Genomic DNA, 71,918 nt, shown 5'->3' on the forward strand with positions numbered 1-71,918 from the left:
GCTCACATTTAATTGGTCTGAACTTAGTCTCCTGGCTGTACATAGCTTCGTGAGAGGCTGGGAAATGTGGTCTTTCCTTTTGAGTGGTTATGTGTTCAGCCAGAAATAGGGCATTCCATTTCTATGAGAGAACTGAGGGCATGACTATTGAGTGACCACTAACAGTTTCTGTCAGGGTCTACCCCTTTGATTAAACAACTGTCTGCAAATACACACAGAGCATCATCCCCACGCATAGAACTTTGTCATATTCAAGAAATATAACCTCCAGGTCTCATAGAATGACTACATCTGGGTCAAAATTTAGTATCTCCTGTTACTCCTTGGTTCTCTCCATTCAGTAGGGATAGAATTCCTATCTGACAAACTATAAACTAAAGCATGAGTTATGTCTAGTCTCCAAACCAACCAATATCTATCCCTGGAGTAGGATATTGCTATAAAAACTCCAATACTGGAAAGAGAAGAGTGAATAATGAGGTAATATAGGTCCCTAGCAATGATCCAACTCCCCTGGGCATGAATTATGACAGAACCCTGTCCTGGCACTCTTTGGGGTCTCAGTTCATTCAGTAGGTCCTGATTCTGCTGTCTGCAAGGCGTTGCTTCCTCTGCTGTCATCTTTAGCTTTTGTCTTTCCCTCTGGAACATTCTTTCATGTTCATCATCCTCTGTGGACAAATCTGAGGTGGATGTTTGGAAGAATATACCCTTCTTGAGGACAGGATGGCTTTTGCAGCCCACTTCCTGCTGCGCAGAAAGGGGATCATGAGGATTGTATTAGAGGTCAAACTAATCTATGCCTTATTGACAATGGCGTTACAAGAAAGGATATGCTCTCTCCTCCCCATTTTCCTAGGCTATGGTTTCTTTTGCAAGAAAATTCCCTCAAACATTTAGGCTTCTGGTCTACTTTTATGTCTGTCAAATTCCATATGTAAATAATCATACTGAAATATTTTGTTCAGGCATAGTTTTGGGGCCTGAAAACTCTGGTCTTCTGTGTAGCTTGTTCTGGGCTTTACCAAGTCTCCCTACTAAATCAATGACAGCTATTTTGCACTTAGCCAATTTACCTTGAGTCAGCCATATTGGGGAGGTGACTGAGAAAGGCTTGGGTGTCCTGTCCTGCTTAGGCTACCTATTGAAAGCCACGTGTAATTCCTTCAGTTTGGGGTGCAGAAGTCTTTGCCTCTCTCAGGCTTTGGAGGCACAGGTCACTCTCATTGCCGCCAAATTGGATTGTCATCTACAGGCAGAAAGAGCTTCCTTAGAAGAGCTGTATACCCGTGAATCAGTGCTGGCAGACTGGCTGACCCTAGCCTGAGATCTGTTTGTGGCAAATTCCTGGTGAAAGTGGCAAAATGCATCCCACCGACACCACATTCCAAATATTTCTATTAACTTCTTCTTGAGTTTCAGGTTCTGATGGCATGTGATCCGCCATGAGAATGATCATAGACAACAGCTTAGTGTTTTGTCACAACATAAAAAATGTCACCAGACTTGCCACCAGACTGTAATACCTGTGCCTTCCCACCTACTGCCTGCCCACCAAACCTATGCCACTTATGTTGGGTTCTAAACCATCAGCCACTCCCTTCTTGTATCAAATTCTGTAATAGTTTGGATACAGAGCGGGTTGCTCTAACAGGGGCTATAAGTAACCGTGGCTTCAACAAAATATGTATTTCTCTTTCATGTAACAGTCTAGGTATATGTTCAAACCCACAATGGTTACCCTATCGTGTCAGATACCCAGGATTCTGTATGGTTGCTCTGTGGTTCCTTACTGCCAAGGTCAAAGATGACTCAGCACAGCACATCTGCTTGCAGCCAGCAGGCAAGGAAAATGGGGAGGGGAGAGCATATCCTTTCTTTTAACGCCATTGCCCATAGCACACCTCACTTCCATTTGCATTCTGTTGACCGTAACTTAACACTTCCTGGTAATGTAAAGGCTTAGTCTACAAAGCCATGTCCCCAACTAAATATCAGGAATTCTCTCAATATGAGAGAAGGTGGGAATGGATGTTAGGTGGCAACAAGCGGTACTGTTGACAAGTCAATAATCTTGACTCCACTCTTCACTTCCCAGCCTCTCCTCAACATATGGTCATCTGGGTTCTGGCCTTCACCTCCCAGTTGTATCATTCCCACCAAGGTCATCCTGTCGTAGCTCAATGCAAGTTGTCTGTTGCCCTTCTCGATCCCACTGTAGCGACTGACCCATTAGACCTCTCCCTCTCTCCCAACCCCAATAGCTAATCATCAAGACCTCTCACTTGTATGTCTTGAAACAATTGCCTCATCTTCCCACTACTTCCAGTCTTGCGCAACTAACATAGGCCAGGCCACCATCATCTCATGCGCAGCCTTAAAATTGGCCTGTTTACTTTTCCTGCCACCCACTTCCATTTCACGTCAACCCATTCTCCACCTCCAATCAGAATGATCTTTTAACAATGAAAGCTCAGCAATCAGTCAGGGAATGATTGAAATTCTTCAATGGCTTCTCAGTACTTTCCGGAAAAAGCACAAAGTTCTTTACTGGTTTGCAAGGTCCTGCAGAAACAGGCTTTGGTTACTTCTCCAGCTTCATCTCTTAAAAGAAGCCTGTATTCTCTCCTCACCTTTTTGCTCCAGGTATACTGAAGTACCACGTATGTATCTATTTCCCAGGTCCTCTTGTATCTCTGGTGGCTGTTACTATGTTTCAGGCATTATCCAAAGTCATTTTCACACATTGGAATTTTGTTCATTTATCTCTTTATTTTGGTCTTTATTTACTTACTTATTTATTATTTTAATGAATAAAAATTTTATATATTTGAGACTTACAATGTGATAGGTTGATATATGCATACACTGTCAAGTGATAACCACAATGAAACTAGTTAACATATCCATCACCACCCATAGCTACTTTGTTTTTGTGGTGTGGTTAGAATGCTTGAGACCTGCTGTCTTAGTCAATTTCAAGTATACGATACGGTATTGTTAACTGTAGTCACCGTACTGTACGTTAGGTCGCTAGAACTTGTGCATCTTACAATGGAAAGTTTGTACGTTTTGATCAGTATCTCCCCCTTTTGCCCATCCTCCAGCCTCTGGTAACTACCCTTCAACTCTCTGTCTCTACAAGTTTAACTTTTCTTTAGACGAAGAGTTCACGTGTGCATGAGATTATACAATATCTGTCTGTTTGCGTCTGACTAATTTCACTTAGAATCATGTCCTCTGGGTTCACCCACGTTGTCAGAAATGGTAGAACTTCCTTCTTTCTTCTGGCCAGATAATATTCCACTGAATGTAGGGGCCATTTTTCTTTATTTTGATGGGCACTTAAAGTTGTTTCCATATCTTGGCTACTGAATAATATTGCAATGAACATGGGAGTACAGATGTCTCATTGAGATAGTGATCTACACCCAGAAGTGGGATTGCTGGATCATATGGTATTTCTATTTTTAACTTTCTGAGAACCTCCAAACTGTTTTCCACAATGGCTGTACCAATTTACATTCCTGGAAATAGTGCTTAAGGGTTCACTTTTCCTCCACATCCTTGCCCACAGTTGTTATCTTTTGACTTTTGGAGAATAGCCATCCGAACAAACAGGTGTGAGGTAATAGCTCATTGTGGTTTTGGTTTGCATTTCCCTGACAATTAGCGATGTTGAGCATCTTTTCTTATACCGGTTAGCCTTTTGTATGTCTTCTTTGGAAAAAGTCTATTTGGGTCCTTGCCCACTTCTTCACCCTGTTATATGGTTTCTTTGCTGTTGACTTTGGGAAAATTGTAAGAGGAAACTTTATTTAAAATGGAAGTGTTGAATTACTCTATTGTATACCTGAAACGAATGCAACACTGTATGCTAATGAACTGGAAAGAAAATAAAACCTTAAAGAAAATGGAGTCAGGGGGCCAGAAGGGGAAACTCTACCACGTGTCATTTCCTGCAGACCCACTGGAAGGAGACATATCTTGTAAGCTGACACTACTTCAGCTACTGCTATACTACCTCAGCAAGAGGAAGAAAGGTCTTTCTTCTTCCCTCATGATGGCCCAGCTGATGACGGTCACAACTTAAGCAATGAAAAGCCACTATACTTGGATCTCCCAGTTTACTCCAATGGACTTTTACTATATCATAGCCCTCCCAATTTCTTCCTTTCCTCTACAAAAGTGTTCCTCTCCTTTGTTCTCCAGACTTGCTATAGCTTCCTTCTCCCAAGGGACAGTTCTCTGCTATTCCTAAATAAGCCATTTTCTTTTCCTGGTAACATAACTGGTAGTTTTATTTTTAAGGTTGACTATTCATGTGAACTCCTTATTTGTTTTGTATATTAACTCTTTCTTGGAGATGGTCTGCAAATGTATTCTCCGATTCTGTAGGTTGCTTTTCCATTTTGTTGATGGTTTCCTTCCCTTTCCTTCCCTGTGCTTTTTAGTTTGATGTGGGCCCAATTGTTTATTTTTAATTTTACTTTGTATGCGTTTGGTGCCAATCCCAAAATCTCATTGCCTAGAGCATAGTCAAGGAGCTTTCCTCTTTGATTTTTTCTAGAAGTATGATGGTTTCAGGTGTTACATTTAAGTCTTTAAGCCGTTGTAAGTAGATTTTTGTGTATCATGTAAGGGAAGGGTTCACTTTCATTCTTTTGCATGTAGATATACAGTTTTCCCAAAAGAATCTAATGAAGAGATAGATTGTCTCATATTCACCCATCGCTGGGCGTCACCTTTGGGGAGTCCCCTTTGTGGCAGCTCATTTCTGAGGTTCACAGACACCCATACTCACAGAGAAATAAACAGACACCACACGCACAGAATCACATCCAGCCTCACCTGGGAACACAGGTATGGGGCTTATGGACAGATTCACACACAGGCCCACACTGCAGACACGGCCAGTGACACCCCGAGGAGAACACACACACACACACACACACACACACACACACACACACACACACACAAAATAAGACCCAAAGGGGCAGCAAATTCACACGCATAATTAATATATACACGTACAAAACCCAGACATACATAGACACTCCCATAGGGACACACATGCCCCCAGATATGTACATGATGGAAGGGGCTTTTGAAAAGCCATGGTCAGGCGGGGTGTCCTTTGTGAGCTATCAGGGTTGAAGGCAGCTGATTGGTGGAGAGAGAGCATAAAGCGTCTGAATTGCTATGGCAATGCTCAAACAGGTGAAGACTTGGATGAAGAGAGATCTTTGTCTGCTCCACCTGCTACTGACAGTCTACTTAACTGGCTACTTGTGGCCTGCTCATCTAGTGATTTACTGACCTGCTGAGCTACTAACTTGTCTGAACCCTCCTCCCTCCCGTGTTGTACTTGATCTGATCCGGGTACTCTCCCTGACCCCCTTCTTCTCCTGCCACACCCCTCCCCAATCCCATCCCTATTTAAACCCCGCCCCCCACCTCACCCCCTTTCCCACCCCGTCCCTTCCCCTCCCACCCCCACCACCTCCTCACCCCCATCTGCACCTCCTCTCTGGTGCCCAGGCGCCCCCTGAAAGGACCAGAATATGACGGTTCAGAAGCTATTTTTCTGTATCCTCTTACTCAGTATCCCGGTTACCGCAACACAAATGTGAGTACACATCCGACATCAGTGATTTATTCCTTTTGTATTTATTTATCTTTTTCAGACTGTGGTTAAAAAAAAAAAAGCTTTTTCATGGAGTCCTCGATGAGAACTCAGTTCTTTTGGAAAACCCATTAACTCAGGGCAAGATTTCTCGACCAGCGTGTAGGGGTTCTGGCCACACCTGTCCACATGAAGTTGTGGATCCTGTCTGGGCCACTTGGTCCAAAAAGAGTAGTGTTGACAGGATGGAAACCTGAGCTTCATAATGTCAAGAAAGAAGGACATGGGAAGATACTAAAAGCCACTGAGATCTTTGTCTTAAATAAGGGGCTCGTATGATGTTTGAATTATACTTCCTTAAAATCATTTTTAAAAATGTCAGAAACTCTATTGAATAAGAGCCATTTAATAGTATTAATAGTATTTTATACTATTAGATGGCTCCTGGAAGGCCTGTCAAGATTCTTCTTCAAGCTTTGTAAGTTTAGAGTCCCTCTTACACGTAGTTAGTTTTCCTATCAGCACGTTGTTCACATTTGTGAAGTTTGGTAGCCCTGGGAACCGTGGTGTCCGAAGTGTTGGTGTTGGAAAGTGAAATGTCGTTTGTGCTCTGTGCTTCCTGGTTTGTTCGCTTTTGGGAACTTGTGCATCAGCCCTCTCCCTCTGGTCTTAGAGGCTGCCCCCAAGGATTCTGTGTCCAACCAGGTAGATGACAAGCTCAGCATACATGAAGTGGCCTCAGCCTGCTTGGACATGTATAATAAGAAAATCACTAGAAGTGATGTGATCAGGAAGTGAATGCATTCTTGTCCTTTCTTTAGCCAACTATGTGCAGAGTGTTGATTTACCCAAAGGGTCTTGAATGTCCTTAGGATTGTCCAGCTATAAAGAAATACCTGGTTGCCAGTGTGAATATTTCATTCTATCATTAAAAAGCAAAACCTGTACTCCCAGGAGCCTGAGACAGAGACACAGGGAACACCCATAGACAGAAGTAGATTTCTTGAGATTGGCATGCACCAGATTCTTAGAGAGGGATCTGCAATGTCCCAAGTCAGGTACAACCTAAATTGAGGCAGAATCCTCCCACATGAATACCTCCAGGCACAACAGAATCTGTTCTGTTTCTTTTGAGTCTACGAAGAGGAAATTTCTTGGATCTGTTTATTGCAATTTCCTCCTTCTACCTAGGCTGCATCTCATAGATCAGTTCAGCTCTCTCTCCCTCCCTCATCTCTGAATTCTTGCACAAACTAACTTGTCTTGCATTTCCTACCTCCACCTGGTCATGACCATTGTCTGTGGGAATCAAGTGTTACTGGCTCCCTTGGATCTAATCTAGTTAACGGTAACTAATGATATCAGCATACGGATAGCTGGCAGAGGTATCAAGAGTGCCCAGGACTTAGGATGTTTACCATTCATGTCAAGATGGCCTCTGTCTTTGCCGCATTTGATCCCCATGATCATTGTGCTGACAGCCCCTGCTCTCTTGCAGACAGTGGCCACTCAAAGTCAGTGTACATTTCCCACCAGCATGCATCTTAGTGACCTCAGTTCTGAGAGCTGAAGATACAAATGGTACGCATTTTGGAGACTACTTTCTAGAGAGGTTTATTGGCACAAAATTAAAGTTTGGTATGTGAATTAATATGAATTGAATTGTGAGTGTATTTTCTCCTAAAAGACTGGTAAGTCTAGTTTTAGTAAAATGATATGTGTTCTGTTGTTTTGGTGACCACATCCAGGCCTTTTGTGTTATTTGGAAAGTAATTTCCATAGTTGTTATTGATTGATTTAAGTGCAACACTATGAAATAGGAACTTGAATTTATTGTACTGGCTATTTGGAGATGTGTGTTCAAGTAACTTAAAACCTCATAGATTTCATCAAAATACACAGGATTATGCAAGATTATGCAAATCTTTCTTTAATTCAGAAATCTGACAATTTGGGCTGTGATTCAGATTCAAAGTAAACCTTGAACGTAAAACCTTATGGGGAGCCTGAGTGGTTCAGTCAGTTAAGCATCTGACTCTTGATTTTGGCTCAGGTTTGTGAGTTTGAGCCCAGCATCAGGCTGTGTGCTAACAGCGTGGAGCCTGCTTTGGATTCTCTGTCTCCCTCTCTCTCGTTCCTCCCCCGCTCTCTCTACTTTCAAAAATAAATCAACATTAGAAAAAAGAAAACCTCAGTGTTTTTAGAAACTAAACAATAATGTAGAATTTATTTTTGTTGGAATAATCCCATATTATTATAAGAGCAGCTGCACATCTCTCAGTTATATCCATATCTATAAACATCTGTCTCTATAACAATCTCATTTGAATCTCTAGTACATTTTTATTGTTACTTTCTCCCATCCTTCCGTAAATTTTGGTGTATTTTTGGAAATGTTCCAAAGGATTTTATCCAGGTACTTCATGAATGTACAACAGAAGTCATTTACTTCTTGTCTACTAAAAGGGTAAGGAACAATGAAGCCATCACCACAGTAAGATCGTAAACACAATCATCACTCCTACAGGTTTGCCCCTGCTCCTTTGTAAGCCTTCTGTCCTCCCTCTCCTTCAGGAGGAGGCATTTGAGAGGTGTGCTTATAACCTCCTGGAGGCTGGTTGAAGGTTTATAAAAATGATTCTTTGTGACAGATATTATAAATGTCTTTGCTATTCCTCATCATCTCAAATATTATTTCAGCTTGTCCCTATTTTGGCTGACCATTTCCCTCTTGGCTCTCGTGTCTTCGGAACTCTGTGGAAGCTTGCCGTTATTACTGCCACCGTTGCAATTTGTGCATGTCTTATTTACCTCTGGAGAGTTGTCCTTGCTGTGAGTATACTACAATAACTTACAGATAGGCTTTTAAGCATAAGTAAGCAGAAGTTTTTTGGTAAGCACAAATTTGTTACTAGACCATTTGTATGCACTCAGTACTTCAAATTTCCCTTTAAGCACGGCATTCATTGCATCCCACAAATTGTAGTAATTCCAACATTCATTATCATTTAGATGGACATATTTTTAAAATTCTGTGGAATGTCTCTTTGACCCTCTTCTTTTAGAATTTCTCTAGTCTATCTCTATTCTCTATCTTCTATTAGAATATCTCTCATATATTTTGTAGTTTTTCAGTTGTCTTTCTATTATTGATGTCTAGCTTACATATGTGTTCTGAGAACGTATTTTCTATGATTTTGTTGACTTCAAGTTAAGGTGTATTTTATGACCCTGAATATGGTCTGTGTCAGTGAATGTTCTATATGAGCTTGAGAGGAATGTGTATTTTTCTATTGTAGAAAGTGTTCTACAGATGGTCATGGATCTAGGTGATTGGTGATGCAGTTCGGTCCAACTCTGTTCTTATATTTGAATATCTTTATGCTCAATCTATCAATGACTGATAGAGGGTGTTGAATTCTTTCAGCTGTAATAATGTATATGTCTACTTCTCCTATCAGTTGTATCAGTTTTTGCCTCATGTATTTTGGCACTCTGTTGTTAATGCATGTACATTAAGGATTATGTTTTCTTGGAGAATTAAGCCTTTATTATTGACCTCAGTATCTCCAATAATTTCCCTTACTTTGTACATGTTTTGAAGGACAATTTAATTGTTCACAGAATTCTAGGTGGATGGGTTCTTTTCTTTTAACAATATGAACATTTCATTCTTCTTGATTGCGTGGTTTCTGAATTCTGAGTATTTTTTGTCCCGGTTCCTCTTGGGTAAGGTGTTATTTCTTCCATCTCCCTGCAACTCCAGCCCCCAACACTACCCCCTTAGCTTCTTCCAAAATTCTTTGTTTTCAATTTTCTTTTGATTGAATAGTATATGTCTAGGGATAGTCTTGTGTTTTTGTGTTGTTTTCTTGTTTGTGTTTTTGTTTTTGTTTTGTTTTGTTTTGTTTTTTTGGTTTGGTTTTGTTTGTTTTTTTGGTGGGGGGTATTTATCCTGCTTGAAATTCTTTGAGTTTCCTGAATCTGTGGTTTATGACTATCATTAATTTTGGAAAATTCTCAGTCACTTTCACTTCAAACGTATAACAGGTATTCCCATTGTGTGTATGTTACACCTTTTGTCATTGTCACACTGGTCTTGGATTTTCTCTGTTGTATTTTTAATCGTTTTCTTTGTGTTTCTGTTTTGGATGTTTCTACTTGACATTTCCTTCTGCTTGTTGAGTCTTTCCTCAGCTGTGTTGTGTGTGTTAATAAATCCAACGAAGCCATTCCTTATTTCTGTTATGATGTTTTGGATTTCTAGAAGTCCTTTTGGATCCTAGAGTTATCGTTTCTGTGCTCACATTCACCACCTCTTCTTGCATACTGACTACTTCTTCCATTAGAGTCATTATCCTATTAATCAGAGCAGTTTTACATTCCCAGCCTGATTATCCCACCATCTCTGCCATAGGAAGTGTGATTCTAATGCTTGCATTCTGTGTTCAAAATATGTGTTTTTTCCTTTTAGGGTGCCTTGTTAAGTTTTTGGGGAAGCTTGGGGTCACGTCCGTGTTTAAAAAAACTGAGGTGAATAGGCCTTTAGTGTAAAGTTTTGTCTTTACCTAGGTTTTAGGCTGAGTTTACTCCCCTATGAGACAGGAAGGAGGAAGAGCACTGTAGTTGAGTATTTCCCTTCATCTGTATTGCTTGTCTTCAGAAAAACCCCATTAGGCTTTGGAGAAATAGTTTCTCTGGAGGGCAGGCCTTCTAAGCAAGAACAGAACAGCATGAGTTTATTTATGAGTGGCTGTTTTTCCTCTTTGCCTTTCAATTTAGAAATCTTTCCCTTCAAAAAGAAAATATGCATATTATGTATTTGTAAGGCCATCTCTCTTTCCATTTCCCCTGCTTAGGAAAGGAAACATGTGACATTAAAGGACTATCCATGGTTTCCTGTTTGTCCTCCGTAGATACACTTTTCTATAACAACATTTTTATGACTCACTTTTTGATACCATGATGATATTCCAATATCCTGGCAAGATGTTGGGGCTCGCTTCAGCATCACATCATCATTCAAAACTTTCAAATAGGGATATACGTCCTACAGATCAAGAAAATGTGTCTTTACCTTTTGCTAAAGTAGAGTCGTGCCTAGATATTATTGAGCTATAATTCATCAGGGGATGACTTAGGTCTGGGTGTGACTAGACCACCAAGACCAGGTTCTCAAGTCTCAGTGTCTTAGTAATGAACACTGATCGAAAGGGAAACAAAGCAGGTGGAGTTTATAAGAGATAGGTTGTATACAGCGGAGCCACCGAGAAAGAGGAATATCGCTCCCCCAAAAGGGTGGTATGCCAGGCTTATAAAGGCACTTTTCCAAAGGGCGAGGGGCTGGGAGTGGGGAAGCATCCTTCAGTCCCACAGTCATTATCTTATGGTTGTTACTTTTCAGTGGACACAAGACAATCACAGGATGTCTTTTTCCGTGGTTGACGTGCTTTTAGTGCTCCTAGAAAATAGAAATCCTAGTGCAGTCAGGCTTTAAATTGTTATTTCTACTTTTGCCCAGACAACCATTACTCCCTAATACCTGTTCTCTCTTTGGTTCACTTTTCCAGACGTCTCCAGTATGGAAACTGTTAACCCTTGCCTTAGACCAGTGCCTTTACAGGAATTAAGTTCCTCTTGCTTTTCTTATACCTTCTCAACGGGAGCCCTTTTTGCTTTGTTTTGAAATGTTAGCCATCATTTCTTTTGGTGCCTGTGCTTTTTCTCCAGCCATGTTCCACTCTCTTTCTCATTTGATGATGTGTTTTTGGAAGACCCTCTGTTTTTAGTGATCTAGGAAAATCATAGCACCTGACATGTTGTAATTGTTTATTGGTTCGGAAAGCAGCCAACCCTGTGTAACATTTCAGAAAGCTTTCTAGAGAATGAAAGAAGCGTGTCTTCATACAAAGGTTTTCCTTTTCTTTCCTTGCCGCTTCCTTCCTCCTTCCCATCCCTTCCCTTTCCTTCTTGCCCCCCCTCTCGTCCCCCTCTATCTCTCTCTCTCTCTCTATCTCTCTCTCTGTCTCTTTCTTCCTCTCTCCCTTTCTCTCTCTCTCTTTCTTTTTTTCTTTTTTTGGCATTTCAAATGATCCTGGGTTCTGGACTTCAGTGTGGATATTGGGTTTGACTACAAGAGAAAAAAAATCAGACAAATATTTTATTTATGTATTTCTAAAAGTGTCTGCATTAATCACTGACAGAATTGAATATGTTGATGTTTATTTAATATAATGTAAATCTATCTTTTGGTCAAAATAAGCTCTGAATCTTTATGCTTTTATCAGAAATGGATTATAAAGAATCATGAACTAAATATGAAATTCTACTTTTTTATTATATTAATGTTATGAATTCATTATGCTGAACAAAATGATCATTGTAATTTCATTGGATGACATTTCAGTATTTTATCAGGAAGAATAAGTTTTTACTATTACTATGTTTTGACCTCAAACTTAATTTTGTTTCTTCCTCTCTCAGACAGAGCCTCCTGTATATCCAGGTAAGATTTTAGGTTTGAGTAGTCTTTGTAATTTTTTTTCATTACTCGTGTTTGGTGTGGGTTTTAATTTTTTAACTAGGGATAAATATGGTGACTTCTGATGTCTAATTGACTTGTTAACTCTTGAAAATCTTTCTCTTCCCTGTTAGAGGCTAAGTGACAATGTGGAGGGATTTGCCTCTCTTAAGACAAGAGACCAGGGGAGGAAAACATCACAGGAGGAAGGAGAACAGAATGAGTGTAATTTTGCATAGAAATGATTAGGACAGAAGTGATGATATGAGCCTGAGGTGTGGAGTGAGTACTTTGCCATGACCTGGCTTTTGGTGAAATGTGAAGATGAGAAAACCCTCTTTGAGTCTGTCAAGAAGCCTAAGCTTAGAGAAGAAGCCAGGTATTGCCAGGCAGGGTGTGTGTCACAGGAGAGGGTTAAACCAAGGTTTTGAGTCTGAGGTGGAGGGAGCCATTCATGCCAGGGGAAAAGTGAACTTGATGCAAATGGGGGACAGTCTATTCTGCACGGACCCCATGGACTGTGGTGATTCTGTGGTGCTGTCTGTTGAGAGGCAAGGTGGCTACCTGACACTTAACAAACCCTCAAAGACTGGTTGGTGTTCATCACTGTAAATGCAGCGGTGGTGGTGATGAGAAGAGTGACCTCAGGGCATGAGAGCTCTCACATTGGGCCAATGTAAGAGGAGTTTGCACTTTGTGTCTGTTAGAGGAGTCGGTGTTCTAGAGCTTACACGTATAGGAATGTCAGTGAAATGAGGTTTCTTGGGTTTAAAATGCTGCTGAAACTTGCTTTCTTCAGGCGCAATGAGAAAGCTAAAAAGTTAGTTACACCCATGTGTCAGATCATGTGTCTGTGTTGCTAATACAGTGGGATTATTCGATGTCACTGGTTTGGTAACAACCTTAAAAATTGTTTTATCCCCTTTTAGTTAATTTACAGCAAAAAACTGCAAAGATCAACACGTTGGAGAAAGAAAACCCAGAGCTGGCTGAAGCAATATCCATGTGGGAACAGAAGGTAGCGTTGCCCTTTCAAATATTTCTTGTGACTTCATTTTGATTAGTTTTACCTCTTGTAGTTCATCCTACTGACCTATTTCATGGGTTCTATAAATACTTCCAATTCAAGACAAGCTTCACAAATGTAATAAAAAACTACCTTTTTATTTGTGAAAGGAGTCACACATCAGACAAGGCTTATCTACCACGATGCTATTTTTGAATTCTGATTCCTTTTTCATATGTTTTGTATATACATCAATGAATTAAAGATACATCTTCAAGAAGCTAAGAGAGAAAGTAACATTCACTCTGCTGAAGCTCTTAAGTTGAAAGTAAGAATCCTTTCTTTGCCTGGATTGCGTTCTAAAAACACAAGTAAAATTAAGGAATTGTTATGACTCATTCAACATGTTCTGTTGAAGGAGGACATCACAAAAGTTGAGCACTTCAATAACATTTTAAATGACACCCTTCAAAGTGCACATGTTACCTTGCAATCAGAAAGAGAGAGAGAGAGGACTGTCAAGAATCAGGAAGTGCTAAGAGTTGGCTGCTTTTACTGTAATTTGACTTTGGAGGCTTTTTGTGCATTGGGTGAGGTGAGCATAGCATATTCGCTTGCTGTTTACCATAGTAGAGAGTGGGCCTCTGGGAGACAAACCTCCATCTGCACAGCTGGCATTTCACTAGGACCACCATGAGGAGTTTGCTATTTCAAGGACTAGGAAGTATCTTTTATCTTCACAACTAGGTCATTACCACATCATTCAGACCTGCCCTCCAAGATATGGAGAAAATCCCCCAAGATAGTTGAGAGATGAAGGGCAATAGCAAATTGTATACTGCCTTCTTCTCTTAATGCTCAACAATGTTCAGTGTGCATAGAGGAATATTCTCCTAAGAAAGCCATTTGTGAGCCCTTTGACTGGAACTATTTTCCATGTTCTTTGCCTTCTCCTTGTTGTATTTATGCCCCAGGACCTTTCTTTGTTGCCATGCACAGTCCTGTTGCACTCACATTGTTGTGCGATCATTATTTCTTGAATGTATTTTCTCATATCTGTCCTAAAGTCAGAAGATGCAAACGGTCAATTGGAGGAACTGAGAGCCTGGAGGTCCAATAAATGTGCACTGGAAGGTATGTTGTCTGTTGGGGAGAAATCCCCATATGGTGGCAATGACTTTGCATTGGGAAGGGAAAGAATGCCTTCTTGCCTTCACACTAGTTGCCCTTTTCCTGTCACCCCAAAACCAAGTCTCAGGTCATATGCACTTGCACAAAATAACCATTTTTTTTACAGCATGGAAAAAGGCCGTGGAAGACGTTTCTAATGCTTTGAGTTCTATTAAACCAATCAGGGAAGAAACAGCCAAAAGGCTGAAGGAGAGAGGAGACGTCCTTGATAAATTCTATGAAGAAAGAAAAATGGCTACAGCAAAGTAAGACGTTCATGTGATAATGGTCCCGAGTACTGTTGTATGAATGAATGTGGTGGCCGCTATAGATAAATATATTTCTTCTAGAATTGGATCCAGAGTATTTTTGCCAAATGCATTCAGGAGAATTGTGCCTGCCCTTCCTACCTTGCTTCCTATAACCTGCATTTTCCTTTCTGTCCTTAGTGCTTGTCACACATTCTTGTGTCATGTACTTGGGGTAGAAGAGGGAAGATACTGGCATGAAGCACACTGATAACAGGATCCCCTCTGGATCCATTTACATTGGCCTATAGGTTTCAATCCCATCCCATTGTCTTATCAGCCGGGAATTAGGTGATCTTTGTTCAGCACCAGACTTGGGTCAAAAATATTTAGGGAAAACATTGACTTATCTTGCTGCAGAAACCATGGGAGTTTCTTTCTAGACTGTGGGTTGGGATGGCATCAGTACTGCATCTCTTCATCCAGTCTGCAAGTGAGACTCGTATGAAGTGTGTCTTCATGGGTTCATTAGAAATTTGGTGCACCAGGTGCATGTTTCTTCTTTGGTCCAGTATTTCCTTTTGTTCTCAGGAGGAGGGCCTTTAGAGCCCCTCATTCACATTGAAAAGGAAATGCTTCCTTGTCTTCCCTGGAGACTCAGCTTCTGTTAGTCCTTTCCACACCCGGGGTGGAGCCTGCTCTGTCTCACTGGCATGTTGTTTTTGTTAATTTGTAAGCTCTTTGTGGGAGCAGGTAGAGCACCCTGACCACCTTTCTATCTTCACCCCCTTACAACAGAGCCTCTACATTACAGCCACCCCAGAAAGCATTTGCTGAAGGACTACCTGAGAGGCCAGAAGGAAATGCATGTACCTTTCTCTGTCTAGTGCTTTTGTGTCCACTACTAACAGTCTTTCAGTTTTGCATGTGATTCTTGAGTACACCGGTGCCAAGTTGAAACCCTTTAAAGCAACACCATGGACAAAATAGTCTGAGGGCAACACAGCAAACCAGCCTTTCTAAGCATTTCCCTCTGCTGCCTTCACTGTCAATGAACTGAGTCTTGTTAAAGTAGACTGACTCCATGAAGTTGATAGCTTTCCATCTGAAATCTGTTTCCTGAAGATAACAGCTTGACTGTGGGACAGTTCACACCATGTTATATTTCAACATATATTGCCACTCTAAGATTGGCCTTTCCCTCCACCAGGATCTTTGAAAGAGTGGGCAGGGGTTGCACTCCTGAACCTTAGTGGTGTATGGGAGTGATTTGCAATGCTGGTGAAGCCATATCCTGGAAGGCTGTCTTTCATACTCAGTGTCTGTGTCAGGGTACAACTTCTGGACTGAGATTCAGTGCACTGCCCCATGGAGGTGTAAGGCAATGATGATCCCCTGCCTCATCCTAATGGGTACAGTTGGTCAGGCACAGGTTTTCACACTGACCTGAAACAGGCCTTCTCCATCTCAAACAAAAGACCAACTCTGGGAAGGCACAAGGTGCAATGTTATTTGATGACTTGACGATGAAGGAGTAGAAGCAGAGAACTAGAAAGGCGGCTCTGATTGTAGGCGACGTGGCAGCAGACGGAGGTTGAATTTTCTTTAACATTAAATGGGGTCTTCATTTCTCTGACTGTGTTGTCAGTCTGTGCATCGTTGGGGGAGGGGATAGGGATATTTGAATCTAGGCTTTAAGAGAGCCGAGAAGGAAAAAGGCAGAATTTCTGGACCTTGGCTACTGGACTATGTATATATCTTTCCCATCTTAGGAATCTGGATATGACAAACTGTGAACTAGTGGCAATGAAGAATCAGATGGCAACTGCAGAGGAAAATCTGAAAATAGCTACAAGGGACATACACAAGTGCAAGTGAGTTCAGATACTAATTAGCAGCGGCTCATGAAACCCCTGTTCGTTTCTTAGTTCTAACCTTTGTACAATGGGTAGGCTCCATGAATATAGTAATACAAACACAAATTCAGAGGACATATCCGTACAGAATTAACAGATAGGAAAAGATAAGTATTAGAAAGAACAAAACAATTAAGCTACTAAACATTTCTGGGTCTCCAGCATTGACCTGCCCCTGTAGAAACTTCATCCATGCCAACGTTCCTGAGGGGTGGTGTCAGTTGTCACAATCTATAGGAAAGCAGTGTGTCATAGGATGAAATCATATCCATCAACAAGGTAGTACCATCTGATGGTCCTGGTCTTTGCAACCCTAGGAAACCTGGTGAGTACACAAGTTAAAGGAGAATAGAACTTTATGTTGGCTTTATGATGAAAGTCACTTGTCACATGATGAATTAGGGCAAGATTGCAAATGGAGAAGAATTCTATGACCTCTGCACCCTACGGGCATGGAATAATGAGTAAGGAGAGGATGGAACAATAGCTTTGGTTCTGTACATTTATAATTGTGTGAAAAGTGTTTCATGTGAAAGGATAAATTGTATTGGGGGAAGATATGAGGATGACGGGAACATGAGCAGATTATTTATAATCCTACCTAATATTAGGCCTTATTTGACGAAAACAATTGTATCTCACAGACAGCAAATTGAACAAACACGAGAACAGCTGCAGAAGGCAGAACTCACCTTCACACACCAGGTAACGTGAGTTCTGCCTGACATATTGAACCCTTAGTACCTCATGTGGTTGAGTGTAGTGGCCCTTGGAATTCCTAAACACGGACTTTTCATTGTTGCTTTTTCAGGTCGCAGTTTATGAGCGTAATGCTCAGGACAACTGGGTAAGTGTTTTCTTTTTTCCGCCTCTCTCTCTTTGGTTCCCAGTCTGGCACGACTGAAGGTGGATATGTTTTTCTCCCCTAGATCAAGACTCGGATCTGGGAGAGGAAAATGGCGGAGCAGAGCCGAGTGGTCGCCCGCTTGAAACACAGGTGTGGGAACGTGACATGAGTTTTTATGGGTGTTTTGAGGGATGACAGCTGTGCTGTTTAGTGTCTAGTCAGAGGACGTGGCGTTGCAACTATGATAGAAGTCCATTCTTTTTCTGTATCGAAGACTGGGTGTGATGGAAGGAAAGAGGCTGCTTGAGGGATACAGGAGGTGGAGACCAATGCCTGGAAGTCGAGAGATGCAGAACCCTGCGAGGAGAGGTAAAAGGCATGTGGTGATGTGCAGCAGCCTAATTTCTGCGGCAAAGCCTTTTCCTGTGGGTGATCATCGTGTGTCCTGGACAGAACAGCAAACACTAAGGACAGCAGGTGGTCTGAAGGGGTGAAAGAAGGGTGTTCTCCTCTGGTACTACAAGCAGTGAGGCACTTGTCCCTGGGACTGGTGGAGTTCATGCCCCTCCTCTGGCTGTGACCCTCCCACCTCCTCTAGCATCCCCCTGTCTGGAGAGCTTGGAAAGGATGAGAGGACAGGGGCCTCATCCTTCTTCCCACCCGGACTCAATGTGAAGACTTTAGTTTATTTGAGGAGAAGATCATTTATTGACTATTTTTAATGTTCCTTTATTTTTATTGTTGTGAACTGTAGACCTACATTCCTGAATCCAAGCTCCAAATAGCTTCGTCCTCTGATGTTATCAGGGCAACTCTGCGGCTTCACTGCTAAACACCCATAGTTTACTCATTAATATAATATCAGTCAAGTTCAGTTCCATTCAGAAATAGTTACATAATACCGGCTCCCATGTGGAAGGCAGCTTATAGATAAGCTGAAAGACTGAACAATTTGCCTGGCGTCAGAAGAAACACACCCATGCTCTTCTGTGGAGGGTTTTTTGATGTTATCCACCAACTGACGCTCTCATTTTAATTTTTATCTGAAATGAGATGCTGAGTTATTACCCCTCATGTGTATTGAGAAATGGCTGTTTTGGTGACGATTTCCTGATTTCTCTTTGACCTGCCCTCTTGAAAGTTATTTGACTAATTATGAAGAACATGAGCCAGGACCCTATGGTTTCTTCATTAAGATATGATGGGATGGATCTCCCCCTTATCACTGGGGTCAACTGAGGCTTGTGGGTTACTCTCTGCCAATCCTCCTGGTCCTGAGTGTGGGCAAGAGTTTAACACGTCACAAAATGTGGTGTTTGTGTGAATTCTGCACAGTCTACTAAAATCAGAGTAAACCTCTATCCCTTTCAGAGCCTTTAGCCGAAGCTGGTGTCACTCCCATGAGTCACCACTACAAGCAGTCTACCAACAATGCCGAGAAGGACAAGGTAAATGCTGGGGCCATTTTCAGTTGTAAGTCTGTCAGGAAACCCTCATTTGCGGAACAGCATGATCTGCGGCCTTATCCCTGTTTTGTGTATTGTGTGATATGTCTGCCTGTTTATATTTTCCAAATGCACAGCCTTAACCCAAGAGTCTACAGGCTTCTGTCTTTTCAGCCTGTCATCTTTTTTCTGGTCAGTTTAGTAGCCGAGGGAACTTAGAAGTTGACCACCTTATGGCTTTTGCCTTGTGTTTAAAATAACAACAACAGGAAGATACACTGCACTCTATAGCAAAGTCTCTAAGCTTGTTGACTCCTAACACACTACCTCTCTGTGGGATCAGTGTTGTTGTTATTTTCCTCTTTCTGGTCACACTATTCATGTGTGAAGACTGTCTGTTAATTGTAAACGTGAAAAGACTTCCCTCCATCTTTATATTGTGTGCCTTGTACAATTTATGATGGTTTTAGACCAAGTCGTTGTCATAACTCACCACCTTCACGTCTTCATGGGTAAATGAACTGTTTGGAATCCTTTCAAGCAGTATCTTAGGTAAAAGTATTCTGAACACAAGGTCCTTCAGTTTTATTCATATGAGCAGGTTCTCTTGTGTCTCCAGTCAGTGTTAGAGCTGATAGCATCGCTCATGACACATCCCTGGAAATGTATACCAAAGTCAAAACACATTTGCATTAATTCTGTTTCCTGAATGTCTGCCTCTTTTTTCCCATAGGATGTATCACTCTGTGTTTGTAGTGTACACAAACCAGAATTCCTTATGAATTCAGGTAAACACTTGGGGGCCTAGTACTCATTGATGTGTAATATGTTCCTCACAGCAAACATTTCCTCAGGTCCCCTACAAGACTCCAGGCATCCCCAACTCCCGAGTGGTTTCTTGGCCTTTGACAGCACTTGCAGAAAGTAGGAAGACCTCTTTCTCAGCGAGGGAAGCAGAGGGGGCCAAGTGTGGGGCCGGCAGGCAGAACTTGTCCCCAAGAGTAGCTGTGATTTCACGTGCAGAGAATGAGCTGTGTATTTGCAGTCCATTTTTCTGTGTTCGGAATAAGCCAAAAACAGAGCTTTTGCCGTCACTGTAGTGGAGGGATGCAAAGTGATCCTGCACATGGATGTCCGCCTGTCTGGAATATGCTGCTTCATTAGTTTGGAATTACTTATTTAATCCTGTAAGATGGGATCATTTGGTTCCAAATTCTCAGACCTGGGCAGGGACATGTGGTGACAGTAGTTTAACCGCCTGCGGTTAGTTGCCTAAGCTGTAGGTGGTACCCAGTGGCAGGGACAGAGTTTTCAGGTACTGATGCTACTCTCTTGGATCCTGGTGGCAGAGAAGGGGGCAGGTGCTGACCCGTACTTCTATGGGTTTCAGCTGCTTTGGAGATTGGTTCTCTTGTGTGGCATCTGCACATAGCTGTCACTTCTGTTCTGCAGGGCAGTGTGGATCCGTGGCGACCTCCTCCATCAACTGGAAGATTCTGCCCACCCCACTATAGAGGCCACCCTTTGATCTGGGCACATCCACCTCCTGTGCCAGGTTCGGGACCATCCCGAACCCCTCCACCTGCACCACTTGGTAAGATGATCTGGGCAGTATGAGTTGGCTTGCTAAGAACCTTCATCTAATTGTTGTTGTTGTTGAGTGTTTTTTAAAGAAAATTATTAATGTGTATTTATTTTTGAGACAGACAGAGACAGAGCATGAATGGGGGAGGGTCAGAGAGAGGGAGACACAGAATCTGAAGCAGGTTCCAGGCTCTGAGCTGTCAACACAGAGCCCGACGTGGGGCTGGAAGTCACGCACTGTGAGATCATGACCTGAGCCGGAGTCGGATGCTTAACCGACTGAGCCACCCAGGCGCCCCGTTGTTGAGTCTTGTACAAGGTGCAGAGGTGGTACCGCAGACCATTGCAACGCAAGGAAAATGCCTGCCATCATCACCACATTCCTTGAGTTTCTCATGATTGACTTATCATCCTTGGGTCATTTCCCCCACTTTGTGTTGGTACACGTGTCTCTTGTGGAGATGGAATGGGGCTGTATGCAGGAAAGCAGGCATAGCGCTTCAGCCGATGTGTGCCATACACAGTCCATGTGCTGGGCGGTGGGAGGCATGAGGCGCAGCCTAACGTATATCCATCCAGTTGAGCCCCCAGTCATCCACAGTTGTTTGAGGCGTTATGAAAACACCTGAACCAGGGCTTTTATGGGTCTTCATCAGAGTTTAAAGAATGGCTCTCCCTTTACCTTGGGATCACCTGAAGCATGCAGGATACCCTGTGCATGTGATTTGGGATCTGACTGGGCCAACGAGTTTAAGTTGCTTGAGGAATGAGGAGAGTGGTTTTTGTTTTTTGGGGTTTTTCTTGGTTTGTTTTTGTGTTTTTGTTTGTTTTGTTTTGTTGTTTTTTTTTAATCTCTACACAATCTACTCAAAGCAGAATAAACCTCCATCTCTTTTAGGGCCTTTTGCAGATCCACATGTTGCTTCTGTGAGTAACAACAACAATGACTCTACCAAAGGGACCACGAAGGACAAGGTAAATGCTGTGGACATTTTCAGTTGTAACTCTTCGGCAAAACCCTCCTTTTTCTGTTCAGCGCTCTCCTGGCTTTGTGTCTGCTTTGTGTGTTGTATGATATGTCTGCTTGTTTTTCTCATTTTCCAAATGCACAGCCTTAACCCAAGAGTCTACAGGCTTCTGTCTTTTCAGCCTGTCATCTTTTTTCTGGTCAGTTTAGTAGCCGAGGGAACTTAGAAGTTGACCACCTTATGGCTTTTGCCTTGTGTTTAAAATAACAACAACAGGAAGATACACTGCACTCTATAGCAAAGTCTCTAAGCTTGTTGACTCCTAACACACTACCTCTCTGTGGGATCAGTGTTGTTGTTATTTTCCTCTTTCTGGTCACACTATTCATGTGTGAAGACTGTCTGTTAATTGTAAACGTGAAAAGACTTCCCTCCATCTTTATATTGTGTGCCTTGTACAATTTATGATGGTTTTAGACCAAGTCGTTGTCATAACTCACCACCTTCACGTCTTCATGGGTAAATGAACTGTTTGGAATCCTTTCAAGCAGTATCTTAGGTAAAAGTATTCTGAACACAAGGTCCTTCAGTTTTATTCATATGAGCAGGTTCTCTTGTGTCTCCAGTCAGTGTTAGAGCTGATAGCATCGCTCATGACACATCCCTGGAAATGTATACCAAAGTCAAAACACATTTGCATTAATTCTGTTTCCTGAATGTCTGCCTCTTTTTTCCCATAGGATGTATCACTCTGTGTTTGTAGTGTACACAAACCAGAATTCCTTATGAATTCAGGTAAACACTTGGGGGCCTAGTACTCATTGATGTGTAATATGTTCCTCACAGCAAACATTTCCTCAGGTCCCCTACAAGACTCCAGGCATCCCCAACTCCCGAGTGGTTTCTTGGCCTTTGACAGCACTTGCAGAAAGTAGGAAGACCTCTTTCTCAGCGAGGGAAGCAGAGGGGGCCAAGTGTGGGGCCGGCAGGCAGAACTTGTCCCCAAGAGTAGCTGTGATTTCACGTGCAGAGAATGAGCTGTGTATTTGCAGTCCATTTTTCTGTGTTCGGAATAAGCCAAAAACAGAGCTTTTGCCGTCACTGTAGTGGAGGGATGCAAAGTGATCCTGCACATGGATGTCCGCCTGTCTGGAATATGCTGCTTCATTAGTTTGGAATTACTTATTTAATCCTGTAAGATGGGATCATTTGGTTCCAAATTCTCAGACCTGGGCAGGGACATGTGGTGACAGTAGTTTAACCGCCTGCGGTTAGTTGCCTAAGCTGTAGGTGGTACCCAGTGGCAGGGACAGAGTTTTCAGGTACTGATGCTACTCTCTTGGATCCTGGTGGCAGAGAAGGGGGCAGGTGCTGACCCGTACTTCTATGGGTTTCAGCTGCTTTGGGGATTGGTTCTCTTGTGTGGCATCTGCACATAGCTGTCACTTCTGTTCTGCAGGGCAGTGTGGATCCGTGGCGACCTCCTCCATCAACTGGAAGATTCTGCCCACCCCACTATAGAGGCCACCCTTTGATCTGGGCACATCCACCTCCTGTGCCAGGTTCGGGACCATCCCGAACCCCTCCACCTGCACCACTTGGTAAGATGATCTGGGCAGTATGAGTTGGCTTGCTAAGAACCTTCATCTAATTGTTGTTGTTGTTGAGTGTTTTTTAAAGAAAATTATTAATGTGTATTTATTTTTGAGACAGACAGAGACAGAGCATGAATGGGGGAGGGTCAGAGAGAGGGAGACACAGAATCTGAAGCAGGTTCCAGGCTCTGAGCTGTCAACACAGAGCCCGACGTGGGGCTGGAAGTCACGCACTGTGAGATCATGACCTGAGCCGGAGTCGGATGCTTAACCGACTGAGCCACCCAGGCGCCCCGTTGTTGAGTCTTGTACAAGGTGCAGAGGTGGTACCGCAGACCATTGCAACGCAAGGAAAATGCCTGCCATCATCACCACATTCCTTGAGTTTCTCATGATTGACTTATCATCCTTGGGTCATTTCCCCCACTTTGTGTTGGTACACGTGTCTCTTGTGGAGATGGAATGGGGCTGTATGCAGGAAAGCAGGCATAGCGCTTCAGCCGATGTGTGCCATACACAGTCCATGTGCTGGGCGGTGGGAGGCATGAGGCGCAGCCTAACGTATATCCATCCAGTTGAGCCCCCAGTCATCCACAGTTGTTTGAGGCGTTATGAAAACACCTGAACCAGGGCTTTTATGGGTCTTCATCAGAGTTTAAAGAATGGCTCTCCCTTTACCTTGGGATCACCTGAAGCATGCAGGATACCCTGTGCATGTGATTTGGGATCTGACTGGGCCAACGAGTTTAAGTTGCTTGAGGAATGAGGAGAGTGGTTTTTGTTTTTTGGGGTTTTTCTTGGTTTGTTTTTGTGTTTTTGTTTTGTTTTTGTTTTTTTTTGTTTTTTTAATCTCTACACAATCTACTCAAAGCAGAATAAACCTCCATCTCTTTTAGGGCCTTTTGCAGATCCACATGTTGCTTCTGTGAGTAACAACAACAATGACTCTACCAAAGGGACCACGAAGGACAAGGTAAATGCTGTGGACATTTTCAGTTGTAACTCTTCGGCAAAACCCTCCTTTTTCTGTTCAGCGCTCTCCTGGCTTTGTGTCTGCTTTGTGTGTTGTATGATATGTCTGCTTGTTTTTCTCATTTTCCAAATGCACAGCCTTAACCCAAGAGTCTACAGGCTTCTGTCTTTTCAGCCTGTCATCTTTTTTCTGGTCAGTTTAGTAGCCGAGGGAACTTAGAAGTTGACCACCTTATGGCTTTTGCCTTGTGTTTAAAATAACAACAACAGGAAGATACACTGCACTCTATAGCAAAGTCTCTAAGCTTGTTGACTCCTAACACACTACCTCTCTGTGGGATCAGTGTTGTTGTTATTTTCCTCTTTCTGGTCACACTATTCATGTGTGAAGACTGTCTGTTAATTGTAAACGTGAAAAGACTTCCCTCCATCTTTATATTGTGTGCCTTGTACAATTTATGATGGTTTTAGACCAAGTCGTTGTCATAACTCACCACCTTCACGTCTTCATGGGTAAATGAACTGTTTGGAATCCTTTCAAGCAGTATCTTAGGTAAAAGTATTCTGAACACAAGGTCCTTCAGTTTTATTCATATGAGCAGGTTCTCTTGTGTCTCCAGTCAGTGTTAGAGCTGATAGCATCGCTCATGACACATCCCTGGAAATGTATACCAAAGTCAAAACACATTTGCATTAATTCTGTTTCCTGAATGTCTGCCTCTTTTTTCCCATAGGATGTATCACTCTGTGTTTGTAGTGTACACAAACCAGAATTCCTTATGAATTCAGGTAAACACTTGGGGGCCTAGTACTCATTGATGTGTAATATGTTCCTCACAGCAAACATTTCCTCAGGTCCCCTACAAGACTCCAGGCATCCCCAACTCCCGAGTGGTTTCTTGGCCTTTGACAGCACTTGCAGAAAGTAGGAAGACCTCTTTCTCAGCGAGGGAAGCAGAGGGGGCCAAGTGTGGGGCCGGCAGGCAGAACTTGTCCCCAAGAGTAGCTGTGATTTCACGTGCAGAGAATGAGCTGTGTATTTGCAGTCCATTTTTCTGTGTTCGGAATAAGCCAAAAACAGAGCTTTTGCCGTCACTGTAGTGGAGGGATGCAAAGTGATCCTGCACATGGATGTCCGCCTGTCTGGAATATGCTGCTTCATTAGTTTGGAATTACTTATTTAATCCTGTAAGATGGGATCATTTGGTTCCAAATTCTCAGACCTGGGCAGGGACATGTGGTGACAGTAGTTTAACCGCCTGCGGTTAGTTGCCTAAGCTGTAGGTGGTACCCAGTGGCAGGGACAGAGTTTTCAGGTACTGATGCTACTCTCTTGGATCCTGGTGGCAGAGAAGGGGGCAGGTGCTGACCCGTACTTCTATGGGTTTCAGCTGCTTTGGGGATTGGTTCTCTTGTGTGGCATCTGCACATAGCTGTCACTTCTGTTCTGCAGGGCAGTGTGGATCCGTGGCGACCTCCTCCATCAACTGGAAGATTCTGCCCACCCCACTATAGAGGCCACCCTTTGATCTGGGCACATCCACCTCCTGTGCCAGGTTCGGGACCATCCCGAACCCCTCCACCTGCACCACTTGGTAAGATGATCTGGGCAGTATGAGTTGGCTTGCTAAGAACCTTCATCTAATTGTTGTTGTTGTTGAGTGTTTTTTAAAGAAAATTATTAATGTGTATTTATTTTTGAGACAGACAGAGACAGAGCATGAATGGGGGAGGGTCAGAGAGAGGGAGACACAGAATCTGAAGCAGGTTCCAGGCTCTGAGCTGTCAACACAGAGCCCGACGTGGGGCTGGAAGTCACGCACTGTGAGATCATGACCTGAGCCGGAGTCGGATGCTTAACCGACTGAGCCACCCAGGCGCCCCGTTGTTGAGTCTTGTACAAGGTGCAGAGGTGGTACCGCAGACCATTGCAACGCAAGGAAAATGCCTGCCATCATCACCACATTCCTTGAGTTTCTCATGATTGACTTATCATCCTTGGGTCATTTCCCCCACTTTGTGTTGGTACACGTGTCTCTTGTGGAGATGGAATGGGGCTGTATGCAGGAAAGCAGGCATAGCGCTTCAGCCGATGTGTGCCATACACAGTCCATGTGCTGGGCGGTGGGAGGCATGAGGCGCAGCCTAACGTATATCCATCCAGTTGAGCCCCCAGTCATCCACAGTTGTTTGAGGCGTTATGAAAACACCTGAACCAGGGCTTTTATGGGTCTTCATCAGAGTTTAAAGAATGGCTCTCCCTTTACCTTGGGATCACCTGAAGCATGCAGGATACCCTGTGCATGTGATTTGGGATCTGACTGGGCCAAAGAGTTTAAGTTGCTTGAGGAATGAGGAGAGTGGTTTTTGTTTTTTGGGGTTTTTCTTGGTTTGTTTTTGTGTTTTTGTTTTGTTTTTGTTTTTTTTTTTTTTTTTTTTTAATCTCTACACAATCTACTCAAAGCAGAATAAACCTCCATCTCTTTTAGGGCCTTTTGCAGATCCACATGTTGCTTCTGTGAGTAACAACAACAGTGACTCTACCAAAGGGACCACGAAGGACAAGGTAAATGCTGTGGACATTTTCAGTTGTAACTCTTCGGCAAAACCCTCCTTTTTCTGTTCAGCGCTCTCCTGGCTTTGTGTCTGCTTTGTGTGTTGTATGATATGTCTGCTTGTTTTTCTCATTTTCCAAATGCACAGCCTTAACCCAAGAGTCTACAGGCTTCTGTCTTTTCAGCCTGTCATCTTTTTTCTGGTCAGTTTAGTAGCCGAGGGAACTTAGAAGTTGACCACCTTATGGCTTTTGCCTTGTGTTTAAAATAACAACAACAGGAAGATACACTGCACTCTATAGCAAAGTCTCTAAGCTTGTTGACTCCTAACACACTACCTCTCTGTGGGATCAGTGTTGTTGTTATTTTCCTCTTTCTGGTCACACTATTCATGTGTGAAGACTGTCTGTTAATTGTAAACGTGAAAAGACTTCCCTCCATCTTTATATTGTGTGCCTTGTACAATTTATGATGGTTTTAGACCAAGTCGTTGTCATAACTCACCACCTTCACGTCTTCATGGGTAAATGAACTGTTTGGAATCCTTTCAAGCAGTATCTTAGGTAAAAGTATTCTGAACACAAGGTCCTTCAGTTTTATTCATATGAGCAGGTTCTCTTGTGTCTCCAGTCAGTGTTAGAGCTGATAGCATCGCTCATGACACATCCCTGGAAATGTATACCAAAGTCAAAACACATTTGCATTAATTCTGTTTCCTGAATGTCTGCCTCTTTTTTCCCATAGGATGTATCACTCTGTGTTTGTAGTGTACACAAACCAGAATTCCTTATGAATTCAGGTAAACACTTGGGGGCCTAGTACTCATTGATGTGTAATATGTTCCTCACAGCAAACATTTCCTCAGGTCCCCTACAAGACTCCAGGCATCCCCAACTCCCGAGTGGTTTCTTGGCCTTTGACAGCACTTGCAGAAAGTAGGAAGACCTCTTTCTCAGCGAGGGAAGCAGAGGGGGCCAAGTGTGGGGCCGGCAGGCAGAACTTGTCCCCAAGAGTAGCTGTGATTTCACGTGCAGAGAATGAGCTGTGTATTTGCAGTCCATTTTTCTGTGTTCGGAATAAGCCAAAAACAGAGCTTTTGCCGTCACTGTAGTGGAGGGATGCAAAGTGATCCTGCACATGGATGTCCGCCTGTCTGGAATATGCTGCTTCATTAGTTTGGAATTACTTATTTAATCCTGTAAGATGGGATCATTTGGTTCCAAATTCTCAGACCTGGGCAGGGACATGTGGTGACAGTAGTTTAACCGCCTGCGGTTAGTTGCCTAAGCTGTAGGTGGTACCCAGTGGCAGGGACAGAGTTTTCAGGTACTGATGCTACTCTCTTGGATCCTGGTGGCAGAGAAGGGGGCAGGTGCTGACCCGTACTTCTATGGGTTTCAGCTGCTTTGGGGATTGGTTCTCTTGTGTGGCATCTGCACATAGCTGTCACTTCTGTTCTGCAGGGCAGTGTGGATCCGTGGCGACCTCCTCCATCAACTGGAAGATTCTGCCCACCCCACTATAGAGGCCACCCTTTGATCTGGGCACATCCACCTCCTGTGCCAGGTTCGGGACCATCCCGAACCCCTCCACCTGCACCACTTGGTAAGATGATCTGGGCAGTATGAGTTGGCTTGCTAAGAACCTTCATCTAATTGTTGTTGTTGTTGAGTGTTTTTTAAAGAAAATTATTAATGTGTATTTATTTTTGAGACAGACAGAGACAGAGCATGAATGGGGGAGGGTCAGAGAGAGGGAGACACAGAATCTGAAGCAGGTTCCAGGCTCTGAGCTGTCAACACAGAGCCCGACGTGGGGCTGGAAGTCACGCACTGTGAGATCATGACCTGAGCCGGAGTCGGATGCTTAACCGACTGAGCCACCCAGGCGCCCCGTTGTTGAGTCTTGTACAAGGTGCAGAGGTGGTACCGCAGACCATTGCAACGCAAGGAAAATGCCTGCCATCATCACCACATTCCTTGAGTTTCTCATGATTGACTTATCATCCTTGGGTCATTTCCCCCACTTTGTGTTGGTACACGTGTCTCTTGTGGAGATGGAATGGGGCTGTATGCAGGAAAGCAGGCATAGCGCTTCAGCCGATGTGTGCCATACACAGTCCATGTGCTGGGCGGTGGGAGGCATGAGGCGCAGCCTAACGTATATCCATCCAGTTGAGCCCCCAGTCATCCACAGTTGTTTGAGGCGTTATGAAAACACCTGAACCAGGGCTTTTATGGGTCTTCATCAGAGTTTAAAGAATGGCTCTCCCTTTACCTTGGGATCACCTGAAGCATGCAGGATACCCTGTGCATGTGATTTGGGATCTGACTGGGCCAACGAGTTTAAGTTGCTTGAGGAATGAGGAGAGTGGTTTTTGTTTTTTGGGGTTTTTCTTGGTTTGTTTTTGTGTTTTTGTTTTGTTTTGTTTTGTTTTTTTTTTTTTTTAATCTCTACACAATCTACTCAAAGCAGAATAAACCTCCATCTCTTTTAGGGCCTTTTGCAGATCCACATGTTGCTTCTGTGAGTAACAACAACAGTGACTCTACCAAAGGGACCACGAAGGACAAGGTAAATGCTGTGGACATTTTCAGTTGTAACTCTTCGGCAAAACCCTCCTTTTTCTGTTCAGCGCTCTCCTGGCTTTGTGTCTGCTTTGTGTGTTGTATGATATGTCTGCTTGTTTTTCTCATTTTCCAAATGCACAGCCTTAACCCAAGAGTCTACAGGCTTCTGTCTTTTCAGCCTGTCATCTTTTTTCTGGTCAGTTTAGTAGCCGAGGGAACTTAGAAGTTGACCACCTTATGGCTTTTGCCTTGTGTTTAAAATAACAACAACAGGAAGATACACTGCACTCTATAGCAAAGTCTCTAAGCTTGTTGACTCCTAACACACTACCTCTCTGTGGGATCAGTGTTGTTGTTATTTTCCTCTTTCTGGTCACACTATTCATGTGTGAAGACTGTCTGTTAATTGTAAACGTGAAAAGACTTCCCTCCATCTTTATATTGTGTGCCTTGTACAATTTATGATGGTTTTAGACCAAGTCGTTGTCATAACTCACCACCTTCACGTCTTCATGGGTAAATGAACTGTTTGGAATCCTTTCAAGCAGTATCTTAGGTAAAAGTATTCTGAACACAAGGTCCTTCAGTTTTATTCATATGAGCAGGTTCTCTTGTGTCTCCAGTCAGTGTTAGAGCTGATAGCATCGCTCATGACACATCCCTGGAAATGTATACCAAAGTCAAAACACATTTGCATTAATTCTGTTTCCTGAATGTCTGCCTCTTTTTTCCCATAGGATGTATCACTCTGTGTTTGTAGTGTACACAAACCAGAATTCCTTATGAATTCAGGTAAACACTTGGGGGCCTAGTACTCATTGATGTGTAATATGTTCCTCACAGCAAACATTTCCTCAGGTCCCCTACAAGACTCCAGGCATCCCCAACTCCCGAGTGGTTTCTTGGCCTTTGACAGCACTTGCAGAAAGTAGGAAGACCTCTTTCTCAGCGAGGGAAGCAGAGGGGGCCAAGTGTGGGGCCGGCAGGCAGAACTTGTCCCCAAGAGTAGCTGTGATTTCACGTGCAGAGAATGAGCTGTGTATTTGCAGTCCATTTTTCTGTGTTCGGAATAAGCCAAAAACAGAGCTTTTGCCGTCACTGTAGTGGAGGGATGCAAAGTGATCCTGCACATGGATGTCCGCCTGTCTGGAATATGCTGCTTCATTAGTTTGGAATTACTTATTTAATCCTGTAAGATGGGATCATTTGGTTCCAAATTCTCAGACCTGGGCAGGGACATGTGGTGACAGTAGTTTAACCGCCTGCGGTTAGTTGCCTAAGCTGTAGGTGGTACCCAGTGGCAGGGACAGAGTTTTCAGGTACTGATGCTACTCTCTTGGATCCTGGTGGCAGAGAAGGGGGCAGGTGCTGACCCGTACTTCTATGGGTTTCAGCTGCTTTGGGGATTGGTTCTCTTGTGTGGCATCTGCACATAGCTGTCACTTCTGTTCTGCAGGGCAGTGTGGATCCGTGGCGACCTCCTCCATCAACTGGAAGATTCTGCCCACCCCACTATAGAGGCCACCCTTTGATCTGGGCACATCCACCTCCTGTGCCAGGTTCGGGACCATCCCGAACCCCTCCACCTGCACCACTTGGTAAGATGATCTGGGCAGTATGAGTTGGCTTGCTAAGAACCTTCATCTAATTGTTGTTGTTGTTGAGTGTTTTTTAAAGAAAATTATTAATGTGTATTTATTTTTGAGACAGACAGAGACAGAGCATGAATGGGGGAGGGTCAGAGAGAGGGAGACACAGAATCTGAAGCAGGTTCCAGGCTCTGAGCTGTCAACACAGAGCCCGACGTGGGGCTGGAAGTCACGCACTGTGAGATCATGACCTGAGCCGGAGTCGGATGCTTAACCGACTGAGCCACCCAGGCGCCCCGTTGTTGAGTCTTGTACAAGGTGCAGAGGTGGTACCGCAGACCATTGCAACGCAAGGAAAATGCCTGCCATCATCACCACATTCCTTGAGTTTCTCATGATTGACTTATCATCCTTGGGTCATTTCCCCCACTTTGTGTTGGTACACGTGTCTCTTGTGGAGATGGAATGGGGCTGTATGCAGGAAAGCAGGCATAGCGCTTCAGCCGATGTGTGCCATACACAGTCCATGTGCTGGGCGGTGGGAGGCATGAGGCGCAGCCTAACGTATATCCATCCAGTTGAGCCCCCAGTCATCCACAGTTGTTTGAGGCGTTATGAAAACACCTGAACCAGGGCTTTTATGGGTCTTCATCAGAGTTTAAAGAATGGCTCTCCCTTTACCTTGGGATCACCTGAAGCATGCAGGATACCCTGTGCATGTGATTTGGGATCTGACTGGGCCAAAGAGTTTAAGTTGCTTGAGGAATGAGGAGAGTGGTTTTTGTTTTTTGGGGTTTTTCTTGGTTTGTTTTTGTGTTTTTGTTTTGTTTTTGTTTTTTTTTTTTTTTTTTTTTAATCTCTACACAATCTACTCAAAGCAGAATAAACCTCCATCTCTTTTAGGGCCTTTTGCAGATCCACATGTTGCTTCTGTGAGTAACAACAACAGTGACTCTACCAAAGGGACCACGAAGGACAAGGTAAATGCTGTGGACATTTTCAGTTGTAACTCTTCGGCAAAACCCTCCTTTTTCTGTTCAGCGCTCTCCTGGCTTTGTGTCTGCTTTGTGTGTTGTATGATATGTCTGCTTGTTTTTCTCATTTTCCAAATGCACAGCCTTAACCCAAGAGTCTACAGGCTTCTGTCTTTTCAGCCTGTCATCTTTTTTCTGGTCAGTTTAGTAGCCGAGGGAACTTAGAAGTTGACCACCTTATGGCTTTTGCCTTGTGTTTAAAATAACAACAACAGGAAGATACACTGCACTCTATAGCAAAGTCTCTAAGCTTGTTGACTCCTAACACACTACCTCTCTGTGGGATCAGTGTTGTTGTTATTTTCCTCTTTCTGGTCACACTATTCATGTGTGAAGACTGTCTGTTAATTGTAAACGTGAAAAGACTTCCCTCCATCTTTATATTGTGTGCCTTGTACAATTTATGATGGTTTTAGACCAAGTCGTTGTCATAACTCACCACCTTCACGTCTTCATGGGTAAATGAACTGTTTGGAATCCTTTCAAGCAGTATCTTAGGTAAAAGTATTCTGAACACAAGGTCCTTCAGTTTTATTCATATGAGCAGGTTCTCTTGTGTCTCCAGTCAGTGTTAGAGCTGATAGCATCGCTCATGACACATCCCTGGAAATGTATACCAAAGTCAAAACACATTTGCATTAATTCTGTTTCCTGAATGTCTGCCTCTTTTTTCCCATAGGATGTATCACTCTGTGTTTGTAGTGTACACAAACCAGAATTCCTTATGAATTCAGGTAAACACTTGGGGGCCTAGTACTCATTGATGTGTAATATGTTCCTCACAGCAAACATTTCCTCAGGTCCCCTACAAGACTCCAGGCATCCCCAACTCCCGAGTGGTTTCTTGGCCTTTGACAGCACTTGCAGAAAGTAGGAAGACCTCTTTCTCAGCGAGGGAAGCAGAGGGGGCCAAGTGTGGGGCCGGCAGGCAGAACTTGTCCCCAAGAGTAGCTGTGATTTCACGTGCAGAGAATGAGCTGTGTATTTGCAGTCCATTTTTCTGTGTTCGGAATAAGCCAAAAACAGAGCTTTTGCCGTCACTGTAGTGGAGGGATGCAAAGTGATCCTGCACATGGATGTCCGCCTGTCTGGAATATGCTGCTTCATTAGTTTGGAATTACTTATTTAATCCTGTAAGATGGGATCATTTGGTTCCAAATTCTCAGACCTGGGCAGGGACATGTGGTGACAGTAGTTTAACCGCCTGCGGTTAGTTGCCTAAGCTGTAGGTGGTACCCAGTGGCAGGGACAGAGTTTTCAGGTACTGATGCTACTCTCTTGGATCCTGGTGGCAGAGAAGGGGGCAGGTGCTGACCCGTACTTCTATGGGTTTCAGCTGCTTTGGGGATTGGTTCTCTTGTGTGGCATCTGCACATAGCTGTCACTTCTGTTCTGCAGGGCAGTGTGGATCCGTGGCGACCTCCTCCATCAACTGGAAGATTCTGCCCACCCCACTATAGAGGCCACCCTTTGATCTGGGCACATCCACCTCCTGTGCCAGGTTCGGGACCATCCCGAACCCCTCCACCTGCACCACTTGGTAAGATGATCTGGGCAGTATGAGTTGGCTTGCTAAGAACCTTCATCTAATTGTTGTTGTTGTTGAGTGTTTTTTAAAGAAAATTATTAATGTGTATTTATTTTTGAGACAGACAGAGACAGAGCATGAATGGGGGAGGGTCAGAGAGAGGGAGACACAGAATCTGAAGCAGGTTCCAGGCTCTGAGCTGTCAACACAGAGCCCGACGTGGGGCTGGAAGTCACGCACTGTGAGATCATGACCTGAGCCGGAGTCGGATGCTTAACCGACTGAGCCACCCAGGCGCCCCGTTGTTGAGTCTTGTACAAGGTGCAGAGGTGGTACCGCAGACCATTGCAACGCAAGGAAAATGCCTGCCATCATCACCACATTCCTTGAGTTTCTCATGATTGACTTATCATCCTTGGGTCATTTCCCCCACTTTGTGTTGGTACACGTGTCTCTTGTGGAGATGGAATGGGGCTGTATGCAGGAAAGCAGGCATAGCGCTTCAGCCGATGTGTGCCATACACAGTCCATGTGCTGGGCGGTGGGAGGCATGAGGCGCAGCCTAACGTATATCCATCCAGTTGAGCCCCCAGTCATCCACAGTTGTTTGAGGCGTTATGAAAACACCTGAACCAGGGCTTTTATGGGTCTTCATCAGAGTTTAAAGAATGGCTCTCCCTTTACCTTGGGATCACCTGAAGCATGCAGGATACCCTGTGCATGTGATTTGGGATCTGACTGGGCCAACGAGTTTAAGTTGCTTGAGGAATGAGGAGAGTGGTTTTTGTTTTTTGGGGTTTTTCTTGGTTTGTTTTTGTGTTTTTGTTTTTTTTTTTTTTTTTTTTTTTTTTTTTTTAATCTCTACACAATCTACTCAAAGCAGAATAAACCTCCATCTCTTTTAGGGCCTTTTGCAGATCCACATGTTGCTTCTGTGAGTAACAACAACAGTGACTCTACCAAAGGGACCACGAAGGACAAGGTAAATGCTGTGGACATTTTCAGTTGTAACTCTTCGGCAAAACCCTCCTTTTTCTGTTCAGCGCTCTCCTGGCTTTGTGTCTGCTTTGTGTGTTGTATGATATGTCTGCTTGTTTTTCTCATTTTCCAAATGCACAGCCTTAACCCAAGAGTCTACAGGCTTCTGTCTTTTCAGCCTGTCATCTTTTTTCTGGTCAGTTTAGTAGCCGAGGGAACTTAGAAGTTGACCACCTTATGGCTTTTGCCTTGTGTTTAAAATAACAACAACAGGAAGATACACTGCACTCTATAGCAAAGTCTCTAAGCTTGTTGACTCCTAACACACTACCTCTCTGTGGGATCAGTGTTGTTGTTATTTTCCTCTTTCTGGTCACACTATTCATGTGTGAAGACTGTCTGTTAATTGTAAACGTGAAAAGACTTCCCTCCATCTTTATATTGTGTGCCTTGTACAATTTATGATGGTTTTAGACCAAGTCGTTGTCATAACTCACCACCTTCACGTCTTCATGGGTAAATGAACTGTTTGGAATCCTTTCAAGCAGTATCTTAGGTAAAAGTATTCTGAACACAAGGTCCTTCAGTTTTATTCATATGAGCAGGTTCTCTTGTGTCTCCAGTCAGTGTTAGAGCTGATAGCATCGCTCATGACACATCCCTGGAAATGTATACCAAAGTCAAAACACATTTGCATTAATTCTGTTTCCTGAATGTCTGCCTCTTTTTTCCCATAGGATGTATCACTCTGTGTTTGTAGTGTACACAAACCAGAATTCCTTATGAATTCAGGTAAACACTTGGGGGCCTAGTACTCATTGATGTGTAATATGTTCCTCACAGCAAACATTTCCTCAGGTCCCCTACAAGACTCCAGGCATCCCCAACTCCCGAGTGGTTTCTTGGCCTTTGACAGCACTTGCAGAAAGTAGGAAGACCTCTTTCTCAGCGAGGGAAGCAGAGGGGGCCAAGTGTGGGGCCGGCAGGCAGAACTTGTCCCCAAGAGTAGCTGTGATTTCACGTGCAGAGAATGAGCTGTGTATTTGCAGTCCATTTTTCTGTGTTCGGAATAAGCCAAAAACAGAGCTTTTGCCGTCACTGTAGTGGAGGGATGCAAAGTGATCCTGCACATGGATGTCCGCCTGTCTGGAATATGCTGCTTCATTAGTTTGGAATTACTTATTTAATCCTGTAAGATGGGATCATTTGGTTCCAAATTCTCAGACCTGGGCAGGGACATGTGGTGACAGTAGTTTAACCGCCTGCGGTTAGTTGCCTAAGCTGTAGGTGGTACCCAGTGGCAGGGACAGAGTTTTCAGGTACTGATGCTACTCTCTTGGATCCTGGTGGCAGAGAAGGGGGCAGGTGCTGACCCGTACTTCTATGGGTTTCAGCTGCTTTGGGGATTGGTTCTCTTGTGTGGCATCTGCACATAGCTGTCACTTCTGTTCTGCAGGGCAGTGTGGATCCGTGGCGACCTCCTCCATCAACTGGAAGATTCTGCCCACCCCACTATAGAGGCCACCCTTTGATCTGGGCACATCCACCTCCTGTGCCAGGTTCGGGACCATCCCGAACCCCTCCACCTGCACCACTTGGTAAGATGATCTGGGCAGTATGAGTTGGCTTGCTAAGAACCTTCATCTAATTGTTGTTGTTGTTGAGTGTTTTTTAAAGAAAATTATTAATGTGTATTTATTTTTGAGACAGACAGAGACAGAGCATGAATGGGGGAGGGTCAGAGAGAGGGAGACACAGAATCTGAAGCAGGTTCCAGGCTCTGAGCTGTCAACACAGAGCCCGACGTGGGGCTGGAAGTCACGCACTGTGAGATCATGACCTGAGCCGGAGTCGGATGCTTAACCGACTGAGCCACCCAGGCGCCCCGTTGTTGAGTCTTGTACAAGGTGCAGAGGTGGTACCGCAGACCATTGCAACGCAAGGAAAATGCCTGCCATCATCACCACATTCCTTGAGTTTCTCATGATTGACTTATCATCCTTGGGTCATTTCCCCCACTTTGTGTTGGTACACGTGTCTCTTGTGGAGATGGAATGGGGCTGTATGCAGGAAAGCAGGCATAGCGCTTCAGCCGATGTGTGCCATACACAGTCCATGTGCTGGGCGGTGGGAGGCATGAGGCGCAGCCTAACGTATATCCATCCAGTTGAGCCCCCAGTCATCCACAGTTGTTTGAGGCGTTATGAAAACACCTGAACCAGGGCTTTTATGGGTCTTCATCAGAGTTTAAAGAATGGCTCTCCCTTTACCTTGGGATCACCTGAAGCATGCAGGATACCCTGTGCATGTGATTTGGGATCTGACTGGGCCAACGAGTTTAAGTTGCTTGAGGAATGAGGAGAGTGGTTTTTGTTTTTTGGGGTTTTTCTTGGTTTGTTTTTGTGTTTTTGTTTTTTTTTTTTTTTTTTTTTTTTTTTTTTTTTTTTAATCTCTACACAATCTACTCAAAGCAGAATAAACCTCCATCTCTTTTAGGGCCTTTTGCAGATCCACATGTTGCTTCTGTGAGTAACAACAACAGTGACTCTACCAAAGGGACCACGAAGGACAAGGTAAATGCTGTGGACATTTTCAGTTGTAACTCTTCGGCAAAACCCTCCTTTTTCTGTTCAGCGCTCTCCTGGCTTTGTGTCTGCTTTGTGTGTTGTATGATATGTCTGCTTGTTTTTCTCATTTTCCAAATGCACAGCCTTAACCCAAGAGTCTACAGGCTTCTGTCTTTTCAGCCTGTCATCTTTTTTCTGGTCAGTTTAGTAGCCGAGGGAACTTAGAAGTTGACCACCTTATGGCTTTTGCCTTGTGTTTAAAATAACAACAACAGGAAGATACACTGCACTCTATAGCAAAGTCTCTAAGCTTGTTGACTCCTAACACACTACCTCTCTGTGGGATCAGTGTTGTTGTTATTTTCCTCTTTCTGGTCACACTATTCATGTGTGAAGACTGTCTGTTAATTGTAAACGTGAAAAGACTTCCCTCCATCTTTATATTGTGTGCCTTGTACAATTTATGATGGTTTTAGACCAAGTCGTTGTCATAACTCACCACCTTCACGTCTTCATGGGTAAATGAACTGTTTGGAATCCTTTCAAGCAGTATCTTAGGTAAAAGTATTCTGAACACAAGGTCCTTCAGTTTTATTCATATGAGCAGGTTCTCTTGTGTCTCCAGTCAGTGTTAGAGCTGATAGCATCGCTCATGACACATCCCTGGAAATGTATACCAAAGTCAAAACACATTTGCATTAATTCTGTTTCCTGAATGTCTGCCTCTTTTTTCCCATAGGATGTATCACTCTGTGTTTGTAGTGTACACAAACCAGAATTCCTTATGAATTCAGGTAAACACTTGGGGGCCTAGTACTCATTGATGTGTAATATGTTCCTCACAGCAAACATTTCCTCAGGTCCCCTACAAGACTCCAGGCATCCCCAACTCCCGAGTGGTTTCTTGGCCTTTGACAGCACTTGCAGAAAGTAGGAAGACCTCTTTCTCAGCGAGGGAAGCAGAGGGGGCCAAGTGTGGGGCCGGCAGGCAGAACTTGTCCCCAAGAGTAGCTGTGATTTCACGTGCAGAGAATGAGCTGTGTATTTGCAGTCCATTTTTCTGTGTTCGGAATAAGCCAAAAACAGAGCTTTTGCCGTCACTGTAGTGGAGGGATGCAAAGTGATCCTGCACATGGATGTCCGCCTGTCTGGAATATGCTGCTTCATTAGTTTGGAATTACTTATTTAATCCTGTAAGATGGGATCATTTGGTTCCAAATTCTCAGACCTGGGCAGGGACATGTGGTGACAGTAGTTTAACCGCCTGCGGTTAGTTGCCTAAGCTGTAGGTGGTACCCAGTGGCAGGGACAGAGTTTTCAGGTACTGATGCTACTCTCTTGGATCCTGGTGGCAGAGAAGGGGGCAGGTGCTGACCCGTACTTCTATGGGTTTCAGCTGCTTTGGGGATTGGTTCTCTTGTGTGGCATCTGCACATAGCTGTCACTTCTGTTCTGCAGGGCAGTGTGGATCCGTGGCGACCTCCTCCATCAACTGGAAGATTCTGCCCACCCCACTATAGAGGCCACCCTTTGATCTGGGCACATCCACCTCCTGTGCCAGGTTCGGGACCATCCCGAACCCCTCCACCTGCACCACTTGGTAAGATGATCTGGGCAGTATGAGTTGGCTTGCTAAGAACCTTCATCTAATTGTTGTTGTTGTTGAGTGTTTTTTAAAGAAAATTATTAATGTGTATTTATTTTTGAGACAGACAGAGACAGAGCATGAATGGGGGAGGGTCAGAGAGAGGGAGACACAGAATCTGAAGCAGGTTCCAGGCTCTGAGCTGTCAACACAGAGCCCGACGTGGGGCTGGAAGTCACGCACTGTGAGATCATGACCTGAGCCGGAGTCGGATGCTTAACCGACTGAGCCACCCAGGCGCCCCGTTGTTGAGTCTTGTACAAGGTGCAGAGGTGGTACCGCAGACCATTGCAACGCAAGGAAAATGCCTGCCATCATCACCACATTCCTTGAGTTTCTCATGATTGACTTATCATCCTTGGGTCATTTCCCCCACTTTGTGTTGGTACACGTGTCTCTTGTGGAGATGGAATGGGGCTGTATGCAGGAAAGCAGGCATAGCGCTTCAGCCGATGTGTGCCATACACAGTCCATGTGCTGGGCGGTGGGAGGCATGAGGCGCAGCCTAACGTATATCCATCCAGTTGAGCCCCCAGTCATCCACAGTTGTTTGAGGCGTTATGAAAACACCTGAACCAGGGCTTTTATGGGTCTTCATCAGAGTTTAAAGAATGGCTCTCCCTTTACCTTGGGATCACCTGAAGCATGCAGGATACCCTGTGCATGTGATTTGGGATCTGACTGGGCCAACGAGTTTAAGTTGCTTGAGGAATGAGGAGAGTGGTTTTTGTTTTTTGGGGTTTTTCTTGGTTTGTTTTTGTGTTTTTGTTTTGTTTTGTTTTGTTTTGTTTTTTTAATCTCTACACAATCTACTCAAAGCAGAATAAACCTCCATCTCTTTTAGGGCCTTTTGCAGATCCACATGTTGCTTCTGTGAGTAACAACAACAATGACTCTACCAAAGGGACCACGAAGGACAAGGTAAATGCTGTGGACATTTTCAGTTGTAACTCTTCGGCAAAACCCTCCTTTTTCTGTTCAGCGCTCTCCTGGCTTTGTGTCTGCTTTGTGTGTTGTATGATATGTCTGCTTGTTTTTCTCATTTTCCAAATGCACAGCCTTAACCCAAGAGTCTACAGGCTTCTGTCTTTTCAGCCTGTCATCTTTTTTCTGGTCAGTTTAGTAGCCGAGGGAACTTAGAAGTTGACCACCTTATGGCTTTTGCCTTGTGTTTAAAATAACAACAACAGGAAGATACACTGCACTCTATAGCAAAGTCTCTAAGCTTGTTGACTCCTAACACACTACCTCTCTGTGGGATCAGTGTTGTTGTTATTTTCCTCTTTCTGGTCACACTATTCATGTGTGAAGACTGTCTGTTAATTGTAAACGTGAAAAGACTTCCCTCCATCTTTATATTGTGTGCCTTGTACAATTTATGATGGTTTTAGACCAAGTCGTTGTCATAACTCACCACCTTCACGTCTTCATGGGTAAATGAACTGTTTGGAATCCTTTCAAGCAGTATCTTAGGTAAAAGTATTCTGAACACAAGGTCCTTCAGTTTTATTCATATGAGCAGGTTCTCTTGTGTCTCCAGTCAGTGTTAGAGCTGATAGCATCGCTCATGACACATCCCTGGAAATGTATACCAAAGTCAAAACACATTTGCATTAATTCTGTTTCCTGAATGTCTGCCTCTTTTTTCCCATAGGATGTATCACTCTGTGTTTGTAGTGTACACAAACCAGAATTCCTTATGAATTCAGGTAAACACTTGGGGGCCTAGTACTCATTGATGTGTAATATGTTCCTCACAGCAAACATTTCCTCAGGTCCCCTACAAGACTCCAGGCATCCCCAACTCCCGAGTGGTTTCTTGGCCTTTGACAGCACTTGCAGAAAGTAGGAAGACCTCTTTCTCAGCGAGGGAAGCAGAGGGGGCCAAGTGTGGGGCCGGCAGGCAGAACTTGTCCCCAAGAGTAGCTGTGATTTCACGTGCAGAGAATGAGCTGTGTATTTGCAGTCCATTTTTCTGTGTTCGGAATAAGCCAAAAACAGAGCTTTTGCCGTCACTGTAGTGGAGGGATGCAAAGTGATCCTGCACATGGATGTCCGCCTGTCTGGAATATGCTGCTTCATTAGTTTGGAATTACTTATTTAATCCTGTAAGATGGGATCATTTGGTTCCAAATTCTCAGACCTGGGCAGGGACATGTGGTGACAGTAGTTTAACCGCCTGCGGTTAGTTGCCTAAGCTGTAGGTGGTACCCAGTGGCAGGGACAGAGTTTTCAGGTACTGATGCTACTCTCTTGGATCCTGGTGGCAGAGAAGGGGGCAGGTGCTGACCCGTACTTCTATGGGTTTCAGCTGCTTTGGGGATTGGTTCTCTTGTGTGGCATCTGCACATAGCTGTCACTTCTGTTCTGCAGGGCAGTGTGGATCCGTGGCGACCTCCTCCATCAACTGGAAGATTCTGCCCACCCCACTATAGAGGCCACCCTTTGATCTGGGCACATCCACCTCCTGTGCCAGGTTCGGGACCATCCCGAACCCCTCCACCTGCACCACTTGGTAAGATGATCTGGGCAGTATGAGTTGGCTTGCTAAGAACCTTCATCTAATTGTTGTTGTTGTTGAGTGTTTTTTAAAGAAAATTATTAATGTGTATTTATTTTTGAGACAGACAGAGACAGAGCATGAATGGGGGAGGGTCAGAGAGAGGGAGACACAGAATCTGAAGCAGGTTCCAGGCTCTGAGCTGTCAACACAGAGCCCGACGTGGGGCTGGAAGTCACGCACTGTGAGATCATGACCTGAGCCGGAGTCGGATGCTTAACCGACTGAGCCACCCAGGCGCCCCGTTGTTGAGTCTTGTACAAGGTGCAGAGGTGGTACCGCAGACCATTGCAACGCAAGGAAAATGCCTGCCATCATCACCACATTCCTTGAGTTTCTCATGATTGACTTATCATCCTTGGGTCATTTCCCCCACTTTGTGTTGGTACACGTGTCTCTTGTGGAGATGGAATGGGGCTGTATGCAGGAAAGCAGGCATAGCGCTTCAGCCGATGTGTGCCATACACAGTCCATGTGCTGGGCGGTGGGAGGCATGAGGCGCAGCCTAACGTATATCCATCCAGTTGAGCCCCCAGTCATCCACAGTTGTTTGAGGCGTTATGAAAACACCTGAACCAGGGCTTTTATGGGTCTTCATCAGAGTTTAAAGAATGGCTCTCCCTTTACCTTGGGATCACCTGAAGCATGCAGGATACCCTGTGCATGTGATTTGGGATCTGACTGGGCCAACGAGTTTAAGTTGCTTGAGGAATGAGGAGAGTGGTTTTTGTTTTTTGGGGTTTTTCTTGGTTTGTTTTTGTGTTTTTGTTTTGTTTTGTTTTGTTTTGTTTTTTTAATCTCTACACAATCTACTCAAAGCAGAATAAACCTCCATCTCTTTTAGGGCCTTTTGCAGATCCACATGTTGCTTCTGTGAGTAACAACAACAATGACTCTACCAAAGGGACCACGAAGGACAAGGTAAATGCTGTGGACATTTTCAGTTGTAACTCTTCGGCAAAACCCTCCTTTTTCTGTTCAGCGCTCTCCTGGCTTTGTGTCTGCTTTGTGTGTTGTATGATATGTCTGCTTGTTTTTCTCATTTTCCAAATGCACAGCCTTAACCCAAGAGTCTACAGGCTTCTGTCTTTTCAGCCTGTCATCTTTTTTCTGGTCAGTTTAGTAGCCGAGGGAACTTAGAAGTTGACCACCTTATGGCTTTTGCCTTGTGTTTAAAATAACAACAACAGGAAGATACACTGCACTCTATAGCAAAGTCTCTAAGCTTGTTGACTCCTAACACACTACCTCTCTGTGGGATCAGTGTTGTTGTTATTTTCCTCTTTCTGGTCACACTATTCATGTGTGAAGACTGTCTGTTAATTGTAAACGTGAAAAGACTTCCCTCCATCTTTATATTGTGTGCCTTGTACAATTTATGATGGTTTTAGACCAAGTCGTTGTCATAACTCACCACCTTCACGTCTTCATGGGTAAATGAACTGTTTGGAATCCTTTCAAGCAGTATCTTAGGTAAAAGTATTCTGAACACAAGGTCCTTCAGTTTTATTCATATGAGCAGGTTCTCTTGTGTCTCCAGTCAGTGTTAGAGCTGATAGCATCGCTCATGACACATCCCTGGAAATGTATACCAAAGTCAAAACACATTTGCATTAATTCTGTTTCCTGAATGTCTGCCTCTTTTTTCCCATAGGATGTATCACTCTGTGTTTGTAGTGTACACAAACCAGAATTCCTTATGAATTCAGGTAAACACTTGGGGGCCTAGTACTCATTGATGTGTAATATGTTCCTCACAGCAAACATTTCCTCAGGTCCCCTACAAGACTCCAGGCATCCCCAACTCCCGAGTGGTTTCTTGGCCTTTGACAGCACTTGCAGAAAGTAGGAAGACCTCTTTCTCAGCGAGGGAAGCAGAGGGGGCCAAGTGTGGGGCCGGCAGGCAGAACTTGTCCCCAAGAGTAGCTGTGATTTCACGTGCAGAGAATGAGCTGTGTATTTGCAGTCCATTTTTCTGTGTTCGGAATAAGCCAAAAACAGAGCTTTTGCCGTCACTGTAGTGGAGGGATGCAAAGTGATCCTGCACATGGATGTCCGCCTGTCTGGAATATGCTGCTTCATTAGTTTGGAATTACTTATTTAATCCTGTAAGATGGGATCATTTGGTTCCAAATTCTCAGACCTGGGCAGGGACATGTGGTGACAGTAGTTTAACCGCCTGCGGTTAGTTGCCTAAGCTGTAGGTGGTACCCAGTGGCAGGGACAGAGTTTTCAGGTACTGATGCTACTCTCTTGGATCCTGGTGGCAGAGAAGGGGGCAGGTGCTGACCCGTACTTCTATGGGTTTCAGCTGCTTTGGGGATTGGTTCTCTTGTGTGGCATCTGCACATAGCTGTCACTTCTGTTCTGCAGGGCAGTGTGGATCCGTGGCGACCTCCTCCATCAACTGGAAGATTCTGCCCACCCCACTATAGAGGCCACCCTTTGATCTGGGCACATCCACCTCCTGTGCCAGGTTCGGGACCATCCCGAACCCCTCCACCTGCACCACTTGGTAAGATGATCTGGGCAGTATGAGTTGGCTTGCTAAGAACCTTCATCTAATTGTTGTTGTTGTTGAGTGTTTTTTAAAGAAAATTATTAATGTGTATTTATTTTTGAGACAGACAGAGACAGAGCATGAATGGGGGAGGGTCAGAGAGAGGGAGACACAGAATCTGAAGCAGGTTCCAGGCTCTGAGCTGTCAACACAGAGCCCGACGTGGGGCTGGAAGTCACGCACTGTGAGATCATGACCTGAGCCGGAGTCGGATGCTTAACCGACTGAGCCACCCAGGCGCCCCGTTGTTGAGTCTTGTACAAGGTGCAGAGGTGGTACCGCAGACCATTGCAACGCAAGGAAAATGCCTGCCATCATCACCACATTCCTTGAGTTTCTCATGATTGACTTATCATCCTTGGGTCATTTCCCCCACTTTGTGTTGGTACACGTGTCTCTTGTGGAGATGGAATGGGGCTGTATGCAGGAAAGCAGGCATAGCGCTTCAGCCGATGTGTGCCATACACAGTCCATGTGCTGGGCGGTGGGAGGCATGAGGCGCAGCCTAACGTATATCCATCCAGTTGAGCCCCCAGTCATCCACAGTTGTTTGAGGAGTTATGAAAACACCTGAACCAGGGCTTTTATGGGTCTTCATCAGAGTTTAAAGAATGGCTCTCCCTTTACCTTGGGATCACCTGAAGCATGTGGGATACCCTGTGCATGTGATTTGGGATCTGACTGGGCCAAAGAGTTTAAGTTGCTTGAGGAATGAGGAGAGTGGTTTTTGTTTATTGGGGTTTTTGTTTTGTTTGTTTTTGTGTTTTTGTTTGTTTGTTTTTTAATCTCTACACAGTCTACTCAAAGCAGAATAAACCTCCATCCCTTCTAGGGCCTTTTTCAGATCCACATGTTGCTCCTGTGAGTAACAACAACACTGACTCTACCAAAAGGATCACGGAGGACAAGGTAAATGCTGTGGATATTTTCAGTTGTAACTCTTTGGCAAAACCCTCCTTTTTCTGTTCGGTGCTCTCTCCTGGCTTTGTGTCTGTTTTGTGTATTGTATGATATGTCTGCTTGTTTTTCTCATTTTCCAAATGCACAACCTAAACCGAAGTGTCTGTGGGGTTCTCTATTTTCTGCCTCTCAACTCCTTGTGGAGGGTTTAGAACCAATCGTGCCTAGGGCTGAGCACCCAAGGGCTTTTCTGGTAAGTACCTGGAAATAACCCAGGGCGGAAGAGACCACACTCCACCTGGAAGTCTTTTGGCATGACTTATTTTTTCTGGACCTCCTCAGTGTGGAATCATTGCTCTTGCTGTTTCTTCCTGTTCTGTTTCTTTCTAGGGGATTAATGTGTTCAGAAAATCGGCAGTTATCCTTATGTTTTGAAAATGCAAACTGCCTTCACTCCAACTTATATTTTTGTATGTGTCATTTAGAGTGGTCTGAGACAAAGTAAATTTAATACCCGTCAACATTCAGCCTTTTTTTTTTTTTTTTTTTTTTTTTTTTGTAAATGTGCTGTCTGGAATCTCTTCAGGTGTGCCCTGGGTATACATATTCTGAACTACGAGAGGTGACATATTTGTCCTAGAAAACACGCATTGCTACATGGGTGGTGAAGAGAGACAATCCGTAATTACCTGCATTGTGATTCTCCACTGTGTCCTTTGTGTTCACATGAGCACGTTCTCTTGTGTCCTGTGTCACTGTTACAGGTGAAACATGGAGATGTACAGCAGAAACGAAAGTGTATTCGTGTTAATTCTGTTATTTAGAATTTCAGCTTATCTTTTCAGAGAACAAAAGTACCCTGCGAGTTGTACTGTATTTAACTGAGAAGTACCCCTGAAAGAAAATAAATTAGCTAAGCCTACCTAACATGTGTAGGTAACATGTTTCTCTAAGAACATGCTTTTCGAGGTTCTCTGCATGACCTCAGGATCCCCATCCCCCAACATGTCTCTGTGCCCATGGATAGCACTTGCAGAGAGGAGAAGACCTCATTGTCGGGAGAGAAGCAGATCGGGCACAGGCGGGGGCTTAGAGGCAGAGCTTTGAGCCACGAGGGCTAGGATTCCATGTGTGGAGCCTGGGATTGTCATTCCTTCTCAATCTGTAGTTCTTCACATACAGATAAGCAGCCTCTGTGGTGGAGGCGGATACGGGGTGGAAGGCGATTCTGGACTTAAATGCCTTCCTATCAGGAATATGCTATTTTATTAATTTGGTACTCATTCCGTAAATCCTCTCGGACAAGAGCTTGCTGTTCTACATTTGCACACATGTGGGAACACTGGTTTGTCCCCATAGCATCCGTTCCCCACCCCCAAAGCTATAAGTGGAACCCAAAGTATGGGTAGAGATTTTGGCGCTGATGCTGCCCTCTTGGAACCTGGTGGTGGGGAAGCTGGCAGGAGATGAGCACTGCTTCTTTGGGTTGCTACTTTTTGCTGGTGTTGGTGCTTTGCTCTGTCCTATGAACATAGCTTTCATTTCTGTTCGGCAGGCCATTATGAATGCAAGAGGGCCTGGTCCTTCCCCAGGATCGCCTTGCAGGCTGTCCCCCATGGACCACCCTTCACCACCAGTCACGGGCTATGGGCCACCTCCGCCTCCTCCACCAGCTCCTCCACGTACTAAATTTGGTAAGATGACCTGAACTGGATGAGTGACTGATAAAGCGTATTCGTCTTCTTGGTGAAAGACTTGGTGGGAATGATGTAGGGATGCTTGTGAGGGCTTGGCAATTCAACTGCAAACCTGCCTGAGGACAGTGTCACATATCTCAAGTTTCTCAGGACATAGTTTATAATGGGCTGTGTCATTTCCCTGTAATGAGGTCAGCTGTAGGTGTCTCTTGTCAAAAAGAAAGAGGATTTTTACACAAAGGCAGACGTATCAGGAGCACTCGTGCCTGTCTGACAGACACAATGTTTTGAGCTCCGTGAAGGATGAGATGCACCCCTAAGTGTAGGTGCCTCAGGTGTCCCGTCTGAAAGGGGGCACATGCATTATATGACACAGACCTTGTGGTCACCATAGTGGAAGTACCATTGAAGGATCCCGTGCAAAAATGGGGGAAACTTGAATCACGCAGGAATAGAAGGGAAGTTGAGCACAGTAAGCAGAGTTTGAGGAGGTGCAGAGGGGAGGGCGTTGGGGTCAGTAGGATGGACTTGGAGGCCATTTCTGGCAGGGCCCACAATCTGGGAAGGGAGCATGAGGACAGTGTGAAGTCTGCAAAGAACTGCTGCACGGGTTCAACCACAATGTAGAATGCAGTCATCATCTCTGAAATGTCAGCGTTACCACAGTGCACCTAGTTGATAATCTAAATAAAGTTTGTTGTTTCCCTTGGTCTTCTGAAGGGTCTGGACATGTATGAAGAATGTTCTGGGAGACTTGGGAAATTAAACTTAGTCTTAGGAAACGCTTGTCTGCCTAAGTTTGTGTGTCTCAGTGAGACTAAATGTGAAGGCAGGTTGTAGATCAGCTGTGCCGCTTCCTTGGCCTTCAGCCTGAGTCAGACTCTTGGTGGGGAACTCAGGGGTGAGGAGGAGCCGCCCCTGCTGAACTCTGGTCACCACACCCCTGCGTCTGCTGTCACCACCCTGCCTGCAGGTTTGCGTCTCCGAAAGTTCCCTCGCAATCTCCTGAGGTTTTGCCTGTGTTCTTGCTGTGTCAGCTCTAACACCAGCTCTCGGCGGTCATCTCAGAGCCTCAGGTTTGTAATCTGAGAAACAGGGACAATGTTGATTTCTGAGGTCACTACGATGAAGAGGTGAGAAGCACTTAAGGAACTTGTAAAATGTATGGGATGAGTGGACACTCACCCTTCTCAGGGTGGAAATGAATGTATCTCCACACAGAAGGTCATCAACAGATGTTCTTTCAATTTCATGAAACTAAGAGTGTAATGCCTGAGGCTGAGAGGTTGGCAATCCCTGTTTCAAAAAATACGGCAAAGACCCCTGTGTTTTTTCCTTTAAAATTCAGGTCCTACTTTATGAAAAAGAAAAAGGTAACTGTGATAGTGTGTACATTCAGGGATCTATATCTAAGATTTGAAGACAGTCATAATCCCTTAGAGTTAGACACACAGATGCAGCCACACAATTAAGTGGTCATCCAAGGCCACAGATATATTGTTGAAGACAAAATACATAGAGGAGAACACAAGATCCCATTGCAATAACCCAAAATCTCTTTGCCTTACAGGAGAATGTGAAATTTGAAGAGGACCCTGAATTGTGACCACTGGCTGTGGTGATGTGATATATTTAGAAAAGTTGCCTGATATGCGTATTTGACTGAATTCTTTCCCTGACCATTCCTGTCCCCTCTATTTTGTTTTTCCTCGTTTCCCCTAATAAACCCATCACAGTTCTGTATCTCTGTCATTATCTGCTTCCAGGAGGACCTACGGTCATTCTGTGTTGATGTACACAGTGTGACCCCTGTGTACACAGTCACAAACAGGTAGAATCTACAGTAATAGGGGCAGAAGATAAGTGACTGTTTGAATTGTATTGACTGCACATGTCCCGCTGGTTCCTTCTGGGGTGGTGACCACAAGCTTCCTCCAGATCTGGTGACAGTTGTGGTCACTCGTCAATAGATCCTCGCAAGCACGTGGCACTTCCTACTCACCGTGGTGTGTGGCGATCAGCAGGGCAGCTATCAGCCCCCAGGACATGGCTGATTCGTGATTGCAAGACATGGATGAGGGGTCAGCAGTGTCTTGGGTAGAACAGTGCGGACACCCTGCATTAATCCACATGATGTGGATTTCCCCACGTACCAGCTACCTCACGGTAGCACCAATCCAGGTGGGAGCTGAGGTAGACTCATGGTAGCAGTTGTGGGTATGAGTCTTATAATGGCCCATATTCCTCTCAGTGTTTTCTGTTTTTATCTTTTATTTTGATGCAATGTTTATTTTTGAGTGAGAGAGAGACAGAGCACAATTGAGAGAGGGGCAGAGAGAGAGGGAGACACAGAATCCAAAGCAGGCTCCAGGCTCTGAGCTGTCAGCACAGAGCCCGACGAGGGGCTCAAACTCACAAATCCTGAGATCATGACCTGAGCCAAAGTGGGACACTTAAGTGACTGAGCCACCAAGTCGCCCCACCCCCCACTGTTTCCTTTTTGAGGGCCGGGCAGGGCAGATGTCAATGACATGATACCCATTCCTTCCGCACCACCAAGGAGGAGTTGGGTGTAAGCATGTGACTCTTTCCAGGTCCTCAAAGCCCATGCGTTCTGCCCCAGAGCCCCTGACTCCTGCTTGGCCCTCCTTCCTCCCAGGTTATGGAGGCAACCAGCCTTCCAGCAACATTGGGGTCATGGCTGGGCCACCAAGGGCTCAAAATCTGGCTGTCCACATGCTTCCCTGCAGTGGCTGGGAACAGCCGTGCTCCAGTAAAGGTCAGCATGAGCAGCTTCTCTAAACAGGATTGTCATCCACTGTGATCAGGGCCTGAGCTAAAACATGACAGGGGAGAGGGGCACACAGGAGATGTGGTGCCGTTTCCTGGACAGGGCTGCACAGAGCAGAAGGCCGAGGGCTGCTAATCTCTGGATTCTGGATGGTAGGTGAGCAGTTTAAAACACCCCAGCCTTCTCTTACATCAAAAGAGAAACCTATATCTTCACCCAGCCTTCCTCTGATATGAAGAGATGGCAATTATTATTTGAAGGCACAATTATCTACCTATGAGTCTGATGGAAATGATTTCATCCATCTTTGTCCATAAAGCACTTTTCATTGAAATGACCCATACAGAGGCAGGAAATTTATACCAGATGTGTAGCTCCCTCTAGATGCGCATTCTGACCTTGTCCCATTTGTGTCCTCAAAGACATTATTGACAACTTGAAAAATAAGCTCTCAACATCAAGATGGTGACAATAGAGAATGTGGTATAAATGGAATTTCATATGTTCTCAATTAGAAATAATTTTTAATGGTGAAGGAGAAATTAAAAATATTGTCATTTTTAATTGAAATATAGGAGACTCACCATGTTGTATTAGTTTCAGGCATATATCATGGTGATTCCGTGTGTATACATTACGCTCTCCAGGTACCTATACAAGGGTAGCTATATTGGGAAAGAATGCAACGCTTTCTTTTTTTTTTTTTTTTCAAAGTTTATTTATTTTTGGGACAGAGAGAGACAGAGCATGAACGGGGGAGGGGCAGAGAGAGAGGGAGACACAGAATTGGAGACAGGCTCCAGGCTCTGAGCCATCAGCCCAGAGCATGACGCGGGGCTCGAACTCACGGACCGCGAGATCGTGACCTGGCTGAAGTCGGACGCTTAACCGACTGCGCCACCCAGGCGCCCCAAGAATGCAACGCTTTCTTACAGGATTGACGCTATTCTATGGGCTGTACCTTGGATCCCAATGGCTTACTCACTCCATAGCTGGAATCCTGTATCTCTTTCTCAGAGGTGTCAACTTTTTTATTTACCCAAGTATTTTGGTGCTAAACACCATGACCTGTAGGTCAGCAGGTGTCAATTTGCAGTCTGTATTTCTGCGAATGCTGCTTAAGGGATTACACATGATATCACTACGTCAATAAATTCGGTTTCATTCTGCACTCAGTAAAAAGGAGAAGGAAAAGGTTTCTTTGTGTCCCCAGCCCTTCGCTAAGACCCTTCCTGACCAGGAGAACAGGCTTCACTGGACCAGCTGCACTCTCAGTACTTCCAGCTGAGCAGCCATGGCCTTGAGCATTGCAGGAATTCCCACGGCGGCCGGCAGAGGGCGCGCACGCACCACGCCCAGGGAGGGGCCGGGCCTCTGCGTGGGCAGTGCTGGCCTGAGAAGGCGCCCACTAGGCTTTTCTGATCCAGGGCGCTTCCGGGCTGGGAAGGCTTCCTTGCTTCTGAGGACCCAGTGCCTCTGAGTGTGGGCAAAGAGCCAGAGCTGCGTTTCCAGCGGGTTCCGCCCCAGGGCCTGGGGGAGACCCTGTAGGGTTCGCAGCCCCTTGGCCTCTCCTAGGTGGTGGGGCTGAGTCCCGAGGCAGGAGAGGCAGGGCCTGGGTGGCTTCCCCGGAAGCGCGGGTGGTCGGTTGGCGGCACAGTCCCTCGCTTTTTCTGGGCTGTTCCGTGGTTTGTTCCTCATTTCCCCTGCCGGTATTTCCCTGGAGGATCCGTGGATTCATGGGGTCCCGTGAGGCCACGTCAGAGAGGCTGGGGTTGGTTTGTTCCAGGTCAGGCTTGTTTCGGGGGAGAAATCCTGACACAAATTCGGAGGAACAGGAGGCACATTCAGTTGGGAAGTGGAGCCGCCAAATGTTGACTCTCAGGACCTTCTAAAAGAATGAGCTGGGACCCACTCTCTGAGTCCTGCCGGAACCAGAGCCAGAGGTGAAAACACAATGTGCCCTCCACACCGCACATGCTTTTGTGAACTTTCAGTGGGGATTTTTTCCCAACAATGTTGTAGTCGTTGGAAACAACTGGAAACCTGACAGGTATGTTGTGTCGGGAACCGCCCGTTTCTTGAATGTTCAATATTATTCCTGCAACAGAATTTGTTACAGTTATCCTCTCTTGTCTTCATTGGAAGGAATCTCATCAATAGTATCTTAAAAACATCCTCGTTACCTTATCCCCTTTTCAGTTGAGATTTGGCATGTTTTCTGATTTCTCATAAACTCGTGAACATCTGAAATACTTTTAAATTGATTGCAGGTTTTACTAAAAGCAGATTCACGGCGTCCCTCCCAGACTGCTCATGGTCAAAGAACATACCAAGGCCACTTCTCAGTATGGGTAAGGCTGTACCAAACAAACATCCTGAATCAATTTTAGAAGAAAAAGCCTGATGGTATTTTTTCTTTATGAAAATTGATGCTTAGATACCCTGTTCGATACATTTCCACTTTTTTTCCCCTTTCTTTCTCATTTTCTCAGTCAGAGATTCACAGACCTGCCTGAGTTTTACATTCACCACACATACTTTCAAGGCTCCTTTCTCTCCCTGTAAGAAAGAAGACATATCTTCTGATGCGCAGGCAAGTTGCTGTAACTTCAAGATTTGTGGTGTAGGTGTCTGTTAACTTCCCCCCCCCAGTTGAAAATATCACCCCACCTTGAGTACTGCCCTAAAAAATGTAATCTATGTTCACCAGTATGATTTCATTTCGTTATAGTGGATTTCTTCATTTGATATTTTGTATATAGGCATACATTAGATGTTTTAGTCCTGAGAAAATCCCACATGTAGTTGAAAGAAAAATGTATATCCTATATGGAAAATTAGGAGATTGCACATTAAATTCATAAATGTAGAATTTTTTAATGTTTTTATTTATTTATTTATTTATTATTTTTTAAATATGCAATTCATTGTCAAATTGGTTTCCAACAACACCCAGTGCTCATCCCAACAGGTGCCCTCCTCAATACCCATCACCCACCCTCCCCTTGCTCCAACCTCCATCAACCCTCAGTTCTCAGTTTTTAAGAGTCTCTTATGCTTTGGCTCCCTCCCTCTATAACCTCTTTTTTTTTTTTTTCCTTTTCCTCCCCCATGGGTTTCTGTTAAGTTTCTCAGGATCCATATAAGAGTGAAAACATATGATATCTGTCTTTCGCTGTATGCATTATTTCACTTAGCATAGCACTCTCCAGTTCCATCCATGTTGCTACAAAAGGCCATATTTCATTCTTTCTCATTGCCATGTAGTATTCCATTGTGTATATAAACCACAATTTCTTTATCCATTCATCCGTTGATGGACATTTAGGCTCTTTCCATAATTTGGCTCTTGTTGAAAGTGCTGCTATAAACATTGGGGTACAGGGGCGCCTGGGTGGCGCAGTCGGTTAAGCATCTGACTTCAGCCAGGTCACGATCTCGCGGTCCATGAGTTCGAGCCCCGCGTCAGGCTCTGGGCTGATGGCTCAGAGCCTGGAGCCTGTTTCCGATTCTGTGTCTCCCTCTCTCTCTGCCCCTCCCCCGTTCATGCTCTGTCTCTCTCTGTCCCAAAAATAAATAAACGTTGAAAAAAAAATTTAAAAAAAAAAAAACAAAAAAAAACATTGGGGTACAAGTGCCACTAGGCATCAGCACTCCTGTATCCCTTGGGTAAATTTCTAGCAGTGCTATTGCTGGGTCATAGGGTAGGTCTATTTTTAATTTTTTGAGGAACCTCCACACTGTTTTCCAGAGTGGCTGCACCAGTTTGCATTCCCACCAACAGTACAAGAGTGTTCCTGTTTCTCCACATCCTCGCCAGCATCTATAATCTCCTGATTTGTTCATTTTGGCCACTCTGACTGGCATGAGGTGATATCTGAGTGTGGTTTTGATTTGTATTTCCTTGATGAGGAGCGACGTTGAGCATCTTCTCATGTGCCTGTGGGCCATCTGGATGTCTTCTTTAGAAGTGTCTATTCATGTTTCCTGCCCGTTTCTTCACTGGATTATTTGTTTTTTGGGTGTGGAGCTTGGTGAGCTCTTTATAGATTTTGGATACTAGCCCTTTGTCCGATATGTCATTTGCAAATATCTTTTCCCATTCCGTTGGTTGCCTTTTAGTTTGGTTGATTGTTTTCTTTGCAGTGCAGAAGCTTTTGATCTTGATGAGGTCCCAATAGTTCATTTTTGCTTTTAATTCCCTTGCCTTTGGGCATGTGTCCAGTAAGAAATTGCTACGACTGAGGTCAGAGAGGTCTTTTCCTGCTTTCTCCTCTAGGGTTTGGATGGTTTCCTGTCTCACATTCAGGTCCTTTATCCATTTTGAATTTATTTTTGTGAATGGTGTGAGAAAGTGGTCTAGTTTCAACCTTCTGCATGTTGCTGTCCAGTTCTACCAGCACCATTTGTTAAAGAGACTGTCTTTTTTCCATTGGATATTCCTTCCTGCTTTGTCAAAGATTAGTTGTCCATCCGTTTGTGGGTCTAGTTCTGGGGTTTCTATTCTATTCCATTGGTCTATGTGTCTGTTTTTGTGCCAATACCATGCTGTCTTGATGATGACAGCTTTGTAGTAGAGGCTAAAGTCTGGGATTGTGATGCCTCCTGCTTTGGTCTTCTGCTTCAAAATTACTTTGGCTATTCTGGGCCTTTTGTGGTTCCATATGAATTTTAGGATTGCTTGTTCTAACTTCGAGAAGAATGCTGGTGCAATTTTGATTGGGATTGCATTGAATGTGTAGATAGCTTTGGGTAGTATTGACATTTTAACAATATTTATTCTTCCAACCCATGAACACTGAATGTTTTCCCATTGCTTTATATCTTCTTCAATTTCCTTCATAAGCTTTCTATAGTTTTCAGCATACAGATCTTGTACATCTTTGGTTAGATTTATTCCTAGGTATTTTATGCTTCTTGGTGCAATTGTGCATGGGATCAGTTTCTTTATTTGTCTTTCTGTTGCTTCATTATTAGTGTATAAGAATGCAACTGATTTCTGTACATTGATTTTGTATCCTGCAACCTTGCTGAATTCATGTATCAGTTCTAGCAGACTTTTGGTGGAGTCTGTCGGATTTTCCATGTATAGTATCATGTCATCTGCAACAAGTGAAAGCTTGACTTCATCTTTGCCAATCTTGATGCTTTGATTTCCTTTTGTTGTCTGATTGCTGATGCCAGCACTTCCAACACTATGTTAAACAATAGCGGTGAGAGTGGACATCCCTGTCGTGTTCCTGATCTCAAGGGGAAAGCTCTCAGTTTTTCCCCATTGAGGATGCTATTAGGTGTGGGCTTTTCATAAATGGCTTTTATGATGTTTAAGTATGTTCCTTCTATCCCGACTTGCTCGAGGGTTTTTATTAAGAAAGGATGCTGAATTTTGTCAAATGCTTTTTCTGCATCGATTAACAGGATCATATGATTCTTATCTTTTCTTTTATTAATGTGATTTGTAAATGTTGAACCAGCCCTGCATCCCAGGAATGAATCCCACTTGATCATGGTGAATAATTCTTTTTATATGCCGTTGAATTCGATTTGCTAGTATCTTATTGAGAATTTTTGCGTCCGTATTCATCAGGGATATTGGCCTGTAGTTCTCTTTTTTTACTTGGTCTCTGTCTGGTTTAGGAATCAAAGCAATACTGGCTTCATAGAATGAGCCTGGAAGTTTTCCTTCCCTTTCTATTTTTTGGAATAGCTTGATGAAGGATAGGTATTATCTCTGCTTTAAATGTCTGGTAGAATTCCCCTGGGAAGCCATCTGGTCCTGGACTCTTATTTGTTGGGAGATTTTTGATAACTGATTCAGTTTCTTCGCTGGTATGGGTCTGTTCAAGCTTTCTGTTTCCTCCTGTTTGAGTTTTGGAAGTGTGTGGGTGTTTAGGAATTTGTCCATTTCTTCCAGGTTGCCCAGCTTGTTGGCATATAATTTTTCATAGTATTCCCTGATAATTGCTTGTATTTCTGAGGGATTGGTTGTAACAATTCCACTTTCATTCATGATTTCATCTATTTGGGTCATCTCCCTTTTCTTTTTGAGAAGCATGGCTAGAGGTTTATCAATTTTGTTTATTTTTTCAAAAAAACAACTCTTGGTTTCATTGATCTGCTCTACAGTTGTTTTAGATTCTATATTGTTTATTTCTGGCCTGATCTTTATTATTTCTCTTCTTCTGCTGGGTTTGGGGTGTCTTTGCTGCTCTGCTTCTATTTCCTTTAGGTGTGCTGTTAGATTTTGTATTGGGGATTTTTCTTGTTTCTTGAGATAGGCCTGGATTGCAATGTATTTTCCTCTCAGGACTGCCTTCACTGCATCTCAAATCACTTTAAAATCTTAGAGGTTCAACTGTCTGCTTACATTCACCATCTCTTTTTACATGTTGTCCACTTTTTTCATTATCTGCATTATCATAGGAATGGAAGTGGTTTTAAGTTCCTGGGATGATAATTCCTACATCTCTGCCATAGGAAGTGTAATTCTAATGCTTGCTATCTGTGTTCAAACTGTGTGGTTTTTACTTTACTATGCCTTGTAAGTTGTGTTGAAAGGCAAATGTTATGTGCTGGTAAAGGAACTGAGGTAAATAGGACATGAGTGTGAGGTTTTTATATTTATCTGGCTAGGGGTTAGTCTGAATTTACTCCCAGGTGAGACAGGAAGGTGAGAGCCCTGGAGTTGAGTATTTTCCCTCACCTGTATTGCTTACTCTTTGGGAAATCCCCAGTTAGGCTCTTCGTTCCTCTTGAGGGCAGATCTTTTCTGGAAGAACAGAATACTTTGGAATTTATTTCTAAATAAGTATTTGCCCCTCTCCCTGCCACTGGAGAAAACTTGCCTTCACACAGAAACACGAATATTAAGTATTTGGTGTATTCATATTCCTTTTCACTTCCCCGCCTGTGGGGCTGGGTGACAAGGGACAGGGAAGCTCAGAGGTTCCTAAGTGGCTTTTTGATAGCATGATGATATTCTAATATCCTGGCAAGAGTTTAGGGCTGGCCTCAGCCTCTCATCATCCTTTAAAACTTTAGAATGGGGAAATATGTTAATGGTGTCAAAACCGGGTCATGCCTAGATTGGATTGAGCTAGAATTTATCAGGAGAACTGAGGTCTGCAGAGCTCTTTTTGCTCTTTTTTTAAACATCAACTGTTATTTCTGTTGTTGCTTGTGCTTTAGCTCTAGCCGTGTTTTATTCTTTTTCTCATTTGGTGGCTTTTATTTTGTTTGTAGCAGTCTGGAAAAAATCATGGCACCTGATGTGCCATAACTCTGTATGAATTCAGCAGACAGCCAACTCCATGTAGTATTTCAGAAGAGCTTTCTAGAGAATAAAAGAGGCATATCTTAGCTCAAAGGTTTTGCCCGCCCTTCCTCTGTCCCTCCCTCCCTCCCTTCCTTCCTGTTTCTTTATTTCAGGAATTCAAAATAATCCTAGTTCTAAACTTCAGTGTGGATACTGGATTTAAAAAAAAATAAGTGAGGGAAATGACAATTTAAAGCATTTTTTAAATGTATTATCAATGGTCAAAATTGAATAGGCTGAATGTTCATTTAATATAAACAAATTTTCTGTTAAAAAAAAAGCTATTTACGTTGTGCTCTTTAACAGAAATTGTGAAGTAACATGACTTAAATAGGAAATTCTATTTTTTCTTATCTTTTAATCCTGTGAATTAATTATGCAAAATAAAATTACTGTAATTTCACTGGATTACTATTTTGCTATTTATCAGGAACTATAGGTTTTTACTAATAATATGTTTTGACACCAAATTTAATTTTGTTTTTCCCCCTCTTAGAGCCTTGAGAATATCACGGTAAGAATTTAAGCTTTAGTTTTCTTTGCAATATTTTCTCAGTACTGGTGTTTGATGTGGGTTGTTTTTTTCTAATGTTTGAGTGAGAGAGAAAGAGTGCAAGTGGGGGAGGGACAGAGAGGGAGAGACACACACAGAGTCCAAAGTGGGTGCCAGTCTCTTACCTGTCACCACAGAGCCCCATGGGAGGGTAGAACCCATGAACAGTGAGATCATGTATGACCTGAGCCAAAGTCAGACACTCAACCAACTGAGCCACCTAGGCACCCCTTGATGTGCGTTTTGATTCACCTAAGGATAAATATGGGGACTTCTGATGTCTAATTGACTTTTTAACTCTTGAAATTCATCTTTCTCTTCCCTGTTTGGAGCCTAAGTGACAATGTGGAGGGAGTTGCCATCTCTTAAGACATCAGGAGGAGGAACACATCACCAGAGTAGAAGGAATGAAATTAGTGTAATTTTACATAGAAATGATTAGGAAACAAGTGATGATATGAGCCTGAGGTTTGGAGTGAGTACTTTGCCACGACCTGGCTCTTCGTGAAATGTGAAGATGAGAAAACTCTCTATCTCCAAGCCTATCAAGAAGCCTGAGCTTAGAGACGAAGCCAGATATTGCCAGGCAGGGTGTGTGTCACAAGAGAGGTTTAAACCATGGTTCTGAGTCTGAGGTGGAGGAAGCCGTTCATGCCAGGGGAGAATGAGTGGAGATGAGTTTTTGCAAATGGGGGTAATGTATTCTGCACAGGCTCCACAGACTGTGGTGATCCTGTGGTGCTGTCTGTTGAGAGCCAGGGTGGCTGCCTGACACTTAACGAGCCCTCAAAGTCTGGTTGTTCATCCCTTTGAATGCAGTGGCGGTGGTGGGGAGAAGAGTGATCTCAGGACATGAGAGCTCTCACACTGGGCCAACAAAAGAGAAGTTTGCACTTTCTGGTCAGATGACAGAATCATTCCCTGTTGGAGGAGTCTGTTCTAGAGCTTACATGTGTTACCTGTAATTGGGTGCTTCGTGTGTGTTGAATAATATTCCTTTAAGGTTGGAGGGTAACATTCTCATGTTGGGGATGAAAAAAGTTTGTCTTCTAGGAATTGCCATTAATCCAGATCCTCCAGCCACTAAGTGTAAAGCTGAGATGGTACCCGTATGTTTGATTCCAAAGACCTTGTCCTCCAGGGCCCCCAGCCTAGGGTTCACGAAAGGCAACCTGTGAGCAGCAGGAAGTCATCCAAGGCCTTCGAGTAGTCAATCAGTCAGTAGCAGTTTGAGCTTTCCTTGTGTGGAATTCCAAATAGCACCTGGGAGTGTGAGTGGCTCAAATCGAGACTAAATGATGGTTTTGTTTGCTCCATTATTTGCAGGGACCTATTTATGTACCTTAATAATTGGAGGAGAGAAATGTAAGTTGATAGGATTTGATTTTTGTTTCATCTCTGGTGGTGACATAAGTATTTGAAGTGATTGGATTTTCTAAGAAGGGTGCTTCCAGATGGGAGAGAAATGAGAAGATATTTTATTGTGTTTCTCCATTTTGGACAATATTTTAAATAGGAATCTCATTGAAATAAGGTTTTCTTAGGTTTAACATGCTGCTAAAACTTGATTTCTTCAGGCACAACGGGAAAGCTAAAATGTTAGTTACACCCACCTGTCAGATCATGTGTGCTGCTAATACACTGGGATTATTTGATGTCACTGGTTTGGTAACAGCCTTAGAACATGTTTTGTCTCCTTTTAGTTAGTTTACAGCGAATAATTGAGAAGATCAATACTTTTAAGAAAGAAAACAGAGAACTTCATTGCTGAAAAAATATCCATTTGGGAACAGAAGGTAGCATTGCCCTTTCAAATATTTTTTTGTGATTTCATTTTGGTTACTGCCACTCTGGTAGAGCATCCTACTGACCTATTTCATGTGTTCTATAAACAATACCAATTCAACACAAGCTTCACAAATGTAAAGAGCTACCTCTTTATTTGTGAAAGGAGTCACACATTAGAAGATAGGTTTCTCTAGCACTATGCTTTTTTTTTTTTTAATTCTGATTCCTTTTTCATGTTTTATACAACAGTGAGTTAAGGAAATGTCTTCAGGAAACTATGAGAGAAAGTAAGTTTCTCTCTGATGAAGCTCTTAAACTGAAGGTAAGAATCCCTTCTTTGCCTGGATTGCATTCTAAAAACACAAATAAAAGGAATGAATTATTATTACTCATTCAACATGTTTTGTTGAAGGAGAACATCAAAATAATAGAGCACTTTAAAGAAATTAAAAAAACAGTGTTTATTAATTTTTTCAGAGACAGGGAGAGACAGAGCACAAGCAGGAGCAGGGGAGGAGTAGAGAGAGAGGGAGACACGGAATCCAAAACAGGCTCCAGGCTCTGAACTGTCAGCACAGAGTCTGACACAGGGCTCAAACTCACAAACCACGAGATGACGACCTGAGCTGAAGTGGGATGCTTAACTGACTGAGCCGCCCAGGCACCCACTTTAATGAAATTTTAAATGCCACCCTTCAAAGTGCACTTGTTGCCTAGCAAACTCAGAGAGAGAGGAATGTGAAGAATCAGGAAGTGGTAAGAGTTGGCTGCTGAGTTTTACTGTAATTGGCTTTGGAGGCTTTTATTCATTGGGTGAAGTGAGCACAGCATATTTGCTTGCCATTTACCACAGTAGAGAGTGGGCCTCTGGGAGCCAAACCTCTTTCTGAACAATGAGCTAGAATTTCACTAGGAACACCAAGATGAGTTTTGCTATTTCAAGGACTAGGAGTTATCTTTTATTTTCACAACTAGGTAATTTATCACATCATTCAACTCTGCCCTCCAGATATGTAGAAAATTCCCAAATATAGTTGAGAGACAAAGGGTGATAGCCACAGTGTATAATCCTTTCCTTTTAAAAAACTATTTTTAAATTATTCTTTATGAATTTTTTGTTTAAATTTTAGTGAGAGAGGGCATGCGAGAGGGGCAGAGGGAAAGAGAGAGAATCTTAAGCAGGATCCACGCTCAGTGTGGAGCCCAACACAGGTCTGGATCGCACGATCCTAGAATCATGACATGACCCCAAATCAAGAGTCTGATGCTCAACTGAGCGAGCCACCCAGGTGCTCCATAGTCTCTTTCTCTCTTAATGCTGAACAGTGAATTTTCAACGTGAATGGGGAAGAAGTGTGTGTTTGTGTGTGTGTATGCACACACACACATATACAGATGTATATAAATACATATATATTCCAACAAGAAAACCATTTATAAGCTATCTGACATGAACTATTTCCCACCATCTTTATCTTCTCCTAGTTATATTTATGCGTCAAGGTCTTTGTTTATTGGAATGCACAATCCTGTTCTGTTAGGTGCACTCAAATTTTTGTGCAATCATTACTTATGGAAAGTGTTTTTCTCATATCTTACTTAAAAACGCAATGGAAATGGTGAATTCGAGCATGTAGAGTTGAGAGTCTTGAGGTCCAATAACTGTCAACTGGAAAGTATGCTGTCTGTTGCGGAGAAATCCCCATATTGGTGACAATGACTTTGCCTTGGAAAGGGAAAGAGTGCCTTCCTGCCTTCACGGTTCTTGCCCTTTTCCTATCTCACCAAAAACAAGTCTCAGGTCATGTGCACACTTAGAAAGCAAATCTATGTTTGCACAGAAAATAAAAAGGCCCTGGAAGACAAGTGTAATGCATTGAGGTCTGTGAAAGCAACCAAAGAAGCAAAAGTCAAACAGCTGAAGGACAAAGCAGGCATCCTTGAAGAATTCTGTGAAGAAAGAAAAGTGGCTATAGAAGACTAAAACGTTCATGTGAGAACTATCAGAAGTACTGTTGTATGAATGAATGTGACAGCCAGTAGAGGTAATTAAAATTCTTTTCGAATTTTTTGCCAAATGCACTCAGAACTGTGCCTGTCCTTCTTACCTTGCTTTCTGTCACCCGCATTTTCCTTTCTGTCCTAAGTGCTTGTCACACATTGTGTCATGTATCTGGGGTGGAAGAGGGAAGGTATCAGCATTAATAACATTGATGTCTGGATCTGCTTGGGATCCATTTACATTGGCCCATGGGTTTCAGTCCCATCACGTTGTCTTGTCATCCAGGAATTAGGTCATTTTTGTTCAGGACCCCACATGGGTCAAGAATGTGTAGGGAAAAAATCAATGATCTTGCTGCACAAACCACAGAAATTTATTTCTGGAAAGTGGGTAGGGGCGCCAGTAGTACTGGATCCCTGCATCAGTTCTGCTAGTGAGATTGTTCACAGCAGGCCAATCCCTAAGGAAGCTGAGTTATTTCCTGTCCCCCGATTTTTGAAGTGTAACTCCTCCGAGTCTTGACCAAAGCCCGCAGCTTCACTAGGGCTCATCTTTGCTGGCCGCCTCTGAACTAAACACGTTTCCTTCTAAGTCTGTGCCCATAAAGTTGTTCAGCTATTTTGCAGTTCAGTTGTCTGTCCCCAAGTTCATTGATGAGTCCTGGGGAGATTGGTTCCCACTGCCAGGCTGGCTTTGTCCTGGGCTTCCTTCTTCTCCATCTTGGTCACATGTGTCTTCATGGGGTCATTAGAAATTTGGTGCATTCGCTCACGTTTCCTCCTTTGTACAGTATTTCCTTTTGTTCTCAGGAGGAGATCAGGGCCTTTAGAGTCCCTCATTCACATTGAAAAGGAAATACTTCCTTCTCTTCCCTGGAGACTCAGCTTCTGTTAGTCCTTCCCACACCTGGGGTGGAGCCTGCTCTGTCTCACTGGCATCTTGTTTTTATCATTTCTAAGCTCTTTTGGGGAGCACGTACAGCACCCTGGCCACCGTTCTATTTTCAGTCCCTTACAACAGAACCACTACATTCCAGCCACTCCAGAAAGCATTTGTTGAAGGACTGCCTGAGATGCCGGAAGGAAATGCATGCGCCTTTGTCTAGAGGTTTTGTGTCAGTTTCTAGGAGTCTTTCAATTTTGCATGTGACTCTTGAATACAGCCAGTACCAAGTTGAAACCCTTTAAAGCAACACCATGAACAAAACAGTCTGAGGGCAACACAGCAAACCAGCCTTTCTAAGCATTTCCCTTTGCTGCCTTCACTGTCAATGAACTGAGTCTTGTTCAAGTAGATTGGCTCCATGAAGTTGATAGTTTTCCATCTGAAATCTGTTTCCTGGAGATAAACCCAGACTGTGTGACAGTTCATATCAGGTTCTACCTCAGGTGATGTTGCTGCTCTAAGATTGGCCTTTTCCTCCACCAGGATATGTGAAGGTGGACGCAGGGGTTGTACTCCTGACTCTAGCGATGTCTGGGAGTGAGCTACAATGTTGGGGAAGCCGCATCCTGGAAGGTCGTCTTTCAGGGTGATTGTCTTTGTCAGGGTACAACTTCTGGACTGAGAATCAGGACTCCCCACGGAGGTGTGAGACTAGTGATGATCCCTTGCTTCATCCTAATGGGTATGGGTGGACAGACAAGGTTTTTGACACTGAACTGAAATGAGCCTTCACCATCTCAAACCAAAGTCCAGCTCTGGGTAGGCACAAAGTGCAATGTTATTTGATGACTTTATGATGAAGGAGAGGAAACAGGTCTGAGAGCAGAGACATGGCAGCAGACAGAGGTTGAATTTTCTTTAACTTAAATGGGGTGTTCAGTTCATTTCTCTGACTGTGTTGTCAGTCTGTGCATTTATGGGAGAGGTGGGGGAAAGGCATTTGTATCTAGGCCTTCAAGAGTGCTGGCAGGTAAAAAGGCAGAATTTGTGGACCTTGGCTCCTGGACCGTGTATATGTGTTTCCCATCTTAGGAAGCTGAAAATGACACAGTGTGAACTGGCGGCAAAGAAGAATCAGCTGGCAGCTGCAGGGGAAATGTGAAAATAGCCATGAAAGAAATAAACAAGTACAAGTGAGTTCAGCTACTAGTTACCAGCAGCTCATGAAACCGCTCTTCATTTTTTTTGTTTTTAACCTTTTTACAAGGTTAAAAGTCTATGTTTAGACTCAACATAGTAATATAAACAAAAATGCAGAGGTCATATGCATAGAGTATTAACAGATAAAAAAGGTAAGATTTAGAAAGAACAAAACAATTAACTTCCTCAACATTTCCAGATTTCAAGCAATGGCCAGACTGTGTGGAAACTTCATCCATGCCAACATTCCTGGGGGGTGGTGTCAAGTATCATAATCTGTAGGAAAGCAGTGTGTCTCAGAATGAATCATACCATCAACATGGTAGTGCCATTTCATGGCCCTGGTCTTTGCAACCCTAGGAAACATGGTGAAGATCTAAGTGAAAGGACGAAAGAGCTTTATGAGGAAAGACACTTGTCACATGATGAATTAGGGCACAATTGAAAGTGGGAAGGAATTATGTGAACTCTGAACCCTACGGTCATGGAATGAGTTAGGAAAGGATGGAACAATAGTTTTGATCCTATTGTACATTTACAATCATGTGAAAAGTGTTTCATGTGTAAAATTGTATTAGGGGACAGATAGGAGGATGATGAGAACATGGGCAGATTGAAAATCATACCCAATATTGGGCCTTATCTGACAAAAGCAATTGTAACTCACAGGCAACAAAATGAACAAAGACAAGAACAGCTGCAGCAGGCAGAACTCACCTTCAGACACCAGGTAACGTGAGTTCTGCCTGACATATGGAACCCTTAGTACCTCATGTGGGTGAATGTAGTGGTCCTTGGAATTCCTAAACACGGACTTTTCATTGTTGCTTTTTTGGGTCGCAGTTCATGAGAAGAATGCTCAGGACAACTGGGTAAGTGTTTCCTTTTTTCCTCCTCTCCCTCTTTGGTGCACAGTCTGGCACGACTGAAGGTGGATGTGTTTTTCTCCCCCAGATCAAGCCTCAGATCTGGGAGAGGGAAATGGCAGAGCAGAGCCAGGAGGTCGCCCGCTTGAAACACAGGTGTGGGAGCATGACATGAGTTTTTATGGGTGTTTTGAGGGATGACAGCTGTGCCGTTTAGTGTCTAGTCAGAGGACGTGGCATGCAACTCTTATAGAAGTCCATTCTTTTTCTGTATCCAAGACTGGATGGGATGGAAGGAAAGAGGCTGCTTGAGGGATACAGGAGGCGGAGACCAATGCCTGGAAGTCCAGAGACACAGAACCCTCCGAGGAGAGGTAAGGAGCACGTGGTGATGTGCAGCAGCCTAATTTCTGCGGCAAAGCCTTTTCCTGTGGGTGATCATCGCGTGTCCTGGACAGAACCACAATTGCTACCTAAGGACAGCAGGTGGTCTGAAGGGGTGACAGGAGGGTGTTCTCCTCTGGTGCCCCAGCCAGTGGAGCACCTGTCCCTGTGACTGGTGGAGCTCAGGCCCCTCCCCTGACTGCGGACCCTCCCACCTCCTCCAGCATCCCCTAGCTAAAGAGAGGAGCCTGGAGGGGATGATGGGACATGGGCCTTAGCTTTCTTCCCACCTTGACACAATGTGAAGACTTTATTTTAGTTTTGTTTGAGGAGAAGTTCATTTCATTACTATTTTTAACGTTGTCATTTTTATTTTATTTTTTTCTTGAACCATAGCCCTACGTTCCTAAATTCAGGCTCCATATAGCTTTGTCCTCTGATGTTATCAGGGCAAGTCTGCGGCTTCACTGCTAAATACCCATCGTTTTTCTTTTCTCATTTATATATAAGTACATTTCTATTCAGATATAGTTATATAATAACTTCCCATGTAGAAGGCAGCTTATAGATAAGCGAAAAGACTGAACAATCCACCTGGAGCCTGAAGAAACATACCCAGGTTGAGCATTCCCTGATGATATACCCCAATCAGTATGCTCCATTTACCCTTTTTTTAAGCTCATTTATTTTGAGAGAGACAGAGAGTGTGTGTGTGCGTGCGCACGTCTGGGAGGACCAGAGAGAGAGGTGGGGAGAGAGAATCCCAACACCGTCAGGGTGGAGCCGGATGCAGGGCTCGAACTCACAAGCTGTGAGATCATGACCTGAGCCAAAATCAAGAGTCAGATGATTAACTGACTGAGCCACCCAGGCATCCTCATTTTTATTCTTAATCTGTAATGAAATGGTGATTTCCCATAATGTATACCGAGAAACCTCTGTTTAAGTGATGACTTCAAGGTTGCTAGTTGAGTCTGACCTGTCCACAGTTATTTGATTAATTACGAAAAACATGACCTAGGGCACGGTGAGGTCTTTATCAAGGTGATGGGATTGTCCCCCTTATCCTTGGGAGTCACCTGAGGCATGTGGGATATCCTCTGCCTCTGGCCAAGGACCTGTGTGTAGGGAACAGTTTAAGATATTGGAGGAATGAGGTGAGGGTTTCTTTTAATTCCACACAGTCCACTGAAGTAGAATAAACCTCTATCCCTTCCGGAGTCCTTAGCAGATCCAGAAACTGGTGCAACCTCTGTGAGTTACAGCAGCTCTGACTGTACGAAGAATGCAGACAAGGACAAGGTAAATCCTGGGACCATTCTCAGTTGTAACACTTTCGGGAAACCCTCATCTCTGTGGACAGCACGCTCTCCTGGCCTAGTCTCGTTTTGTGTGTTGTGTGATATGCCTGCTTGTTATTTGTTTTCCAAATGCACACTCTTAACCTAGGAGCCTACAGCTTCTCTATTTTCAGCCTGTCATGTTTTTGTGGTAAGTTTAGAAGCCCAAAGGGCTTAGAGGCTGAGTACCTTAAGACTTTACCATGTGTTTCTGGAAATAACGAGAGGAGGATGACCCCACATTCCAAACAGAAGTCTCCTGGCCTGGGTCACCCCTTCCAGACCTCAACTCTGTGGGAACAGTGTGGCTGCTGTGTTTTCCTTTCTTGATTCTGGCTAGGAGATTCACCTGCTAGAAAGTCTACCACATTGTTTAAAATTGAAAAATGCGAAACCCCATCATTACTCCAACTTTTTATTTTGAGCTCTGTGTAATTAAAAAATTTTTTTAATGTTTATTTCTGAGACAGAGAGAGACAGAGCATGAGTGGGAAAGGGGCAGAGAGAGAGGGAGACACAGAATCAGAAGCAGTCTCCAGGCTCTAACCTATTAGCACAGAGCCCGACGCGGGCTTGAACTCACAAACCGTGAGATCATGACCTGAGCTGAAGTCAGTCACTCAACCGACTGAGCCACCCAGGTGTCCCTGTGCCCTGTGCAATTTAGAGTGGTCTTAGACAAAGTCATTATCATCACTCATCACCTTCCCGTCTTTGTTGGTAAATGAGTTGTCTGGAATCCTTCCAGCTATACCTTAGGTAAAAATAATCTGAACATTGTGTCCTTCGATTGTGTTCATATGAGTAGTTTCTGGTTGTGTCCCCAGTCACTGTTAGAGCTGATACAGTCTCATGACACATCCCAGGAGTTTTATACCAGAAATCAAAACACACTTGAATTAATTCTGTCATGTGAATTTTTACCTCTTGTTTTCTGTAGGACTTAATTACGCTGTGTCCTGTAGCATGCTTCAAGTCAGAATTCCCTATGAATTAAGATGAACACATCTGAGCTTTGGAGACATTCACCACAAGTCCCTTGTTCCTCACAGAAGACTCCTATTCCCCTGCAAGATCCCAGGCATCCTCCACTCCCCAGAGGTCTCAGAGGCCTTTGACCACACTTCAAGAGGGAAGACTCCTTTCTCAGGGAGAGGAGCAGAGGAGGCAAAGAGAGGGTCCGGCTGCAGAACTTTTCCCCAGGAGTGGCTGTGATTCCACAAGCAGTTTATGAGCCATTTATTTGCACTCAATTTGTTGTGTTCCTAACATACCAAAAACAGAGCATCAGGAGTCACTGCAGAGGAGGCATGCAGGGTGAACTGGGACATAGATGCCTGCCTGTCTGGAGAATGCTGCTTCATCACTATGTAATTACTTCTGTTAACCCTCTAGGACAGGACCCTTGCCATTTTACTTCCGCAGACATGGGCAGTGATGTGTGGTGACAGCAGTTCCACCTCTTGCATCCACCACCCCAAGCTGTAGGTGGTACCCAGTGTCAGGGACAGAGTTTTCAGGTACTGATGCTACTCTCTTGGATCCTGGTGGCAGAGAAGGTGACAGGTGCTGACACGTTCTTCTCTGGGTTACAGCTGCTTTTGGTATTGGTTCTCTTGTCTGGCATACGCACGTAGCTGTCACTTCTGTTCTGCAGGACAGTGTGGATCCATGGGGACCTCTTCCATTAACTGGAAGATTGTGCAGACAAGAACCCTAGATGCACCCCCATGGGCTCTTCAGCACATCCACCTCCTGAACCTTGGTGGCCCTGGGGCCACCCTGAACCCCTCCACCAGCAACACTTGGTAAGATGTTCTGAGTGGTATGAGTTGACTTGTAAAGCACACTCATCTTTGTTGGTGTTAGGTCTTTGGCCAAGGTGCAGAGGTGGTACCACGGACCATTATGATGCAAGGGGAATGTGTCTGCCGCCATTACCACATTCCTCGTGTTTCATGATCGACATATCATCTTTCTGTCATTACCTCCACTCTGTGTTGGTACAGGTGTCTCTCGTGGAGAAGGAATGGGGCTGTATGCAGAAAAGCAGACATAGCGGTTCAGCAGAAATGCCCTGTCCGCGTGCTGGGCTCTGTGAGGCATGAGGCACAGCCTAATGTATATCCATCTACTCGAGCCCCAGCCATCCATCATTGTTTGATGAGTGATGAAAACATCTGAATCAAGGCTTTTACAGGTCTTCGTCAGGGTTTACAGGATGGGTCTTCCACTTCTTGGGGATCACCTGAGGGATGAGGTACACCCTCTGCATGTGATTTGTGATCTGACTGGAGCAAAGAGTTTAAGTTGTGTGAGGAATGTGAGGAGGGTTGTTTTGTTTTGTTTTGTTTTTAATCCCCCAACAGTCTACTCAAATCAGAATAAATGTCCATCCCATCCAGGGCCTTTAGCAGATCCAGGAGCTGGTGTCACCCCCGTGAGTGATACCAACACTGACTCTACCAAAAGTGCCGAGAAGTACAAGGGAAATGCTCTGGCCATTTTCAGTTCTAAGTCTCTCCTGACACCCACATCTTTCTGTACAGCACACTCTCCTGCCAATGTCTCTGGTTTCTGTGTCGTATGATCTGTCTGCTTGTTTTGTTTTTTTTTTATGTTCCAAATGCACAACCTTTACCGAATAGTCCACGGGCTTCTCTACTGGCCACCTGGCATCTCTTTGTGTAAGTTTACAAGTTAAGTGTGCTTAGGGGTGAGGACCTTAGGGCTTTTCCAGTGTGTTCCTGGAAATAAGCCAAGGTGGATGATCCCACACTCCACTCGGAAGTCTCCTGGCTTGCCTCATTCTTTCTGGATCTCCTCAGTGTGGCATCGCTGCTCTTGCTGTTTCTTCCTCTCCTGTTTCTGTCAAGGGTTTTAATGTGTTCAGAAAATCTGTGGATATCTCTACAATCTGAAAATGCAAACTGCCTTCACTGCAACTTATATTTTGTATGTGTCATATAGAGTGGTCTTAGCGTAACTTTCATATCCATCAGCATTCAATCTTTTTGTGGTAAACATGCTGTCCAGAATCCCTTCAAGTGTGCCCTGGGTATGAACATTCTGAACTATAAGAGGTGACATACTTGTTGTAGAAAACACGCACTGAAAGTTAAGTTGTGAAGAGAAAAAAATCCAAAATGACCTGTGTGGCAAGTCCCCACCATGGTCTTCACTTGGGTTCACATGAGCAGGTTCTGTTGTGTCCTGTGTCACAGGTACGGGTAAAACACGGAAATTTACACCAGAAATCAAAGTGCATTTGTGTTAATTTTGTTAATTAGAATTTTAGCATATATTTTTAGAGGACAAAAGTACCCTGCAAATTTTACTCTACTTAAGCTGAGAAGTACCTCTGAATTAAAATAAATTAGCTGAGCCCAATTAACATGTATAGGCGAAGTGTTTCTCTAAGAGCATGCTTTTTTCCAGGTTCTCTGCAGGACCTCAGGATCCCTATCGCTCCATGTGTCTCTGTGCCACTGGATAGCACTTCCAGAGAGGAGGAGACCCTACTGTCAGGAGAGCAGCAGATCGGGCACAGGCGGGGGCTTAGAGGCAGAGCTTTGAGCCACAAGGGCTATGATTCCATGGGTGGAAACTGGGACTGTCATTCCTTCTCATTCTATAGTTCTTCACATACACAATAAGCAGCCTTTGTGGCGGAGGGGTATAAAGGGTGGGGGGTGACTGTGGCCTTAGATGTCTTCCTATGGGGAGTATGCTATTTTATTAATTTAGTATTCACTCCATAAATCCTCTAGGAAAAGAGCCCTTGCTCTTTTCACAGTGGTCACAAAGAGGGGACAAAGGAGCTGGGACAGAGGAGCTGGGTGGTGCCATTTCCCTCCTCTGCCCCCCAGCATAAACACAGAGCCACCTGCTGGAAACAAGGCAATTCCCACACTGACTGCCTAACATGCTTACACCAAGCCCCACCTTCCTGTGCTCTGGCGAGACTGGCCTTCTAGGTCAAGCTTGCCTCGGTCCCAGTGGAGCTGAAGACCAGCAGAAGCCCCTGACCATACCACCTCTCTTGACCAGACTGTTGTGCAGGGCTTCACTTCTAGTGGCAGTCGTTTCAAGCCTCATTTAACAAGCAGATCAGAGCAGACCTAGATAAAACTCACCACATTCTGGCCAAGGACCATACATTGCCCATACAACTGGCCTGAAGGATAGTGCAGCCAGAACACAAAACAGTGCATGCCACACACACCACAGACACTCCCTGATGTGCCTGGCCCTGGACACTAGATGACAGCCTCTTCATAAAGCCATTTATCTCACAGGCAGGTAACATAAGGAGCTTTTGGAACACAGAGAAGGCAAATACTCAGCCAAAATGCCAAGACAAGAGGAATGCATCCCAAATGAAGGAACAAGATAAGGTTATGGCCAGAGAAATGGAAGGAACACTTCCAAACTCATTCTATGAGGCCAGCATGGCCTTGAGTCCAAACTGCACAAAGACCCCACTAAAAAGGAAAACTACAGACCAATTTCCCTGATGAACCTGGATGCAAAAATTCGCAACAAAAATTAGCACACCGGATCCAACAATACATAAAAAGAATTAATCCCCACAATGAGGTGGGATTTATTCCTGGGATGCACAACTGATTCAATGTCTGCTAATCAACTGATGGGCTACATCACATTGATAAAAGAAAGGATAAGAACCACATGATCTTCTCAACAGGTGCAGAAAAAGCATTTGACTAAATACAGAATCCTCTCTTGATGGGAAAAGAAAACCCTCATGAAAGGAGGGATAGAAGGATCGTGCCTCAACATCATAATGTCCAGATACGCAAGTCCCACAACCAATATCACCTTCAATGGGGAAAAACTGAGAGCTTTTCTCCTAAGGTTAGGAACACGACAGGGATGTCCACTCTGGCCACTGTTACTCGACATACTGTTGGAAGTCCTAGCCTCAGCAATCAGACAACAAAAATAAATAAAGGTGTCCAAACTGGCAAGGAGGAGTCAAACTTTCCCTCCTCGCAGACATGATATTCTCCGTGGAAAATCCAAAAGACTGCACCAAAAAATTGCTAGGACTCGTACAGGAATGCAGGAAAGCCTCAGGATATAAAATCAATATACAGAGTTTGATTGCATTTCTATACGCCAATAATGAAGCAGCAGAAAGAGAAATCAAGGAATTGATCTCATGTACAATTGCACTGAAAACCATAAAATACCTAGGGATCAGCCTAACCAAAGAGGTAAAAGACCAGTACACTGAAAAGAATAGAGGGGTGCCTGGGTGGCTCAGTCGGTTAAGCACCGACTTCAGCTCAGGTCATGATTCCCCAGTTTGTGGGTTCAAGCCCCACATAGGGCTCTGTGCTGGCAGCTTGGAGCCTGGAACCTGTTTCAGATTTTGTGTCTCCCTCTTCTCTCTGCCCCTTCCCTGCTCATGCGCACTCTCTCTCTCTCCCTCTTGCTCTCTCTCTCAAAAATAAATAAACGTTAACAAAATTAAAAGAAAAAAACAACAGAACGTCTATGAAAGAAATTGAAGACAGAAAAAGAAAATGGAAAGAAATGGAAAAACATTCCATGATCATGGATTGGAAAAACAAATATTGATAAAATGTCAATACTACCCAAAGCGATCTACACATTCAATGCAATCCCAATCAAAATTGCACGAGCATTCTTCTCGAAGCTAGAACAAGCAATCCTAAAATTTGTATGGAACCACAAAACTTTGTTTGGAACCACAAAACTTTTTTGGCTATGGAATAGCCAAAGTAATCTTGAAGAAGAAGACCAAAGCGGGAGACATCCCAATTCTGGACTTTATCGTGTATTACAAAGCTATAATCATCAAGACAGTATGATACGGGCACAAAAACAGACACAGAGATCAATGGAACAGAATAGGGAACCCAGAAGTGGACCCTCAAACATATGGCCGACTCATCTTTGACAAAGCAGGGAAGAATATCCAATGGACAAAAAGAGTCTCTTCAGCAAATGGTACTGGGAAAACTGGACAGTGAGAAGAATGAACCTGGACCATGTTCTGAAACCATACACACACAACCTCAAAATGGATGAAAGATCTAAATGTAAGACAGGAAACCATCCAAATCCTAGACGAGAAAACAGGCAACCTACCTACCTCTTTGATCCTGGCCACAGCAACTTCTTGCTTGTCGTGTCTCCAGAAGCAAGGGAAACAAAAACAAAAATGAACTATTGGGACCTCAAGATAAAAAGCTTCTGCACAGCAGAGGACACAATCAGCAAAACTAAAAGGCAGCTGAATGGAATGGGAGGAGATATTTACAAGTGACATATCACATAAGGGGTTAATATCCAAAATCTATAAAGAATTATCAAACTCAACACCCAAAAACCAAATAATCCAATGAAGACATGGGCAAAAGACATGAAGAGACACTTTAACAAAGAAGACATCCAGATTGGTCACACATGAAAAGTTGCTCAACCTCACTCGTCATCACTGAAATACAAATCAAAACCACAAGGAGATATCCCCTCACACCTACCAGAATGGCTAAAATTAACACCTCAGGAAACGACACGTGCTGGCAAGGATGCAGAGAAAGGGAACCGTTTTGCAATGCTGGTGGGAATGCAAACTGGTGTAGCTACTCTGGACAATAGTATGGAGATTTATCACAAAAACTAAAAACAGAACTCCACAATGACCCAGCAATTGCA

At 43.9% G+C, this 71,918-nt stretch overlaps 1 protein-coding gene and 1 long non-coding RNA gene across 2 annotated transcripts; both read left to right on the plus strand.

The window, feature by feature from the left end:
• Positions 1-20,237: 20,237 nt before the first annotated feature.
• LOC124524949 (uncharacterized) lies at positions 20,238-25,577 on the plus strand. Its single transcript, XR_006965355.1, has 5 exons — positions 20,238-20,375; positions 21,264-21,340; positions 22,793-22,934; positions 23,825-23,901; positions 25,354-25,577. It is a non-coding gene; the product is annotated as an uncharacterized LOC124524949 (long non-coding RNA).
• A 10,524-nt stretch (positions 25,578-36,101) lies between these two features.
• LOC124523341 (cleavage and polyadenylation specificity factor subunit 6-like) lies at positions 36,102-45,210 on the plus strand. The gene is made up of 9 exons (XM_047095192.1): positions 36,102-36,216; positions 36,663-36,727; positions 38,180-38,321; positions 39,211-39,287; positions 40,740-40,881; positions 41,771-41,847; positions 43,300-43,441; positions 44,319-44,395; positions 45,151-45,210. Exons 1-9 carry the CDS (start codon positions 36,102-36,104, stop codon positions 45,208-45,210), a joined length of 897 nt encoding a protein of 298 aa, XP_046951148.1.
• The last annotated feature ends 26,708 nt before the right edge of the window (positions 45,211-71,918 follow it).

Source organism: Lynx rufus, unplaced genomic scaffold, assembly GCF_022079265.1.
Source record: "Lynx rufus isolate CCGP_SWC_20201006 ecotype Redwood Valley unplaced genomic scaffold, mLynRuf1.p SCAF_4, whole genome shotgun sequence".
Lineage (NCBI taxonomy): Eukaryota > Metazoa > Chordata > Mammalia > Carnivora > Felidae > Lynx > Lynx rufus.

Bases quoted from the DNA above. Each gene is read 5' to 3' on its own strand.
- LOC124523341 (XM_047095192.1), top strand. From the start codon at position 36,102: ATGCCTGCCATCATCACCACATTCCTTGAGTTTCTCATGATTGACTTA. The intron at 36,217-36,662 runs GTATGCAGGAAA...GGCCTTTTGCAG, and splicing joins TGTGGAGATGGAATGGGGCT to ATCCACATGTTGCTTCTGTG. The intron at 38,322-39,210 runs GTAAGATGATCT...CATCTCTTTTAG, and splicing joins CCCTCCACCTGCACCACTTG to GGCCTTTTGCAGATCCACAT.